Here is a 72,089-nt window from a genome sequence, read left to right as displayed (position 1 = left end):
CATCCAAGGACCCACATTATTCAATTGGAATGAACTCAACACATTTTATTATTCTAATTCACTGATATAAAATCATTTACTTTTTGTTTGCCATTTACTAAAAATATAAGATATCCCTAGGTCAGAGGTTACTGATTGTAAACATTTTGCTTGACCCACCCATCCTGTCTCTGAGTCCATGTGAAAACACTTCCCAGAGGCCCCACACCTTTGACTTCCCTTGACTGTGGCCTCCAAAGCCTGCATTCAACTCCTGTTTTCAGGTGGTGGTTGAGGTGGGGGTATTGTGTTATTTATTCTGGCCCCAAGCTCCAGGGCTCAGGGGATCTTCCTGCCTTTGGTACTGAGGGTACACTCAGCAGAGAATTGAAAAATAGGGCACAAATGTAACAAACCAGCAGCATGTTTATTGTAAAGCAAAGATTACAAAGTAACAGACTCCAACCAAGAGCAGGGTAGTCAACAGAAAATTTACTGACTTGTTCTCTTCAGAGGCTTCTTCCTCTTTCTATCACCTCTCCCTCCACACTTCCCACATTCCTCACTGATACCACAAAGTCCATGTGTTCTAGTGAGCTTGTTCGCTGCTGTGACTAAATAATATGACCAGCACAATTATAGAGGAAGAAAGGCTTATTTGAGAGCTCATGGCTCCATAGAAGGCAAGCTCCATTCCTCAGGACCCAAGGCGAGGCTGAACATCATGATGGAGGAGTGTGGCAGAGGGAAGCAGCTTGCATCATCAGGAAGCAGAGAGAGACTCTACTCTCCAGATACAAAATATATACCCCATAGCCATGCCCCAATTCCAACCTGATCCAACCACACCTTACCACATCAATTAATTGTAAGGAAAAATGCAGCTCAGCTCGGGACCCGCAGCGATTCTAGCCGCAGCTGCGCGCTCCCATCTCAGTTGCGGCTGGACAATAGCTCCCAGAAAAATGCACCACAGACACGAGGCCTCACTTAAGAGACTTTATTATGCAGACGACTAAAGCGTCCGCTCCAGAGTGAAAAGAAAGGAAAAGAGAAAGATGGCGTGTGGGCTTCTCCCAGATATTGGAATCTCCCAGGCTGGAAGGAATCAGTGGCAGAGGAGAATACTTGCAAGCTGACTGGTGAACCAATAGCTAGCTAGCATGTTAGGACGTAACGTGGGAAGCAGGAAAATGGCTGTAGCGTAGGCTGGAAATTCCTGTAACATAAGAGGTGAGGGGAGCACAGATTGACAAGTGGTTGGGAGGCGGGTTATTGGCTTTATATTACATTAATCCCATCAGGGATGAATTCACTGATTGGGTTAAGATTCCCACAATCCAATCATTTCTCCTCTGAACCTTCCTGAATTGTCTCAAATGTGAGCTTTTGGGGGACACCTCACATCCAAACCATAACACCATCTTGGTCTTTCTGTTGGATTCCCCCCTCATGTTCACAAGCACTTTGGTCAGCTAGGCAGTTGACCTTCTTGGTGAACCATCTTTACTCTTCTGTCTGGACCTGAACCTGCCCCTGACTTTCTCCTTCACCATCCTGCCCTGGCTGCACATGCAGTTCTAAATCTCCCTCACATCCACCCTTGAGCCAGCAACTGCCCAGAGATGGCCTTGCACCCTGAGTCACTCCCATGGGCCTGGCTAGGAGCATCCAGGAGGGTGCCAAGACACACTTATCACTGCACCACAGCCTCCACCTCCCAACTGCCTCGTTAACTCTGCAAACTGAGTCATACCCATTGGGGAGGTGCAGCTCCCTTTCTCTCTTTGGGGTTTGAGCTCTGAGGACATTGTTCAGGGAATTCTGGGGAACAGGAGAAAAAGACTTAAAAAGGGCAGAAACAGGGAACACCAGGAGGCCCGCTGTTACACCCCAGAAGAGCCATTCCTGCCTGTCTTGGCTTCTCCCCAGTTGTGGGAGTCAATAAAATCCTTTGAACTGAATCCCTTCCTGCTGACTTTTGAACTGATGAGGCTGTTGGCCAGGGCCCTTTTCTTTCTGCCTGTGGACCCTGGGAACCCAGGGGAAGTGGGAGTGTCTATGAGAGTGCCTCATGCCACAATCCCTACCCCTTCCACTCCAGTCTACTTACAATGACCCTGCAGACCAGGGAAGCTCTCCTGGTACCCAGATACCCATCTGGTTCACCCACCCCCCAGAGTCTGAGGTGTGGCCTGTTCAGTGACCACACTGAAACAACATTCTCCTGGGCACATGGTATGCACTCATGGAGAGTTCTGGGGAGGCTAGGACTGTGTCTGACTTCCTTGGGGATGTGCCCAGCATCACACATCACTGGGGGAACCTCAAGCCTCTCAGAGACACCAGTCAGGGGAGGAGGTGTCCTGCAGGGAAGCTAGTGAGGGACCTTGGTGCAGTGAGTAGCTTCTCAGGCAAGACTGGCCACTCCAGTACCTCCAGCCATACAGCCCTTCCTCCAGACCTTGTGAAGGCACCACTCCACCTCAGCCACCTTGATCTTGTGCAGGTTCTGGTGCTGCTTGTACTGAGTCTGCTGCTTTCTCCACCATGTGACTGAGCACTTCTCCCACTGGTGTGGCTGCACCCAAGGCTTCCTCTTATGTTTCAAGGTCTCCAGTTGCAGGCACACATTGCTGCAGATCATCACACAGTACATCTTGCTCAGCCAGGTGGTCCATTTCATCTTGGTCTCCAGATCCTGGACCTGCCCTGCATTCTGATCCCATGCAGCTCTTCCAGTGGATCTTGCTGTGACTGCTGGCACTCCAGCACCTGCAGGCAGTTCTGGAGTGTCACCATTGTGAGGTTCCCTTCGTCTTCTGCTGCTTCTCTTTCCTGCACTGAGCCTTGCTGGCTGGTGCCACCTCCCACACCTCCACCTTAATGAAGATGAGCACCAGTTCCGTGGCTCCATGTAGGCACCTCCAGGGAAGTCTGATTGCCTCTTGTATCTTTGTTGCCTTCTCTGTCCCACCAGGATCCCTTTGTTTCAGCTCCTGCTTTCTCCATTGCCTTTTATCCAGAAGAGCAGTGGACAGCTTTTTAGGGCTGCCCTGGTCCCTGGCCTGCTGGGTCTTTTCCTGTAGAACTGTTGCAGAGCCCCCAGGGCAAAGAGAGTCTGGCTCTGCCATCCCAGCATAAGCCTCTTCCTCTTAGTTTACTGCTGGCTTCTTGGTTCCAGAAGTCCCTGGAGACTTCTCCCCAAGGGGCTTTGCCTTGCTCCCAGCCTTCTGTTCCTTTATTTTATTTTTTCAATGTGGTTCTGAGGCTCAAACCCATGACCTCATGCACTCTAGGCGAGTGCTGTACCACTGAGCCAAAACCCCAGCCCAAGCCCTCTGTTCCTGTTCTCAGAATTTTTTTCCTTTGCTTCTTTGGGGCTGAGACCCCTCTGGACCTTGAATATTCACAGTTTGTGTGTGCCAGTGGCATGGGCCAGGGTAGCTTGCAGGTCATCCTGACCAGATACCATAGTTTGGCATCTGGGTGACCTTCCACCAGGACCCTGTGGTGGCATAACTCATGTGTCTGCTTTTGAAAAATGTCTACATAGAACATTGGTTCATTGTTTAGTGTGCTTTTGTTTGTTTGGTTGTTGTTTTTCCTGTGGAAATGTTTGAATTCCTTAGAGATTCGGGGCATAATGAAAAGCTTACAAATATCTTTCCTCCTTTCAGAGATTGTCTCTTGACTCAATTGATTATTTTCTTGGATGTTCAGAGGATTTTAATTAGATATGAATGCATTTGTCAGTTTTGGTTGATGTGCTTTTGAAGTTGTATCAAATAAATCTCAGATTGGTTTTCTAAAGTGAGTTCTATGCTGGGCTAATCCACTCTGCGAGCAACAGTCAACCTAAGGAGAGACCTTCACCTTTCTTCTGGGCAGAGCTTCCCCATGAGCATGGTCTGAGGTAGGCTGTGGAGACAGGCCCAGATATATACAACTATTTCTATGGAAGAAGAATGGAGATGGTGCTTCTAATACTCCACTATGGAGGTGAGCCATGAGTCCCCAGACTGGAATCAGCCCCCTCAAACTGTCCACCTATGTCCTGGTTATCTTGATGCAACTGGGTGGATAGGATCTTAGGACCCATTGGTGATGGAATTGAAACTGGTTCAGGTCAATGGACCTGCCCTGGGCTGTCCTAGCTCCCACCTCCCATGACCTGCACTATCAGGCCCCAGATCCTCGACTCTGTGCAGTTTGAACCCCTGCTACCATCCTTGGTCTGACCCCTCAAAGCCATATCAGCGCTATGCAAGTTGTAACTAAGTGTCCATACTAATAATTATGTGGCCCATCACTGCACACTGCAATTCAAAGGTATCACTCTAGATTCCATAGAAATATCATCTGAAATGATAACTTGTCAGTTTTTCATTCTTCTTTCTAGGCAGGGCCATCTGGGTAAAACAACTTCTGGAGTTAATAATTTATTGTTCAGAAACCTTTATAGAAAGATTGTTAAAATGATCTGTCTTTCAGGGCTATGAGGTGATTGCTTTTTCATATGACTTTTTCTCTTACATGCAGGGCATTGTAGGTACCCTGGTTCCTGTGTTAGCAACAGCTGTAATGTCAGGGGCTTGAACCCAGTTCTGCAGTAGTGTGCAGGAATCATTGGTAACCTGGTACAACTCCTTCCTGTTCCTCATATTCACCCAACTTCTTCCATAGTTGCACCTTGGCCTCCTTCCTCATCTTGATTGGTATGCAATGGCCTCATGGATGGTAAGTTTCATCAAATAATATTTGAAAGTAGAAAGATGTAGAAACCTAAGTGAGAGATGAGGACAGGCTTTTGTTCATTTTGGGCATAACATACAACCATTTTGGGAACACAGCCTTCTTCAATGCTTCCCAAATCCCAACCCAGAGACCATGGTGAAGATGCAGGTGAGGCTTGTGGGGTCAGGATTCCAGGAAAAACCTGAAAATCCCTGGCAGTGCATAGTATGGAGCAGATGGGGGCTCCATGAAGCTACCCACCACCAAGAAGAGCGAAGGCAGTCAGCAACCTGCTGAGGCTTCCAGGCCCTGCAGAGAATGACACCCCTCCTGCAACCCTGAGTGTTCCCTGGGTAGTTCAGGAAACCCACAGAGGAGCAGGACCATGATTAGGCTGTCAGACCCTGCACTGTGAAGCAGCCCAGTGACAATGAGGAGCAGCCTTAGCTTTGACTGCTTTAATTGGTGGCTAATTTGCTACATAATTCCACTGGACTGTGGGAGCTGGAATGTGCTCTCCATCTGAAGCAGCCACAGCTATGCCCTTTGAGGCATCTGGCCTGAGGGCCAGGTGGGACCAGCAACCACACACCAGTCAAAGGACCACCTTGAGTTCTGACAAGAGGCTGTCAGAAATCCTCTCTGTGGATTCCGTGGCATTGCTGGAGTTTCTCCTCAATCCTAATCACAGCTGATGTGCTGGTGATAGCCTAGTTCAGGAGGTCCTGGGGAAAGTCTTGGATAGAGCCAGATATGAACACTTGGAACATGCTGGACATTCTATGTTTTCCAGGAATTGAGGGTGGCACCCGGGAAGAGTGTGAGATCCAAGGCAGAAGCAGGAGGACCCTTCTATTGAACGGGGTTTCTTCCTTGGAGGGGTGAGGGTGATGGTGTCACCTACACACAGACACCAGGGACTCATTTGAGGTGGTGGTGAAGGAAAATCCATTTATTGTGCACAAAGCTTTTGGTTACATAGAGTATGCAACTGATTATGTGAAGGGGAGGCTCCTTCTGCATCAACCAATGAAAAGGTCACTGACTCTTCTTATCACAGATGTTCCCAAGGCTACAGGCAAGTATCACAAGTCCACTGGATGGCATTCCATTCCAGCCTGAGTGGTGAGCCTTTGGTCACACCATTGACTCAGTGACTGCTGCCAAGTATGCATGTGGGACATGACCTACACCTTTCTCCATGGCACTCCTGTGTCCTGGCCACACAGCCTCCTGTGCCGCAACTGGGATTCGTTCTTCTCACAGCCTTCCAGTGCCTTCAGTTCCTCACACCAGAGATGTGGCCCATTCACAGGGGCATTGCTAGTTAGGTAGGCATGGTGGTCTTGGGGTCCCAGTGCCCTGGAAATTGTGTGGCTCCACAGTCTTGAGTGGCTACACAGTCCTTGCAGAGACCTCAGACATGTTTCTCCAGAGAGATGCCTGGGCTGAGAATGGATACATCCCCTTGAGAGGAGCAGATCAGCCATGGGGTATGACCCACCACTGATACAGAAAACAGTGTTCCAGAATTAACCACCCTGTGGCCTGTGAGTTACCTTGTCATCTCCTTCCAAAAGCTTTGTACTGCCCCAAGCCACTGAATCAGGATCTCTGAAGGTAAGTGGATACTCGTCCTCATAAAATTCCCGAGGTGATGCTGATGTCCTGCAGCTCTAAAGACTTATTCCACATCTGGGAAGTGGGCCAGGAAGGTGACTCACAAAGGCCAATGGAGCCAGGTCTGGATTCCAAGCCTTCCAGGTGCCTGTCCAATCTTACATTACCCCCAATGACTGTCAGTCTTCTGGGACAAGGCTGCCCCACCCACCCCAAGCTCCCTGGGCTTCCATCCTCACCAGGCCACAGGTGCTGAACTCTCCTGTGTGCCCATGGGTGCCTGCTCTCTAACCTGCTTTGCATGGGAGAAAAGTGTTCATCACTCTGGTTTCATAATTGGATGATAGGCCTACAATGCTGTAGCCCACAGTTCCTGAACAAGGCTGAGGGGCCCCCACAGGCTCTGGAGAAACAGAGAAGTCAAAATTCTTCCAGGGTAGAAGATGACACACTCTCATGGAAAGAAATCTACTTTGGAAGCGGGAGGTGGGCATGCAGCCATTTTTTGCATATGAATGTTGAATCCTGGCCTTGCTGGACTTTTATTCACCTGTGAAATAAGGCTCCCAGTTGGCAGGGGTGATCACTTGAGTTAACAGATGGGAAGGCACCTGCTCTGTTATCATATTGCCTGTATGATAGTCAGGAGAGTTTAGGTTGCTGCTGTAACAAACACTCCCCAGCTCTCCACAAACCAAGGCTTCATTTCTCCCACACATTAGATGTTGGAGTAGGGACTTTAAGTGGGATTGGTTGATAGTTGGCCCTGAGAATCAAGCTGCAGAGTCTCCATCACTAATGGAGCATCAGGTTTCAGGTTCACAGTGACAGGGAAGAGAATGTTGGAGAACCATACACCAGCTCTGCAGTGTTCTTCCCAGAAGTAACACATCATGCCATTCACATGTATCAGCTAGAGCAAGTCAAAGGGCACATTCAACTTTCAGGGCAAGTTTTCAGAAGATGAGAATGAGAGGCCTTGGTGATCATGACCAACATGCACATGATGTAAGGACCAAGCATCATCTGGGTGGCAGAGATACACTGCCACACAGGACTGTCTAGCAGGCAGGTTCTCCTTGGTCACACCATGCAGCCACCAATGGGGCAGTTCTCTACAGAATGACCATGCCTTCTGAGCCCTTCACCTCTCACTGGATGGTCACTGAAAATGGAGATTTCCAGGGGGCAAGAATGACATCTGAGCAAATGCACTGCTGTCAAGTCTTTCTGCCGGAGGACAGTTCCTTCTCTCTGGTTCATAGCTCCTGCCATATTGCTAAGTGGCTTACACGTGTCAGCAGTAGTACTTACATAAGCAGTGGAATTTCAGGTATGACACATGGAAGACATCTCACTCCTCAGCATTGCCTTTGACTTCGGTTGTGGGTTCACATCCTGGTTCCTGTGGTCACCCACAGTGAGCCCCTCTTTCAGCCAAGCTCTGCAGAGGCTCTCTAGCATGCTCACAGGGACCTGAATATGGGGAATCTCAGGTCTTCTATAACTGCTGGGACAGGAGGTCTACTGAAATTCTGACCCACTGCAATAAAATCAGAGGGCAACATGGGAGGGGAGAGATCCAGCAGTGAAAGCTCTCTGGTTCATACAAGGTTCTTCCTTATGAATCTACACCAGAGCTTGAAGTTTCTTAGTGACTGCTTATACATACATACTGTACTCAGCTCCTTCTACAAGCCAGTTTTTTCGTAGACTTGGGATCAGGCAATGAGTGGCAGAATTCCTGCTCTCCTGAAGTAGATATTCTTGGAAAAGAATAGGAAAACAGAGAGATGCACAGAGAAGGAATTCTGCTTTAGGTGGAGCATATGATGAGGAAAATCACACAAGGTACCAGGAGAAGGGGTGCCTTTGCATGGGGAGGGCACTCCTCTTTAATAGAGGGATAAGAAAGACTTTCTAGAGGAGTGCATGAAGACAGGCATGGAGAGAAGGGGTGAGTAAGCTGATACAGATGCACTCAGGGGTGTGTGCATGGTGCCAGCATGCCCATGTGGTGGGGGTGACATGCCTTTCGAGTATCTGCAGGTCAACTGGCATTATCTCAGGGTGTTAAGTTCAGTGTGGCAAGGAGGCAGGGTATCAGCTCACATGAGGTTGCTGTCTAAGCTCCTGCCCTGCCTCACCCTCCTGCTGAGTCAGGAAGTGACTTAGCTTATGCACCACCAAGTGGGTAAGAGGGAACAGACTTCAGCATCTGAACAAGAAGAGGGAGGGTGCAGGGTCAGGTCAGGTCCACAGTGGGGACAACAGAACATAGCCCTCAAGGCCCATCTTGGCCTTCAGCACCCACAATGCTGGTACCCTGCAACAGGGTCAGCTGTGGGAGCTATGCTGGGGAGAGGCTGGTGTTGCAGGCCCAACAGCTGGGAACCCCCTGATTCCTGCAGCATCACCCTGCAGCAGTCTGGCCAACTTCCTCACTTCCACCCACTGACACCACCACCATGCATAGAATGGCAGGTGGCCTTGTGTACCCCTTTTGTCTGGGAAGTGTCTGGGTTCCCTGGAGCACTGCCAAGAGCTTCAGGGACTGGTGGGATGCACTACTCCATTTAAGGAATGGGTCATGGGAAACTGAGTTCAGTAAGTTGGAAGCTCCTTGAAGCTTTCAGAATGACCTAGGTCAACCCTTAGAGGATCAGGATTTCAGAAAACAAACCCACTATTGACCAGTCAGTCCAGGTCCCCCACCCACTCTCCAAGCTCCACCACCATGATAATAATTTTCTTGGTAAATTTTTACAAGGTAACAGGTCACATTCGATTCTTTTTTTCAAATATCCTACTGACATCTAAGTGGAAGGATGTATGGTAAAAAAAATTAACTGGGGAGAGTTTGTATGTTTCATGTCCTGGATGTGCAGGAATGCAGGCTGAGCACAGTGAAATCCCCAGTTTGTGGAAGGGTGGTGGGTTGAAATGCGGTCTCCAAATGCAGAAAAATCAGGACTGATAGCAGTGTTGCCAAGAGCACAAAGCAAGAGTCAAAGGCAGGACTTGGAAAGTTGAGATATTATTGTGGAAAACAGAGGGTGGACACAGAGCAATAAAACATGCACAGGGTGCAGAGGAGGCCTGATGTGATGGAGGGGTGCAGAGAGGCAGGAATCTGACCCTGGATTCCTCTCCTGGGGTCCAGATATTTTCATCTGTACAAAGGCATCATGAGGTATAGTTTTCCATGTCTCAGAACTTCCTGGACATTCCTGACTCAGGAATAATTAATTCTATTCCCAAATAGTCATTAGGTAACTGATTAATCAAAAGCAATTTCATTTTTATAACGTAGCCCTGGTCATGAGATTTGGAAGTTGTCAATCTGAGGGAGGAGCAAGTGCAGGCATGTGAAGGGACTGCAGAGGTCTGACACAGCACCCAGTGAAGGGTCCCTGAAGCATTCAGAAAAGAAAGGTCCCAAAGAGAGATGTCATGGAGTGGGCTGCAGAGAAGTCATCTGGGAAGACTGCAGGGGAGGGGATTCTTGGGGAGAGAAGTGAGCAGCCTGCACAGGGGTGTATAATCCTCCTGCCATCCACATCTTCCATGGTGAACGAGCCTGAGCACCTGACTCAAGACAAGTTTGTCTCAGTATTAAGAAATAATGCTGCTAGCCATCTGAATTCCTCCCTATGATGGAATTTAATTATGATTACACTCACCTGAACTGCAATGTTAGGAACTTAGGGAGAACATATCAGGCATTTCAGCACTATGGTGAATTTAAAATAGGAGAGTATATAATGAGCACAGGACAGAGAAGAGAAGAGGGGGACATCCCTGCCTCTGTGTCACTATCTGTCTCTGTGTCTTTGTCTTTGTCTTTCTCTTTCTCTCTCTTTCACACACACACACACAAACACAGACACACACACACACACACACACTTATTTTACTCTCTTGCCTGCAGATTCTGGGACTGTTGGGGTCACTTTGTTAGGTGGTGGGAACTCTTTGAATGGAGAGACTGAGGGCACCAGAGAGAGGACTGGGCCTTGGCACATCCAACTTGGGTTTCATTCTGTCTCTACCAGTGACCAGTGATGGGCATTCAGGAAAGTAACTTCCTAGGGTCTAAATGGCCAGAGAGAAATGTGATCCTACTGTTGTGAATGGAGCTGATGAGTGCTTTCCTGTCTTGTCACATGGAGTACTGGGAGAATTCTTGGATTCCAGGCCACATCCCCATATCTCTTGAGGAGCTCTGCAACAGGAACCACGAAACTGTACTTCTGCATATGGTCCTGGAGATAATGGTGCATTGGAACCAGACTCCAAGTTTTGGAGAAGCCTCGCTCTAAAGTTGTAGGATTTCCATTGAACTTTCACAAATTAATCAGAAAGCGCACTTGTATTTTCAAGATCAGCCTGCTAAGTGGCAGACTCCTTGCAATTCAATTGAGATCACGTTCTAGGGGCAAAGTTAAAGCCAGGGAAAAGGAAAATGCTAAGATTGGCTGGAGTGAAAAATTTAGAGTGTAATCTGTACAGCGAAGCCTCTGCATGGACTGCTATCTGTTCCCCACAGACCCCTGGAGAGGGGCTGGAGGGAAGACCTCCAGGTCCAGACATACTGGTGATACGATTTTGCTTTCCACTGCTCCCTTATTGGTTGGCAGTTTACATTTTTCTGAATAGGGATGACAGGGCTGTGACCTCCTCAGAGTTGTGCAATTACTGAACAGAGGGAGATTCAAGGTAAGGTATTTCTGGTGTTTGTCTTTGTCCTGTTTATTGGGTGTCACACTGCTTTATGTTAAAGAAGCCCATGAACATGCACCTGCATTCTCCTGCAGGCTCAGCAGCAGTGGAGTAGAAAAGAAACAAGAAACTGCATGAAAAAAAAAAGAGAAAAAATTGGAGCAATAAAAGTACAATATTTGGAGAAAGAAAAAGTAAAGAAGAATCATATGAAGAGGATCACTGGACTTCTGGGTTGCCATGGATCTAGACTTGGTGCAGCAGAACACTTAGATGGGAGAGGTGGTGACTTTGATTTGGGACTTGAAATCCTCTTTACAGTCTCCTTACTACCTGAACTCAGGGACTAATCTGAGGTTAAGAGTGCATCTTTTCAATGCATAAGTACACATGACTGATGGGTTTCAGGCAAAGCCTGCCAGACCACTGTGTTCTAGCAGGGAAAACAGACAGAGACAGAGGGTGCATCCATACTGTGGAATTTCAGGACACAGTACACTGTCAGAATGGGCACAGTGACCTTCTCACAGCATCTTAGTGAAAGGCAGAAGTCCCATGGCCTAGGAGGCTTCCTGCCACCAAGCACAGGTTAGACACTTCTCCAGAGACAGGCTGATCTGTGAGTTACATGCTGAACCTTTGAGATGTATTCTGAGGTTGGAAGCAAACTGACCTCAGGCCAGTGTCCTCAACGCATTTCTTCCTTCCACTCTCTGCCTGTGTCCCACAGGGGCAGAGCCCTTCTGTTGAGCAGTCACAGGTTCAGCCAACCTGAGAACATGACACATCCTACAGCTACCTGCAGCACCTGTGTGTGGTTGGTCACCTGTACTTTGCTGTCAGTAAACATCCCTCACCTGTAAAAGTTTCTTTCATTCAGTGGACAACATCTGGGAGCCCTGCAGCTCTGGGGTCAATGCCTTCAGCAGATGGGGTCCATGATCCCTGGAGAGGAGCCCACAGGGAGTGAGTCTTTCACCTTCTGTCCTCTGATAGGAGAAGGTTTTCCCTGCTCTTGAACCATCCCTCTGTCCAGGGATTATTCCCAGAATGTTGTCATCACAAGATGCCTCTTCAAGTTTGAACATGGAATTGGAGACACATCTCTTTCTTCCATTCCTGCTGAAGTTTTCTTTCTCAAATAGTTATTGTACTTCTACCATAATTAGGAGCCTACACCACCAAGAAGTGTGAGTCCTCAAGAGCCAAAAGCTATCAGGGGAGAAGGAGGACTACCAGGCAAATGTAATCCAGCATGCTAAGCAGAAAGAGGACAGGATGCTGTGCAGACTCAGGGCAGTGTTCCTGCACTTGATCTGCTGGGCTGCGTTCTGAAGAACTTTTAGAAGATGGCAAAGCAAAGTGGGGAGAATGGGGAGAGTAGTAGTCCAAAGAACACCATGGGAGAAGCCCAGGGGCCTGCTACATGATGAAGGAATTCCAGGGGCTCAGATGTAAGAATGGAGGGTGGGTGTTGGAGGGTGGGGCAGGGAAAAGGCAAGGGTCTCAGAAGACTGGGTCACACTCTGAGTATAAATCCTGAGGGTGAGTCAAGGTAATTTCAGGCATTTGCTGGGTTGCTTGCCCATCACAAGGAGTGTAGGAAGGTCCACCTGGATCACTGGGTCCCAGGTGAACATCAGGTTGCCCTGTTCCTAGGTTCTGAAAGGTCTGACTGAGGAGAGCCCTGGAGCTGGGCTTCGGTTGTGATTTACATTCTCCTTCAAGAGTCATGAGCAATGAGGTACCATGACTTAACCATGAGAAAATAATATAGAACTAGAAGTAGGTCCTACATAGCAAGAAGGGGGTGCAGATCACCTTGGAGCTCCACACAACCACAGGATTAAAACCTCAGTTGGAGTGTACCTGGAGGCTCTTCTAGGATGAAGGGGGCACCATGGCCTGCCTGCCAAGGGAGGTTCTATTCTGACACAGGGTATGGTGGCCCAGAAGTTGGTCTGAAGTGCAAACAGGCACACCCCACACTTGGGGTTCTGTCATGGCCATGGGCAGTGCTGGGCACCCAAGGACCCTCTCCACTGAAGATGTCCCCACAGCCCAATTTGGGAGCACAGCCCTGCACACACCTGTATTTCACCAAACATTTCTAGCATACTGGCTGGGTCTAAACCTAAAGACTTAAAAATGTCTCATTTTCTCCAGAAAATAAACTTTATTAAGGCTGTGCTGGGCCTTGTACAGACCTTTGCCCAGTGCCTATGGTACAACTTGTTGATGGTGGATGATGAGTAGATGTGGGTGGTAGTAGGAAGGAAGCAGGAAGTCAAGGAGGAATAGAGCAGGGAAAGCAAGAAGGCAGGAGGGACAGGAAATTGCTTGGTGGCCAGCTATTGGCATCAATATGATCCAAGATGCTGAAAAACTACATACACCCTAAATGTGAAATGGAGAGAAAAGCTAAATGCATCCTGCTCTTCCACCATGAGGAATATTTCAGAACAGAGGCAGTCAATGAAAATCTAACGAAAGATGTGGAAAAAATAAAATATAACCATATTTCATGATAAGATGGACTATACCCATCTCTGCTCCAGGCCACATGCTCACTACACTGCCCTCAGGATTCTGGGTATTGTGGTCCATCTCTCCTCTGCTGCTCTCACGCAGAGGTTCCTGCAAACTCAGACCACATGCTCATAAGGCACCCCTGAGGATTGTGGCCAGTGTAAACCATCCTTCCTAGGCAAATATTACCCAGAAAATCCATGGAACTGCAGGCCGCATACCCCCCAGAAAACCCTGATGTTTATAGTGTAGCCTATTTTTTCTTCTCCAGGGAGCTGCAGGACACACTCTTACCAGGCACACTGAGGATTCTGGGTAGTTTCCCATTTTTCCTGAGGCCTTCACCTAGAAGTTCTAGGGATCTTTAGGCCAGATGCTCACCACACACCCCTGAGGATTCTGGGCAATGTAACCCATCCTTACTTTTCAGCCTCACCTAGAGGATGCTGGGAACTTCAGGACAGATGCTCACCAGAAACCCAAAGAATTCTGGTTATTGCAAACCTCACGCAGGTGCTACTGGGAGCTGCAGGCCACATGCTCATAAGGTACCATTTAGGATTGTGGGCAGTATAACCCATCCTTCCTGGGCAAACTTCACTCAGAAGATCAAGGGAGCAGCAGGACACATACCTCCACAATTCCATATGTTTCTGGATAATGCACCCTATACTTTATCTGTAGCCCTCACCCAGATGCTCTTGGGACCAGCAATCCTCATGTTCACAAGGCACCCTGAAGTTTCTGGGTAGTGAAGACCATCCTTCCTTTGCAGGCCTCACCTGTAGACTCCAGGGAGTTGTGCACATTATCATGATTTAAACAAGATTTAAATTCTTCTGACATTACTCAATAAAATATCTTTAAATAGAACAATTTATGATTAGCTAGAACATCAAAAATAACTTTTCATGGATATATTAGATATAATTATTTAAATGAAATTACATAACCAGCAAAATAGTTTTCTTAATAAAACACAATTTAAAATTTGGTATTTATACTTTCATTGGAACCATGCAAAGTTAACCTAGAAAAAAGGAAGTGTTACAAATACAATTTGAAGAGAGGTGCTAATTACAAAGTGATTCCAAATTAAACTATCTGAAGTGAAACAACAGGAAACAGGATGAGGGGAAAAGTAAAGATGCTTTTGTGTACATTGTTAATCCAGATGTCTACCAAGCCCCCTTTGTCCAACATTTAATAATTAGAGTATCAAGCAGGTGATCTTATTATATCTAATTAATACTAAAGCTGATTTAATCATGGATTCTGCTTCACGACTGCCTTTGTAATTTCCATTCCTTCCTTTTTTGTTTCATGAACTTATAAGTTGTTTCTATTGCACTGTTGGTGCTTAAGTGCTATAACTTAAGCTCTTAAACATAGGAATCTGGAAAGTACCTAGGATTTGTAAAACAATATTAGGTGAAATGCACAGAATCTGATTTAAAAGATAACATTAGGAACTGAGGTAGACCTCAGTGTTAGATCACCTAGCATGCACGCAGACCTGGGTCCAATCCCCATCACAAAACATGTAAAATGATGAATCATGCAATGAAAATGCTACTAGCATGGCATTTGACATGAAACTTGCCAAAGTCAGTAACAGGGTCTCAAAAGGCAAAGACTAGTTTCAACATTATTTCTGTAATTTCCTGTTTCAAATTTATTTTCCCCTCAGAATTTGTAAAAATGAATAGTGAAATTTTTAATCTTTGTAAGATTTGGATTATTTCATAAGATTTGGATGATGTTAGATTTTTGAAATTATTGGTCAAATAAAATATTGCTCATTTGTAAAAGGCAAAATCTTCAAAGTCATAGTATGATTTCACAAACCACTCAGATAAGCGAGTTTTATTTAAATATTAGTTAAAACATCAAGGATAGATAATTGGACCAGTAATTAGGATTTAAATTAATAAAATTTTAGTTTAGATCCCAAAGTCATTGTTAAATGAAGAGCCTTCCACAAGTCAAACAAAGCAGTTTATTGTACAAGTTGTAGAAAAAGAATGATTCACAATCTAAAGGAATGATTCACAAGAGAACAAAATTAGGGGCACAGGATGCAGGGCAGACACATAGTGACAGAAACCAGATGGTCAGGGGCTAAAATGTTACCTACACCCCCAACAAAACTGCCACCTTGTCCAGTTGCAAAAATCTTTGTGGTATAGCAGAAAGACCAGTCTCTAGGAAAGGATGGGGCTGGGTCCGCCTGACTTCATCACACACCTCAGCAGCAGCCAGATTGTACAGATGTCTCAGAGTCTGCAACCATGGGACTCAGCTCCAGCACTGGGATGTGAGGGAAGGCAGGACCACTTTCTTTATTATGGGTCACCCTCCTACTTTACTGAGCTTAAATGTTTAGATATTTATGTCTCTCAGGGGCTTAGGTTGCAGCTGGTCCTCCATATATGCTGATTCTGCATCCTCATATTCAAACAATCTTAGCTGCAGAGCAATTAGAAACAATTCCATGTGTAGTATATAAGTAGGTACATTTTCCTTGTTATTATTGCCTAAATTTTACATAGTGTTTATGTTCTACTGGGTATTATATGGAATGTCCTGATGGTTTAGAACACACAGGAGAATGTGCATGCATTATATACAAATGCTATGCCATTTGCTATGAATGATTTAAGCATCCCTGGGTTTTGATATCTATGGGACTCCTGGAACCCATCCAGGCCAGCAGTTAAAAATTTCTGTTGATTTTGCCTGTGCAAAATTTGGATGATCTCTGGCTTTGTGTTGTCTCTCCATACCTCTGGCATTTTGTTGTCTCCAGCCACATACTGAATATGTAAGAAAGCCAGCCAAGGGAGCAGACCTGGAATCCTCCCAATATGCCTTGGAGAGCTAGGCATGGAGTTGAGTGGGTGATGTTGTCAATGAGATTTATGCAAATAAGATAGCCAGGGGTGTAAACTAATTTGGGGGGAAATGAAGATGATAAAGACACTGAGAAAATTGGTGTAACTAGAGAAATATTTAGGGCCAGGAGTGGCTCTATTTTTGTGTCTCTATATGCTTGTGAATATTCATGCATTTGTATTTTGATGATTGAAGATATTGGAGCATATTCATTATTAGGGTGACAAAACCAACTCTAGTTAGGACCACAGGAAACCAAAAGTTACTGCTGGTGGGGAAATACTGCAATTCTTTATATTTGAAGATACCTGCATTTGTTGAGAGCAGTGTTGAGAAATATAAATATGAGACAAGCATGTTTTAAAATACATATTTCCTGAAGTTCATGGGACCTCAGTACTATAGGAAGGGGACCACCCTTCCCTTGGCCTGTCCTCTTGAAGCTCATGGTCAAAGAAGCAGCCTTTCCTCTTTGGTTCATTGTCTCAATAGAAGCCCTGTCGAAGCCACAATCTTCTCTAGTGACCACTGTAGTCACCTCCTCTCTGGTTCACCTGCTTTCCCTCTAGATCCTCCTCTAGCTCCCACTTTTCTACTGATAAGCCAGAGAAAGGCAATCCCCATCTGGCCTTTGCCCCACTTAGATCCATTCTATGACTTTCTATTGGAGTCAGCATAAAATGTAAAGTGCTGGCGAGAGTAACAGATGGGACCTAACTCCCCAGAATCTTTCCAATTGTCCTCATCTCAGCTCATAGGTCTCCTCAGAGACGCTTTCTGTGGCCATCTGGTCTAAAATAGAACCTTGCCTGGTTCCTACCATCCCAGTCACCTTACCCTGTTTTACTGTCTTCAAAATTCAATGATCACATCTTATCTTGTGCTCCTGTGCTGTCTCCCCATTGAAAATTAATTGTCAACCTAAAATGAAAGGTCCTATTTGCTACAGTCATCTTAGTACCAAGAACTGTTCCCAGCACACTGTAGGTGCTCAATAAACACTGGCCAAGTTAATATTCTTTCACTTGTCAATACCTTCTCTAGCTAGTGTTCCATGTTCTCAGTCCTATGGTTTTACAAGTACTCTCATTTAATAACCATGGTTTGTGGGGCAGGGTGTCAACATAACTGCAGCAAATTTGAAATGGATACAACTTGGTTTCTGCCAGGCATGCACAAAATGCAAACCTAAGGGGAGTTTTATTAGGCAAAGTGGAGCATCCCTTTGTTAACTGGTCAAGCAAACCTGATCACCTTGTCTCAAACGGATAAGTGCAACATTAGCTTTGCTTTTGAAAGATGAGCTAACTTAAGGGACACACTGATGCAGAGAGGAAGAATCCTTCAGGAAAACAGAAAAACATTCCCTTGAGAGTGAGATGTCCTTTATGTTTTTTTCTTTTTTGTATGAGGAATTGAATCCAGGATGCTTTACCACTGAGCCACATCCCCAGCCATTTTTCACATTTTATTTAGAGACAGCATCTCACTGAGTTGCTTAGTGCCTTGCTAAGTTGTTGAGTCTGGCTTTGAATTCATAATTCTGCCTCAGCCTCCCAAGTCACTAGAGTTACAGGTGCACACAACTGCATCCTGGGAGATGTCTTGTTTGATGCACAGTTGTACAGTAAATTGCAGCCTGTGACACTTCCTTTATACTAGTGCCAGTGAGTTTCAGAACATTGATAATTTTATTGTATTTGCAAGTAAAATATTGGCAAGTCAATTTGACCACAGATCCAAGATCAAACCTTCCAATACAAAATAATAAAAATCTTATTTAGACTTCCATCTCTCTGACTTCTTATTGGTTCTCATATGACCTTATACTTAGGAGAAGTAGGTGTTATTTTTTGACCATCCGCCAAAAATCCCCAACAGATGTATGAGTCAGTTGGATACACAGGACTTTTAGACAGGTCACTATTGATTGCTTTATTTTCAAATATGATTCTTCATCATTATGGCTACAGTCCGGTAACATTAAGTCAATCAAACAGCAAGACTTTTAAAAGAAATATCTAAAGTACATTTCGCAACATTGATATGTGGCTTGGTTTCAGGTACTCATTTCTAAATACCCTAAATACACTTTTAGCTTGGAGGTGAAACCTCTCAGGTGGAGTGGGACCATGTTCACAGAACCTGGAGGCCTACTTCTCTGTTTCTGGCTCAGCTCCCGAAATCACTCTTGTTGACTCTTCTCAAGTCAAAGGGAAGACTTTCTTTGTCCATGTCAGTGCTGTGTCTGAAGTACCTGCTTGTATCCCAAATGGAAATGGGAAGGAAGGCTTTCCTCGGTAAGAGTGAAAATCATTCAGGCAGGCATGGCCCAGTGGTAGAACACCCTCCTGTATGCACAAGACCCTGGGTTCCACTCCAAGCGCTGAAAAAAATATGTTCTTCCTTATAACCAGGAAAGACAATATTCTACTTTACTTCTTTTCCCTGAATAAATTTTAGAAGAAGTTATCCCAAAATATGTTTTATATTTTTATTAAAATTACATCTTAGAAAAGTTGATCGTTGAAGCAACAGTTTGATGTAACAATTGCTTCAAACACAAACTGAGAAGATGTTAGAACATGTCTGATTCCTATAGGACTGATGTTTTTCCTAATTTTTAAAAGTAAAATCTTTACTTCTTGAGGTATTCAGTGGTATGCTGGTAATGTTAAACTGGTCTTCCAAAAAAGGAGGCAGGACCTTATTTATGGTGTTCTTCAGTTTTTGTGTTGCAGATAAAACCACCATGGCTAATTTCAGGTGACCAGTGAGTTAAACAACAAGCTTGCAAAGACCTGAGTTTTGAGTCATGAGCTTTTCCAAGCCATGGCTAGCTGCCTGAAGCACACTACTGCACTTAGCCTTTACCTTGTTCTTCACTTCCTCATTTTGCCAGAGTGACATTTGTTGGAGTGCAATTTGTCCAGATTAAACAATTTAAAATGATATTTCCCAGCCATCCTTGCGAACAGTAAAGACCACAGGAGTGTTTTCATTCAAGAGGTGTGGGAGATGTAGCAGTGGTCAATGCTTGCCACAGGTGGTGATGGTGAGTGGCATCTTCCTCCCAGGAGCTTCAGGTCATTCACTTCTTTTGGCCTTGTCCTTTCTTTTCTTCTCTCTGGCATGCAGATATGATGACTGAAGCTGCAGCAGGCATTTTATAATCAACATTGAGGTAGAAGATAAGAGGATTTCAGAGACCTTGGCCCTAACACCTTCGCATTATCTCACCACCTCTGGAATTCTTATTTCTAACCTTCCTTTTATAATAGATTAAATAAGTTCCTATTTTGCTTAATCATTGTCATTTAGGTTCTGTGTGAATTGCAGCCCAAATCAGTCCTTCTATGTGGGAAATTTGACAATGGATGTATGTTTAGTGGGGAGAACTTGCTAACAGAAGTAAAACAATTGAAGATTTTTTTTTTCTGGAAATCATGTCACTTTCAAAAACTGACTACTCCATTAATTCTGTTGGTATAAGTTTACCTAAGATATTTGGCTTGGAAACAGAAATTTTATTCTCAGCACAGCACTACAAACATTCAAAGAGAAGAATATCAGTAACCTTTGTGACACAGACAAGATGCCATTTGTCACATCCAGTACTTTCTAGGCACTAGCATACTTGCCATGTGACCTTGGTGAAGTCACTTAACATGTTGGTGCTTCCATTTCTGCATCTGTAGAGAAAATAGTGTCTATCTCATGGTGTTTTCTATCAGTGCATATTAACTACACAGAATAGTGGTTTCATTGGGGCATATCTGTACTTGCATATAATATACTTTGATTGTATTAATTCCCTCCCAATGACTCTCCCTTAGTCTCCCCTCCCCTTTCCTAGGCCCTCCAAGTTTTCTAATCCCTCATTGGATTGTTTGAAGGATAAAGAGGTTAATAACATATGCATAAGGCTCAAAACAATTACTCAAAAATTGCAAACCAAAGTATTAGATAACATCATCACCACCACTATGATCATCATCCCAAAGAAGCCCTATTTCAGTAAGCACTGCTATCATCTAACGATGGGGATGATGGTGTATACCTTATTGGAATGTTCTGAGACTATAAGCAGAAGATGCCTCTCAAGTGTTTAGCATCGTTACAATTTTATAATGCCAATTTATACCTTTTCTTCATCAGGATCCAATCAAGGATCATATACTACATTTATTTATATCTTCCATTTTTCCTTTAACAGCTTTGTTGAGATAAAATTCACATGCCATATAATCCACTCATTTAAGGCATAAAATGCAATGACTATACACATGAAGTTGTGCAACCACTACTGGAAACTGATTTTAGAATAATTTCATCATCCTAAAACACTTGGCTATCACCCGCAGGTCGCTCAATCCCCAATTAATTTCTGTTTCTATAGATTTGTTTCTTCTGGATATTTCAAATAAATGAAGCAAACAAAATGTGGTCTTTTATGTCTACTTTCTGTCACTTACAATAATTTAAAGGGTCATCTAAGTAACATATGTCAGTACTCTGCTCCTTTTTATGACTAAATAATGTTCCCTTGACTAGATATATTTCACTTTATTTACCAAAGGAGGGTTCTGAACAGAAGAGTGACCTGATCTCAGTGGCATTCTACAAGGCTAACTCCAGCTCTTGCACCAAGAAGCAGAAAATGAGCAACTTTGATAAATGCTGCTTTTAGAAAAAATAATATGAGATCCAAGAATTGACCTGTAAGTGCTCAAATAGTTTAACAAATAAGAAATTTGAAATTTACTTAGCAGACATATTCTGATATATAACTTATAAATGACATTTTATGGGTTTTATATGATTTGTTGCATTTCCTTTGAATAATTAAACATGAAATATATAATAATTGGTTAATAAGCAATAATTTTAAATGGGATGCTTGATGCATACAGGTACAGGGATAATTGCAGGAACATTCATTTACCATGGTTTTTGATGTTAATGTTGCTGGAATGGTTTTTTTGGGTTCATATAAAATTTACTCCTCAGAATAATCCTTCTCTAAACACAACTCAACATTTATGGTAATTATTCAAGATTCCATTCCAGCTTTCAGAAACTGGCTATGAAAAAAGTTGATTCTTAGACAAACGTCTTTTCAATGTCTATGTAAATCAGGTAGACAGAATTTTATTTATGTTCTGAAGGCGTTTGTGACATCTAAAAGGTCGTAAAAATTGGACCAAACAACTAGAGTATGAACCGCTATCTCCTTGTGGCTTCTGTCATTAGTTTGAAACAACAGGGCCCTGCTCAAACCATTGAATCCTGAGTAGGAAATGCATTTATGGACTTCAGGTTTGCAATAGTTAATAGGCTATCCAATTCTGAACACAAGCAACTTTTGGGGCTGCAAATCTTTGCGGAGAGAATGAGGGGAAATAAAAATGGGACATAAAAGGGGAGTGAGAAAATGTGATCTGCAGTTCTAAGGAAGATTAGTGCTCAAGGTGGATGTGATGTGTTAAGCACCATGTCAGAAATAAACACAGCACAGCAAGCCTGATTTGCACATACTGCACCAAACCTGCTCCACCCGGACTAGAGTAGAGGCTGGGAAAGCCAGAAAGCCAGTGTGCTTTTTCTACTCCTTGGAAAGAGCTGGGCGTGAGCATGGGCCTGGGGACTGGGGGCGGTGGTTCCCGCCGCTCCCCTGCGCTGTCTGCCCACTGGGCCCGGAATTTGAAGAGGATGCCTGGGGGAGCGACCTGCACGCATGCGCAAGTGCGCACGTGAAAGAACAGTGGGCGGCTCCAACCCCCAGACACCTGCGCAACCAGTTCAATCCAGGCTCTGGACCCGCGGAGGAGAGACTCAGCGGTTGATCCCCGGCCCAGGCGAGGGGAGGGACCCCGCTTGCTTGACCACTTCTGCGTTCGCGCAGGGCGCGCCGCCAGGCGGGTAAAAGCAAAAACACGCGTGTTCCCGCCCTCTACTGGCGGCCGGGGCCTCCCAGCGCCATGGTCTCCCTTCAGACGGATGCGGGCTGCGGGAGGGGCGCTTCCCTATGAAAACGCCTCCATGCTGCTCCAGGTACAGACCTGCCAACTTGCCTCCCCTCCTGCCCCGCCTCCAGCTCCCCGCGCCACTTTGTCGGGTTGCAGCTCTCCGGTTCCATGTTTCTCTTTCCCTTTCCGCAGCCCTACGGAGGCCCGTGCGCTGTCTGCAGCCAATGGTGTCCCGCGCAGGTCTGTCCACCCTCGCAGGGGTGGGAGGACCTCGGCGGGCACTGCCCTTTCCGCCCCCGCCAAACGGTGTGCCCAGGAGGGGGACGCCTGGTGCCCTGCTCCCTGGCTTTCTGCAAGGTTTCCCTTCCGTGCCCACCGGCCTCTTTGGGGTCCATGTCGGGGAAAGCTTGCACTGAAATTCTCGATTTATCCAAAGTGTTGGCAGCAGTGTGTAATTCCCCCCTCTTCCACCAACAACCCCCAGCGTCTCCTAGTCCTCTCATCCCTTCCCCTTTACTGGATTCTTTGGCCTCACTGCACCTGAGGCGTTTCTTTACTCTGCACCCGTCTTAGTGTTTCTCGCGTTGTTTCTGGAGGAAGGTGGGGCGGTGGGTGTGAGAGACTTATGGGGACCCGCTTTTCTGGTTGCTGAATGCCTGTGCAGGCTTAAAGGGAGCACATTTCCTTGATGTTTTTCAGGGAGGCAGCAGGAACAGAGCTGGCCAGATCTCAAAACTACTGCAGCAGAGGCTTTTCTTTTGAGGCACATGCGATTTTGTAAAACACTCCCTGAAGATAACTGTGAGATGCCATCTCTGGGGAAAGCAATTAACAATGTTAACCTCTTAGACCTCTTGAGACTTAAGTAATTTTTTTCTGCTAAGTTCATTAAAAAATTAGAGGAAGTAAGTCTCCTTTTTCAAGCAACATTTACATTTTTAGTTAAAAATAAAAATTCAGTTTGTAATTTTTATTTTTAGCAATTCTGGGTTCAAGGTAAAATTTAATAATTGGTAAATTTGAAAAAGAATAAATGAATGTAATTAGAGGAGCATATTTAAGCTGCAGTAGCCTACATAATTAAGGCCAAGTTGTGAGTGTATAAAAGAACTCATTTGGGTAATCTTACAAGGCTAATGGAGGCATCGCTGAAGCTTTATAAATAATGTAAGTTGTGTATAATGTAGAGTCTACAAAGATGACAGAGAAAGCATCATTACCAGCCTTTTCAATTTGCTTGAGATCTTAACTGATTTACAGTACTGAAGTGGTACAAAGTGATACATCAGGATGACATGGGATCAGCCTGTGAAGCTGTATGATGTCAGCCTATTAATTCAGTCATCATAATAAAACCATATTACAGGGGCAGCTAAGCAGGAGTCTGGCATTATACTTCGACATGTGTGGTACATTTATTTTGTTCATAATGGAAAGGCCAAGATAGCCAAGAACACTGGTGTTTCTAGAGGAGGGAAAACCTTACAGAACTATGAATTTCTGAGGGAAAAATTGAAGATAAATGCAGAGATGTTCAGTGTGCATTGATCAAGTAGCTTCCCCTTAGTTGTATAGAAACAAGTGCTTTGGTGCTGGCCCTTTGCAGATCTGGTCTGTGTATGGAATCATGCTTTACATGAGCTTGAATTTAACTTGGCCTTAGGGACCTTCTACAATATCAAAGAACCACATACTTCTTTATCTCTGATCCTTTCATTAGCACTGAGTTTGCACTGTATTGATGCATGAGTTGACATGGTATTTGTCTAACTCATCAGTGACCAGATCGCTGTTAAACACAAAGATATTTGTATTGAACATATAAGCAATTTAGGAAAAGAAGATCCTTGCTTTTGCTCAAATTTCTTAGGTTCCTTTTTTAGTTTATGGATCATCTGTGGCCATGTAGTCTAGTAAAGTAGCCCCATAGTTACATATGGTTATTTGTTTAAATGAATTAAAATTAAATTTAAATTTTTTCTCAGCACTGCCAATATTTTAAGTGCTCAATAGCCACACGTGACGCGTGGCTTCCATATTGAGCAGTGTGTATATAGGATAGTTCCATCGTCATAGAAAGGTCTAGATAGTGCTTCCCGAGGACCTTCCCCTCTCTTCTCTCTTGTCTCCTCTACTAGTGAATTTGGGATGTTGAAGGAGACAGACATATACTGGTTAATTTAAGTGCTCTAGTTAAAACACAGTTTGGAAGTGACAGTCAAAGCTAGTGGATAAAATGAGGTTGACTTTTCTGTAGATCTTATTTGTCATTAATGTCATGGATTCTAATTTGTTTTACAGCATGGGGTAAGAGAAATAATTGTACTTTTTCATAAAATTTTCACCACGGGCCATGCTAGGCATTATTTTTAATAGTTTTAAGCCTCAAAACTTCCCCTAAGAGCTATTGTCACATTTTACAGATAAACTGAGGCCAGAACAGTTGGTTGTCTTCCCTTAGGTTCATAACTAGTGAGTGATTATGATGTATCATCTTAACTGGGATCCAGACAAGGTAGCCTGACTCCAGACCTACAGCCTTAGCTGTGCTTTTGGTTTTCATCTAGAGCACCCAGTCAGGCATTGTGTGGTGGTGCTTTACTATGCTAGTGTAGACATGACTTGTCTTACTTTTTAGGCCTCTAGACATATTTTCCCTCTTGTTCTTTTTTGGGGCTGTCTTCTATTGTCCCCTCATAAATGTTTAAAACAGAAAAGTAATTTTAATATTTATCTAACCAACACGTAATTTGAAAAAATCTGACATAGAAGTAACGTATTTCAAAGCTCAGTTAGTTTTTTAGTTCACCTTTTCTGTATAATTCCTGCTGCTTTTCTTGAGTTTTATTGTATAATCACAAGATAATGGGTACTTATGAAGAAAGTTCTAGTAGTTCAGTTTATCTCATTGACATTACCCTATTTTTCCTGAGTGGTTATACATGCATCTTGAGGTAAGACTAGTTCATTGCAAATTCCTTGGGGATTTTTTGGGTAAATGTTTGAATATTCTTTTGTTTAATGTCTTACCTTTCACTTGTTCTCAGCTTTTTGAATGGAGCGGTGGACCGTTTAAGAATCTGGCTAAACCAAGAGTCCTGAATCTTCTCTTCCATCCTCCCATCCAAAAACGTCCATGTCCTGGTGAGTTTGTGTATACTTATGCAGCCCCAGTGCATGATACTTCAGGTGAAGTACATCCATGGGACTGTCTTGCCAGGCGCTTTCATAAACACTGACTCTTGACTGCCTATTTAGAAATGTTTGATATTTAAAGTTGCTTTAAAGGCTTTCTAATCCAGATGGCTCATGTCGAGATGAGCAGTGTGAGGCTGAGAGAAGATGACCTGCTTGTCTAAAGTTACCCATGTAGTGTTTACAAGCAGGAAAGCCAACCCCGGATCCGCCTACTGTTGTTGAGCATTATTTATTATTATTATAATTATTATAATTATTATTTACACGATAGTAGAGTATATTTTGAAATATTATACATACATAGAATAACTTGTTCCAATTAGGATTCCATGATTGTGGTTGTGCATGATTTTGATTTGCATCTAATGCACCCAGATAGGCATTGTGTGGTTACCATGGTGGTATGTTTATATATGAGGACAGGGTGTTCCTCTTGTTTGTTTTTTTCTTCCACCCTCCCTAAATTTCTGAGTTTTGGACTGAGCATGTCCAGTAGAGCTTGGGTGAAGGGAGGGTAGATGAGTTTTTATTTGGCATGATACTGACAGTTTAGACCTACTCATTGAGCTAAATAGAAATCAAGCCTGACAGATATTTGTTTCTCCATGTTGAAATTGATATTTTTCTTCCCTTCTATAAATGGAAAAGAAAAACCCTATGTCTAATTTAATCAATGGGACCTTATTGGAAAATGGGAGCTCCAAGGTTGTACAAACTTCAGATTATACCAGACAGTTCTGACATAGGGATACATGAAACTCCTGCAGACTCCCCAAAGCAGATCACATTCTCCACCAAAATCTGAAGTTTGGGGTCTTTAGAGAAGGGCTAGGGGGCACTAGGGAGAGAGTTGGAAATGTGTGAGAAGAAAAAGGATAATTTAATTGTAAAATGGTAGAGAAAATTGGTATGAAGTCATAAAGCAACTGTGAGGTAGAAGTGCTCTGGTACTTCTTTGTATGTGGCTTTAATTGTTGGTACCATGATGGCAGGGTGTGCTTTGGAAACAGGGGCATTGCCTCAAACTGAAAGTTCTTGACTCCGTATCTGCCTTTTCTGCTGTTATCTGGTAGACAAATACTCAGTCTGATGAGATGATCTCTTATTTGATTTCAGGGAAAAATACCTAAAGTATTTTTAACACTTAAAACCTGTAGCATCCTTTACAAAGAAAAGAAAGATAGCTGTAAATAGCATGTACTACTTACCATCTAAGTTAAATTCTTCATTGATGTGTGCCTTAAGGTAATGTCAGTTTTATAGTAGTTAGTTTTATATGCAAAAAAGTAACATTTACTTCTGTTGCTGACTGACTTGCAGAAATAAACAGGCTGTAGAATATGCAGTTGCATAAGGGACTTAGATCTCTTGGATAGAAAGAGCAAAAGCTTTCATAAATGGTACCTCAGAAGTCACTGGAAGTGCAGTATTGGAATAATGGAGCATCTTTGCCAGTTTTCTCATCAACTAAAAACTTCAGAGAAGACTCTCTTAAAAATAAAGCTTCCTATCCTCTTAAGGTCTGAGGAGTCTACCTGGTGTGATTCTCCCAAATCTTTTCTGCTTGGTTCTTGGTGTTTGGAAAAGGAGCTTTATCCTTTTTCAAGAACCCAGACCTGTGGTATAGTGGATTGGTTTCTTAACTTTTTTTTTTGGACAAGAGACCTGAATTTAAAGAAAGAGCACATATACATACAAGTATAAATTATGTATATGTGTGATTTTGATCTCAAGATGTAAATATTCAGTCATATTTGAAAAGTGGGATATAAGACTCTTGATTTGAAAATATATTTTATTTATGTATGTTTATATATATATATATTTATAAATATAAATATGTTTATTATATATTTTAAAGATATATTTCATACAAAATTTTTAAAGCTATATTTATAGTTTCTCCTAATTTTAGGACTAGTCTACTATTGATATTTTTTTCCTCAATTTCAGATATAGTTACTCATACTATTCATTCATTTTTCTGTCCTGGTCTATCTTTTGTGGTTTCTTTTTGGTACACTTATGTAAAGTGGAAATATTTCAGAACTTGTATAGCTTTTTCCTTTCAATTTCAAACACCACAACAAAAAGAATTAACTATCTGAACTATTATAATTGGGCATTAAATTATTCGTTTAGCTAAATGCAAGATCATTTGTTTAGAGCAAAGGAAAACATCATTTTTAATGAAGGAGGAATATTAAATACACCCATGTTTGGTAATTTTGGTGTGGTATTGTAATAAGTACATGTTCTTAATTTATTCAATGAATATTTGTTAGTTCTATGAGGCACAATAATTTAAGACACAATAATGAAAACTTAAATGCAACAACATTGTAAGAATTATAACAAGGTAATGTAGGAGTGAACTGTGCTGCAGCTTATGAGAAGATCACTCTGATATGAGGGACACATGGTTTTGCACAGGTAGGATGGAGACACTTCTGGGCACAGAGTGCTAGGGAGATCAGCATGGGTGCTGATGAGGCTGGAGCAACCCTCTCCAGTAGAAGCAGATGTTCTGTGTCTGTGCTAAAATAACTATGGCTACAGGAGGCTACTAAGCACTTCAAAAGTGGCCAGGACAACTGGGAGATGCATTTTTTTGTCCTAACTTACTTTTGTTTCAGTAGCCATGGTGGCTGTCATGGAGCAGCCCAGGTATGGTGACTGGTGAGCATCTCCACCTGACCTCTCTGGTGTTCCCAGTGGAACCCAGCAGAGTGAGGCAAAGGAGATGTTCAGAATGGATGGGTTGGGATGACAGTTTGAAGGTCTTGATGTGTTAGAATAAGAAGCGCTGAGAAGTCACTGAAAGTGTTGGGCTTGCACTTGGGATTGGAGCAGGTAGAACTTGGATACCAGGAGATTTAAAAGAAAGCTAATGAATTATCTATGTGGTGTTAAATTTCTGGTGAAAGTAGAAGTGGAAAAATGAGGAGTTTTGCAGGCAAAATGGCAGAGACTGGTGACTGGCTGTAGAGTAACAAGAGAAGTCAGAGGTGGATCTTAAATTTCCAACCTTAGCAGGGGAGAAATGGTTGTGGAAGGAGAAAGGCTTGTATGGATAAGTTGGGATTGACTAGACATGTTGAATTTAAGGTGGGGTGACCGAGTGTTCTTCAGGTACATTGCAGGGGCATATCTGAAGTTTAGGGAAGAGTTCTGAGCTTTGTGTGGGTTCCCTTGGCAGCTGCCTGCTTCTTATTCTGAGGGACCCATGAATAAAGAAACAGCCAGTGCTTTGACTGCATTGGAGAGGTTAGGAGAAGGAAGAGGCATGTGTGAAATAGACAAAAAAGAAGGAACTGGAAGAAAGGCGGAGAGTCAGAGGAGAGGTGAAACCAGGAAGCTGTGGGAAGAAACTCCAGAGTAGGTCTAGAGAGGGAAGTTTGAGATTCAGGGTGAAGGAGTGAAGGTCACATGATCAAATGAATGTGTTGACAAGTCTGCAAAAGCAGCAGAATGGGGGTCCAGGTCAGAGGAATGCACACTGCAGGGCTCATGACAGCTAACACTGTCCCAGGAGGCAAGAAAGTTCCTGTGTCAGGGTGGAGAGGTGAGGAAATCAGCAAATAGCAGTGGAGTTTAAGAATCTGGAGAAGTTTTGGAAGAACTGTTGTAGATAGTATTTCAGAGATTTGAGAGAGGATTCAAGTTCTAAATAGTGGATGAAAAGCCTGGGGTGAGCAGAGGTAATCACTGCCTTCTAGTGTCACTGTGGCATGGTAGACCGGGGATAGCAAACAGGCTCAGAGGTGGGACCCTACAGTCAGGTTGCCAGGGCTTAAATCCAGGCCCAGCACTTTCATTTGCAGAGCTACAATTAGCTTTTGCTTCTCCCTTATCAGAAAGAAGAGAGATAATCATATCAGACTCAGAATTGCTAGAGATGAAATTAGTTATTCTTTCATATTTCATCTAATTTGAGGTGGTGCTAATTGTGAGACATTATTTCCTGTACCACTGAGAGGAAAAACTGTCAGTAAACACAAATGTACCACAAATTGTAAATTTTCATGGCTTCAGTGGTGTTTAAATGTTAGAGGTGCATCTCACAGTCAGTGAAATGCAGAATATGTAAAAGACTTAGCATAGGTCTTGGCACATAATAAACATTCATATATGTTAACTATTTATAAAAATCACTGTTTTTTAGAGTCTAGAGTTAAAATATTAATGAGAGCAATATTGAGTCCATCTAGATAAGGTAGCCTAATGGACTAAATGAATTGAGTGGAATTATGAAGTGGGTGTCCTGGTAATGGAACTGTGAGATAACAAGTTTGGGAATTTGTAGATAGAGCATTTTCCTGATAATGCCTAGATAAAGGTCTTAAAGAAAAGTATAACTGAGTCAAGGGAAGAATCCCTTTAATAATTTAAAGAAGTTATTTAAAAATAAGGATTTTTTTAAATAACTAAAATAACTATTTTAATTTTCTATTGCTTTACTTACTGCATCCATTAGTGTTAATTTTTTCTTCATTATAACAATACATGCTTCATGAAGGAAAATTCTGGCATGAATACTTACCATAGTGGGAGATGGAAAGGGAGAAGTTGATTTTCATCACTTTGGGGACATTATTAGTAGCCAGCTACAGAGTACTTCTCCCTGTGCTCCAAAGGCAGAAACCATAAAGGATAAATTTTTATAGATTTGACAGCTTTTATATGACCAAACACACAAACATAGCCTGAAAGATATCAAATTGAAACCAGTTATTGTTCTTTGTAAGAAACTTTAAAAAATAATAGGAAATACTACTCTAATAGAAAAATATAGGAAAGGGATATGAACAAGTAATTCAAGAATAAATAAAATACAAATTACTAAACATAAAATGTTTTGCTGTGTTCTGCATAAGACTACTCACTGGCATGGGAATGGTATCTTCTCTTTTATTTTATTTTTCTGTATGGACCAAAAAGTGTCAATCTGGGAATGCCAGACTTCCCTCACTGAAGAAAAGGCAAATCCTAAGAGACTCTGGAATTACAAGGAGTGACAGGTTGTTGCTATATCTATACATAACTAACCATGTGTATATATCCATATGTATGCACACACACACACACACACAACACACACAGATTGTGTGTGTTGTGTGTGTGTATACATATTGGACTTACATTACTTCTGAGAAGCAGGCCTTCTCCATCCCGTTTCCTTGATATTACCCTGCTTCCCTCATGACATGATTTTGGGCTTGGAATGTCCTTATTAGAATGTGAGGTATTTCTAACCCTTTCTGGGCTGTCAGTTATACACATATTTTTCAATCAACTGACTTGATTGATGAGCCTTCAAGACACCAGTTCTCCCTGGAGCATTTTCCCATCTACCTATGTTTCAGTTTGAGATTTTATAGTGGCATTCACTGATTCACATGAGGCACAGTGATGTCTTGGAATATGGTTTTGATTATTGAGATGGACTGGTTTATGAGGTATTAAAATAAAGAGAAAAATTCCCCCTTGTAGTAAAATCTCTTATAAAGAAAGTTAGGCATCAAAATTTGATTTTCCAGATTTTTCTCTTATGGGTATCAGTTAGTGGTCATGGGTCTAAAAGTTTTTTCATGTGCTGCCCATAAGGAAGAATCTGCTGGTGACTAGTAAGGTCCTTATTTAATGAGTCACATTGTCTTACCTCAGCATTAAGTGGGCTTTTAGCACAGTACTAGACAGAATCAGAATTTTTCTGCACCTTCAGCCTCACCACATCACCTTTCTTTTAATTACCTGCAAATATTTCAAAGTTTTGGGGGATGATGGATGCGAAGCTTGAAAATCTTACCTACAGGCTCATCATTGGCTGGCTACCCAACCATAAGTGTGTTCTGAATGATGAGTGACTGGGAGTGCAGGCCCTGAACTGGTGTGCACTGGTCCAACCTGTCACTCAAACTCTCTAAGCTAAGTTGGAGAGGGAGGGTAAATGCCAGTATTTTAATTATATTATAGACAATACCTTTGTGTTAAAGGTGGTAACAGTGCAGTGAATATTACTATAAGAATTGTACATTTAGCCCTTTTGAGACTCAGGACAGTCAATGGTATATAGCTCACTATGTCCTCGGTTATAACTTACTGTTTTGCTTTTTGCCCATTACTGGTTTTGCAGTCTGGCATAATTAATAACAACCTCCTTATTTCCCCTGTATTCAAGTTTATGTATTCAGGACATTAGTTAGTTCAAGCGTGAAGGAACATTTGATTGATTTTAAATGTTTTTTATTTTTTTCTGTTAACTGAACAGAATCAATTATCATTTAAAGGATTGGCCCAAAAAATGGTATAGCATTTATTTGCATTTAAATAGTGGAAAGTAGTCAAAGGGTGTGGCCCAGGTATTGCTCTGTGCTCTAGGAAAGTATTTAAAAAGAGCACATCTTGAGCGTGGGGTTTTGCTTTTGAAGCTAGCAATAAACAATTCAGCAAGTACTTCACGTGTGTGTTAGTACCATGCATCCATCATGGGGCTGTGGTGGTAGAGGAGAAGGCAGTGCAATACTAATCTCTACTTTATAGAAGCAATCTAACTGGTAAGAAGAGATGATAGCAATATAAAAAAGTTAAATGACAAGCCTTTGTTATGATATTACTTGGTCTTAGATTGAAGGTATTTCAGTTCCAGGTGGGATAGGGTCTCCTGCTCAAGGGATTGGGAAAGAGTTTGATATAATTGGTAGAACTTTATCTTCCTGTCTGCTTTTCTTCCTTAGTTCATTCTCAGCAAGTTTTTGAGTGTCTATATGTTTATAGTTGTATTCATAGCATATCATGTATACAGCTTGATAAAATTGAGATACAGAGTATAAATGTAGGATCTTGTAACTCTGAGGAATAGTACAAACCTAGAGAAGGAGAGTGTTTGCCCAGCAAAGCCCAGGAAAGGTTCTGACTGTCATACTGGGGGTGAGTGGGTAGGAGGTGGGGCCTCAGTGCTAGCATTGGGTTGGTAGGGGCCTGTGAGGCTAGCTGGTCTCCTCATGATGCTGAAACCAAAAGAGCTGAGGTGGAGGATGATCATGGTTGCTGTAGCTTACATGTTCACTTTCTCTCCCTGCACTCCTTACCCCTCAACCCCAGTCCTCCAGAGTCCCAGGAGCACAGGGACTTACAGCGGTACACCAGGCATCGCAGGGGATACTGTAGTGTTTTATTTTATTGAAATGGGATATTTGATAAATATTACCCAAAGGGAAAAATGAGCCACTAATTTTTTGTATTATTTTGTTTGTTTTCCATAAAGGACTTTAAAAATAATCCATGAGAATGTAAAGAAATTGATTTCTTAGAAAGAGTTTAATTTCAACATTCCACAGACTCATCATAAGGAAGGGATATTTAGAGTTCAGCACAGGCGTGAGCTGTTGATGTGAAGCGAGGTCCAATTTCCTCTTGTCAAATTATAACTTGTTTATTTTAAACTCTTTAGATGAAAATGAATTTAATTTTGTCATTGCTGCCCTGGTAACATTCTTGGTTTTTACATGTTCTAGGAAAGTGGGAAGGTGTCATGAAGGAAAACGACAAAACAAAAACAAAAATACAAAGATGAGTTGGGAAGGGAAGCATTAGAGGGATGAAAACAAAACTAGAAGTGAATCTTTGCTTGTGGGTCCTTTAGCTTTATCATCAGGAAAGGAGGAGGTTGCTAGGAAGGAGGGGTGGTGAGAGGGCCTAGGCATAATTCTTAGCGTATCTGACCCTCACTTTTGTCATCTCTAAAGTAGTGCTCACAGGAGCCTCATCAGGATGGAGAGAGGTAGCATAGGTCAATGCCTGCATGGTGGTGATGGTGGGGAGGGTGCAGGGATTTTCATTCTTTTTAAATACTTGAACTGTGTTCATGATTGATGGGGACGGCACTGGCCCTGGTGATGTTTCCCATAAACCCATCTGCACAACACTCCTTCCCTTCGAAATTAGTGGCAAGAGTGACAAAAGTGTTTTCTCAAGCTGGGATGTTTCAGATACTCTCTAAAAAGGCTTGTTTCTTGCTGATACTGTAAATTCCAAGAGGATAGAGTGAATCATGCGTTAAAGGTTTTCATAATATGAGAACACTGTGAGGGTTAACTGTCAACCACTTACATATTTTCCACAACAAATTTTGAATCTCCAACAGGCAGTTCTGAAAATTTACTATCTTCTCAGTCTACATAGTAGCTTTATCATCATTCTAAGACAAATAGAAGTAGTTAAAAGATTTCTTGGTTAAATCATAATGCATTCCAAAGCAGCAATTGATTTTTGCTGCGGCTTCTTGGTAATATCCATTCCATTTTTCATATCCCATGGTGTGACTGGTTGATAGTTAATTGAACTCATTTAGATTTCCATTGCAAGGTGAGCAACATGAAGCTGGGGATGCATGGAAGATGCAGTGGTAGCAAAGGAAATAGCACAGGCTGTTGGTCATTGTGCCTGAACATGTGTTCCTCCATAGATGAGCAGCCCAATCATACTGCTGTGATCTTACCACAGGGCACCCTACTAGATATTTCCCCATGCCTCTCAAGAACACATTATTTCTGTGAGCATGATGGTGGTAGGAACGGTATCATTCTTCTCTTCATTCTGTACATCTTTATATTGGTAGTAAGCACTTAGATAATATTTTCAGTTATAGTTGGTATCTTAGATGTCAAAACCATACAAAAAGAGAACATGGATTCTCAGGCCTTTGCAGAGCAGTGCATTATTGTTTCAGTTCTGATTGGTAAGTCTGTCTCTGTAAGGAAGTTATGGGATAGGAGTGGACTGAACTTGACATCGAAGATACCAAAGGCCTAGATTTATGGTACAGGTCCAACTGGTTCTGTGGACAGTGCTTACCTATATCTGAAGGGTTAGTTCTCTAAAAGCAGGGGAGAAATTTCTTCTTTTAGCTCTTAGCTTGAGGGAGCTCTTACTACTCAGGAAGAGGGCTCCTTTGGAGGTGGTCAAGTGAACAATTGTTAGTCCACTCCAATTTTTGGCAGGTTGAAAACTGGGTGTCATTGATTGACACATAGGGTGATATTTGGCTGATCTTAATGTCCCCTCCCCACAGTGGTTATATAAATGTTGATTTTTTTTATTTTTCCAAGTACCAGTTTATATACTAGAAAAGAATCATGATCAAATTACTTTTGGAGATATTTGAATAATACAGAATGTTGTTTCTTAGAAATTTATGCATTAAGGATTTCAATGGATATTTGAATTTTTAGCAGAAAGAGGACCTGAATGGGAAGGAAACTTTCTTTTTTCTCTTTTGTTAAATGAAGTTTTTGATCATGTAGCTGAACTGCTTAATGAAAGAGTACACTCCCATCCATTATCCCATGCACCCAGAATTGGGTCACATGTTCCACTGCTGGGTATAGGATGCAGTCCTGTGAGAATCCTCATTGTAGTCTTGTCTTCTGTTAGTGTGTGGTTTCTGAGAGTGTCAGGAATTTTAGGATGTCTCTGGAAAAAACTTCCTTGGGAATCATAATCTATTTTGACAATTCTGCTTTTGTTAGAAATACATAGCTGACTTCAGTACCTAAGTGAAATCAAGCAGTAATGGAAGTTGCATTACAGGTCCCTTGGTATGTTCCTCTTTGACCCTTTTTGATGTTTTGATCTAAGTATCTTAGGAGGCAGGGATTAACTTCATCAGTCCTTGAACCCTGTCTAAAATTGGATGCTAGGCTAGATCACATATACCTTTCCACAGTGCTAATTAATATCACCACTGATCACTTTGTGCAACTTACCTCCTAACTCTGAGGTATTTAACATCTGTATGGCATCTAGTGAGCATATGGCAGAATGGTTTTAGGTAGTAAAAACACTGAACTACAAAATCCAATAGTCGGCTCATTAGCACTGTGAAGCCCCCTTATGCATCTGCTGTAGGAGTCTCAGGTCTTGCTTTTTCTAGGTAGTTGTAAGATCAGTCTATCTGTTTAAGGAGGTAGCTCCCTGGCATAAGCCTGGGCATATGTTTACAATTGGTTTATTGAGTTAGTATGAAGTTGTCTTTTTTCTTATCCAGCTGCTAAACAGTTTCAAAGCAAAGTAAATCAATAACATGTGTTTTTGTGTCTTAATTCTTTTGATCTTTATGCCATGATATTTTACCATTACTTAAGTCAGAGTAGTGAACCAAAGAACAAGTGAGGGGAAAGGTGAGCCCCTTGCATCAGTGAATGTAGACTACTTATCTTTGGTCTGTTGCCTTTTTTATGAGGTAGGGGTCAGGTTTTTGTTCCCTAGTCATATTTTGGATCCATGTTTTATCTTACTGAATAATTGTGCCCTCAGTATTTAATGGACTCATTCATTCTGTGTAGTTGCCTGGTTTCCATGCCAGTGCAAGAATTGTAAAATAGCCTCTTTAATGAAGCTGATAGTGTTGGCCATTTTTTGCCTTCCTCTCCCCTCATCTTTATCTTAAAGCTTCAGTCGTCCCCTGGCATCTGAGTGGTTGGATCCAGGATCCCCAAGGATACCAAAATGTGCATGCCTGAGTCCCTTATATAAAACGGCCTAGAATTTGCATGTAACCTATGCTTCTCCTTCCCTATGCTTTAAGTCATCTCTGGAATACCTCATTCAATGTAAGTGCTGTGCAAATAATTGTATTGTTTAGGGAACACATATATGTTGAACACATGTACAGTTTTTTCTTTTCTATCTACTGTTGGTTGAATCCACAAGTACAGATCCCATGGGCACTGAGGGCCAACTGTACCTTCAGACACAAGCTAGAATAATTGTCCTTTAGAACTTCCTGTGGGAAGCTGGGATCTGTCAGGTGTGGAATGGCAGAGAGTGTATCATTGTCACTCACACAATTGGATAATTACATGCTTCTTTATTTGATGAGGCCATGGTGAAAAGAATGCCATGGCTAATTAGGTTTCTTTAAAATATGAAGTTGGTTACATAGCTCTTAGAAGTATTTGAAAATTCCTTGATTTTTTTTTCTTTTTAACAATAAGGAATACCATATCTAAGGAAGAGCATTATAAGGACATCTTTTAGGTATTATAAGGACATCTTCTAGCAGACCTAATAGAAATCCTACTCTTACATGAGACTCCATGGGAAAAACTTCTGAATTAGAACCCAGCCTTAAACTGTATCATTATTACTTCCAGAACTGGAGCACAGGGGAAATCAACCTGACTTCTGGGTAGCTCATTAATTGCTTTGTGTGTGTGTTTTATAATTAGTAAATGTTGGCATAGAAAGACTTAAAAAAGAATGCACCTGTCCTTCATATTAGCCTTGTATCATCTCCACTCAGATTAAGCCTGTCATTGTTATCATCTGTTTGCTGGAATGTAGTGGGTTAGAAAGGTGGTTTAAAACCCCAGGTTCTAGAGTCAGGCAAAATGGATTCAGAAATTGGCTCTGCCACTTACAACTCTGTACGTAACTTTGAACCAGATATTTAACATTTTAATATTTCACTTTATTTACCTATAAAATAGGGACAATAGCAGCCTTTACTTCAGAGTTTATTGGTGAGGGCAAAGTAGTCAGTAGATGTGAGGTATGAAGCCATGTCCATAGTGGAATGGGTGCTTGCACTGTGAGTTCTGTCATTTTTGCAAAATTCTGCTCATCCCTTAAGGCCTACCTGATAATTCCCCTTTGGAAAAACTTCCTAGAATTAATCGTTCTTTTCTTTTCTGCACTGTATTAGATTTGCCTTAGTCCACGTGGGCTGCTGTAACAAAATACCATAGACTGGGTGGCTCACAAACAACAGAACTTTACTTCTTACAATTCTTGAGGTGGAAGTCCAAGATCAAGACTCTGGCTGAGTGGATGTCTGGTGAGGCACCCTTTCTTCCTTCTCGGCAGATGTCCTCTTCCCATTGCAACCTCACCAAGTGGAAGAGCGGAGACATTTCTCTGGGGTCTTTTATAAGGGCAGTCATCCCATCTAAAAGGACTCTTCTTTCATAACCTAAGCCCTCCAAGAGACCCAACCTCCAAGACTATCACCTCAGGAGTTAGAATTTCAGTATAGATATCATGGGGATGGGGGCACAAACACACAGACCTCATCATTGTTTGTACTTGTTCTACAGTGTTTTTCACACTGTATCACGGTGAGCAGCATACAAATGTACAGTACATGGATCTTTTTTTCTGTTTCTGTGCCTGCAGTTGACCTTGGTACTAACAAGGTCTTCTGACCAAGGTCCTAGAGATGACCTGATAAAACATTTCAGTACTGTGCTTTGGAGTCAGCAGGCAAGTTAGCAGTTTGCTTTGTGGGAGACAGCTGTTTACACAGTGGCTCTTCCACTGAATCATTAGTTAGCTCCTTTAGGATGTTGAACTCTTTGTCTCTGTGTCTGCATGCATTTAACACAACTTTGTGATTGTCAATTAGAATACTTAAAATAAGGGACTGAAATATTGGTTCTTAATACATCACATCCCCAATAGACTCCCCTCATATAATAACAAACTCCCATCAGAATTAGACATTGCCCTAAGTGATTATGATAATTTACCCCCTCTATTTGAAAATCATTGGTTAAAAAGCTGTTTGGGGAGTAAAAGACAAGGTACAGTACAGGAAGAAATATAGAACCTCTATGAATTATTACTGGTGTCTGAAGAGAAGTTGTCTTTCTAGTTCTTGTGCAGAACCAATCTATGGTAAAAAGTAAATTACCATACCAGTAGGTGCACTCTGACCAAGTGTGACTTTTGATAATAGCCTGATTTTTTTCTCTTTCCTGTTGAAAGCAACAATACCAGCCTCAGAATAATTCATAAATTTGGTAAAACTCTTTTCTTTAAAATAGAAAACTTGCCTCTGGTAAACTACTGAATAAAGTTGAGCATTCACATCTTGCTTTCTTAGTTCATTAGAGAGCTAAAATAGTTCATCAGATATTTATTGAGAATCTGCTTTGTACCAGGTATACTTCCAGACTCCAAAGAAAGGGGAATTGGAAGAGTCCCTCAGTCGACTACCTTCTCCAGTGAAGAAGGGATGTGTAGATTGTCACTCTGTAACAGCACAGGGTTGCAAGCCTACACAATTAAGCAATTTGAGGTTGTTCATAATCATCTTGTTGAATTGGGACTCAGTAATGATTTCTGCCATTTTATTCCTGTTTTGGTAATCCATGCCTTCTCTTTTATTAATTAGTCTTTCTAAGGATTTATCCAATTTTATTAGTGTTTTCAAAGAACCAACTTTGATTTTAACAGGGTTTTTTTGTAGTCTACTTTAAAAGAAAAGTTTCTGTTCTCATTTACTTGTACTTTCTTTAGGTTTGATTTAGTATTCCTTTCTCCCCCTTGTGGAAGATACATAGAATACTGAAAAGTTTTTTTTTTCCCTAATGTATGCATTTAAGCTGTAATTTCCCTCTAATAACACCTCAATTCACATCCTACAATTTTTGATGTGTCATTTTTATACTCATTCAGTTAAAAATATTTTTTCTACACTGTAATTTCTTCATTGACTCATAGGTTAAAAAGTGTGGTTGTTTTCAATGATAATATTTTTGTTGATTTCTTAAATTAAGATTAAAGGAGACTGGTGCAGTCATGCACATCTGTAATCCCAGTAACTTGGGAGCCTGAGGCAGGAGGATTGTGAGATCAAAACAAGCCTCAGCAACTTAGGGGACCCCTAGGCAACTTGGTAAGACTCTGTCTCTAAATAAAATATAAAAAAGGATGGTGATGTGCCTCAGTGGTTGTGTCCCTGGGTTCAATTCCTGATACGAAAAAAAAAAGAAAAAAATTAAAGAATCTTAGTAATTAAGTGATTTTACTTCTTTGATGCATGTTGAGATTTGCTTGATATGTGGTCAACTTGGGTAAGTATTCCGTGTGTATTTGAAAATATTTTGTATTCTACAGTTGTGGGGTACAGTGATTGTTTTTGTCAACTTTATTATCATTGTGACCAAAAGACTTTTTACAAAAACAATTTTAAAAGAGGAAAACCTTATTTGGTGCTCAGGGTTTCAGAAACCTCAGTTCATAGATGACTAATTCTATTGCTTTGGGCCTAAGGTGATGCAGAGCATCATGGTGGAAAGGGGTGGAGAAGGAAAGCAGCTCAGAACATAACAGCCAGGAGGCAGAGAGGGACGAAGTTTGATCACCAAGGACAGAATATAACTCAGAGGCGCACCCCCAGGGACCCACCTCCTCAAACCACAACCTACCTGCCAACAGTCAACCACTAAATTAATCTGTATCAGCAGATTAATGCACTAATTGGGTCAAAGCTCTCATTACCCAGTCATTTCACCTCTAAACTCTCTTGCATTGCCTCACACATCAGTTTTTGTGGGGGACATCTGATATCTAAACCCTAACAGTGATCTATGTACATGAAGTTGATCAAGTTTTCAATCATGTCTCTCTTCTATATGTATCAGTTTTTGTTTGCTTGTTTTCTCAGTTAATATTTTAATCTCCGTCCTGGACTGTGGACTTGTTTATCATTTTGAATCTTTCAGGTTTTGTTTTATGTTTATGGAGGTCATAATTACTTGCATATAAATTAGAAGTTGAAGGTTGCCCAGAGGAAGAGGAGGAGCGCGGCGGGTCGCTTGACCTAGGAGTGACTGCATCAGAGCCACAGGTGGTTGCCAGAGGAGGAGCTGCGTGGCAAGCTGTTTGAACTCAGAGCGAGCGCTCCTGAACACCGGGAGGTTGCCCGGAGGAAGAGGAGTAGCGCGGCGGGTCGCTTGGTCTAGGATTGACTGCATCAGAGCCACAGGCAGTTGCCAGAGGAGGAGCTGCGTGGCGAGCTCTTTGAACTCAGAACGACTGCTCCAGAACACCGGTGGCCTGCCTGGAGGAGGAGCGCAGTGGGACGCTTGGTCTTGGAGTGACTGCATCAGAGCCACAGGCGGTTGCCAGAGGAGGAGGCGAGTGGTGAGTTGATTGGACTAAAAGCGACCGCTCCTGAACACCAGTGGCCTGCCTGGAGGAGGAGCGCGGTGGGTCACATGGTCTCGGAGCCACCGCTCCTGAACACCCGGGGGGCTACCCCGAGGAGGAGGAGGAGGAACAGGGCGGGTCACTTGGACTCGGAGTGACTGCCTAGGGCTACAGGCGGTTGGCGGGAGGAGGAGACACGAAGTGAATTGCTTGGACTTCTAGTGACTGCATAGGAAACCGGGCCGCTGTCCGGAGGAGGAGGTGTGTGGCCGGTCTCTGGGTATCGGAGCTATTGTACGGGGGCTCCAGGTGGCAGCTCAGAGGAGGGGCCGTATAGCCAGGTGATTAGGTGCAGAGCAGGGTCCCAGGAGCTAGGTGGCTTCTTGCTGGAAGAACCGCACAGAGACACGCCTAGGGACGGAGCGAAGTTTCCAGGACTGCGGGCAGATTCTCTGGGAGAGGCAGCCTAAGGAGACTCACCTGCGAAGGGTGAGGCTGCTAGGCCCAGGAGGTAGGTCCGGGACCCTGGGAACGTTGCAGAGGAAGACAGCCCAGCCCAGGTGGTAGTTGTACATTGAGGGGAACCTCTAGGAGGACAACTGACCAGCGAGACATCCCCACCAAGTGAGTCTTCCCTGCCGGGGGAGGTTTTCCCACAGGGACGGTAAAACCAGAGACACAGGCACAAACAGGACTTGCCTCAGCCCACAGCCTAGTTCCCCATTGGATGACCATTGGTCAACAAGTGGAGGCACCTCTGCCCACTAGCAGGGAATATACGCCACCTGAGGGTCACCACCCCTAGAGAGGCAGCTTCTTCGTGGAGCTCCGCATTATCAACTTCCTCCAAGACTTCAGGCTACTGAAGGATAAGAAGGGATATCCTAGCAATCTTCAGGGACATTATAAGTCGATAGAGGAAATCTGCAATATCTTAATGACCCACTGATTCCTGAACAATATGAGAAAACAAGGGAAGAAAATGCCCCAAACAAATCTAGATGTTACATCAATAAAATCCAACGACAGCATGGCAGAAGAAATGACAGAAAGGGAGTTCAGAATGTACATAATTACAGTGATTAGGGAAGCAAACGATGAGATGAAAGAGCAAATGCAGGCATTGAATGATCGCACCAATCGACAGTTAACAGAGCAAATTCAGGAAGCAAAGGATCATTTCAATAAAGAGTTAGAGATATTGAAAAAAAAACAAACAGAAATCCTTAAAATGAAGGAAACAATAAACCAAATTAAGAACTCCATAGAAAGCATAACCACTAGGATAGAACACCTGGAAGACAGAACTTCAGATATTGAAGACAAAATATTTAACCTCGAAAACAAAGTTGAACAAACAGAGATGGTAAGAAATCATGAGCAGAATCTCCAAGAACTATGGGATATCATGAAAAGGTCAAATTTGAGAATTATTGGGATTGAGGAAGGCTTAGAGAAACAAACCAAAGGAATGAACAATCTATTCAATGAAATAATATCAGAAAATTTCCCAAATCTGAAGAATGAAATGGAAAATCAAGTCCAAGAGGCTTATAGGACTCCAAATACACAAAATTACAACAGACCCACACCAAGGCACAGTATAATGAAAATACCTAACATACAAAATAAAGACAGAATTTTAAAGGCTGTGAGAGAAAAAAAACAAATTACATTCAGGGGGAAACCAATACGGATATCAGCAGATTTTTCAATTCAGACCCTAAAAGCTAGAAGGGCCTGGAACAACATTTTTCAAGCTCTGAAAGAAAATGGATGCCAACCAAGAATCTTATACCCAGCAAAACTTACCTTAAAATTTGACGATGAAATAAAATCATTCCATGATAAACAAAAGCTAAAAGAATTTACAAAAAGAAAGCCAGCATTACAGAACATTCTCAGGAAATATTTCATGAGGAAGAGATAAAAAACAAAGAAGCAAATCAGCAAAGGGAGGAATTATCCTAAAGGAACTGTCAAATAAAGGAGGAACCAAGATGTGTCAAAAATTTTAAATATGAACCAAATGACCGGGAATACAAATCATATCTCAATAATAACCCTGAATGTTAATGGCCTGAATTCATCAATCAAAAGACATAGACTGGCAGATTGGATTAAAAAGAAAGATCCAACAATATGTTGCCTGCAAGGGACTCACCTCATAGAAAGAGATACCCATAGACTAAAGGTGAAAGGATGGGGAAAAACATACCATGCACATGGACTCAGCAAAAAAGCTGGAGTATCCATCCTCATTTCAGATAATGTGGACTTCAAGCCAAAGTTAGTCAGAAAGGATAAAGGACATTTCATACTGCTTAAGGGAAGCATAAATCAGCAAGATATAACAATCATAAACATCTGTGCCCCAAACAGTGGCTCATCCAAGTATGTTAAACAAATCCTTCTCAATTTTAGAAACTAAATAGACCATAACACAATAATACTATGTGATTTTAGCACACCTCTCTCACCACTGGACAGATCTTCCAAACAAAAATTGAACAAAGAAACCATAGATCTCAATAACACAATCAATAATTTAGACTTAACAGACATTTATAGAATATACCATCCAACCAAGAGTGAATACACTTTCTTCTCAGCAGCACATGGATCCTTCTCTAAAATAGACCATATATTATGCCACAAAGCTAATGTCAGCAAATACAAGAAGATAGAGACATTACCTTGTATTCTATCAGATCGTAATGGATTGAAGTTAGAAATAAATTAAAGAGTAAAAAACAGAAACTACTCCAACATCTGGAGATTAAACAATATGCTATTATATGATGAATGGATAACAGAAGATATTAGGAAGGAAATTAAAAAATTCTTCGATGTAAACGAGAACAAAGAAACATCATATCAAAATCTCTGGAACACTATGAAAGCAGTACTTAGAGGAAGATTTATTTCATGGAGCGCATTTAATAAAAGAAGTAAAAGTCAAAAAATAAATGACCTAACACTACAGCTCAAAGCCCTAGAAAAAGAAGAACAGACTAACACCAAAATAGTAGAAGACAGGAAATAGTTAAACTCAGAGCTGAAATCAACGAAATTGAAACAAAAGAAACAATACAAAAAATTGACAAAATAAATAGTTGGTTCTTCGAAAAAATAAACAAAATTGATAAACCTTTAGCCACACTAACAAAGAGAAGAGGAGAGAAAACCCAAGTTACTAAAATTCGGAATGAACAAGGAAAATATCACAACAGACACGACTGAAATACAAAACATAATTAGAAGCTTATTTTGAAAACCTATACTCCAACAAAATAGAAAATTTCGAAGACATCAACAGGTTTCTAGAGACATATGAATTGCCTAAACTGAACGAGGAGGACATACACAATTTAAATAGACCAATTTCAAGTAATGAAATAGAAGAAGTCATCAAAAGACTACCAACAAAGAAAAGTCCAGGACCAGATGGGTTCTCAGCCAAGTTCTACAAAACCTTTAAAGAAGAGCTCTTTCCAATACTTCTCAAAGTATTCCATAAAATAGAAGAGGAGGGCACCCTCCCAAACTCATTCTATGAAGCCAATATTATCCTGATACCTAAACCAGACAGAGGCACATCGAGGAAAGAAAATTTCAGACCAATATCCTTAATGAACATCGTCGCAAAAATTCTCAACAAAATTTTAGCAAATCGCATATAAAAACATATTAAAAAGATAGTGCACCATGATCAAGTGGGTTTCATCCCAGGGATGCAAGGTTGGTTCAACATCAGGAAATCAATAAATGTCATTCACCATATCAATAGACTTAAGAATCACATGATTATTTCGATAGATGCAGAAAAAGCATTTGATAAAATACAGCACCCCTTCATGCTCAAAACACTAGAAAAAATAGGGATAGTGGGAACATTCCTTAACATTGTAAAGGCCATCTACGCTAAACCCATGGCTAATATCATTCTAAATGGTGAAAAACTGAAAGCATTCCCTCTAAAAACTGGAACAAGGCAGGGATGCCCTCTTTCACCACTTCTATTCAATATCGTCCTTGAAAATCTAGCCAGAGCAATTAGACAGACCAAAGAAATTAAAGGGATACGAATAGGAAAAGAAGAACTCAAACTATCCCTATTTGCTGATGATATGATGGTATACTTAGAGGAACCAGGAAATTCCACCAGAAAACTTTTAGATCTCATAAGTGAATTCAGTAAAGTAGTGGGATATAAGATCAATGCACATAAATCTAAGGCATTTTTATACATAAGCGATGAATCTTCAGAAAGAGAAATTAGGAAAACTACCCCATTCACAATAGCTTCGAAAAAAATAAAATACTTGGGAATCAATCTCACAAAAGAGGTGAAAGACCTCTACAATGAGAACTACAGAACACTAAAGAAAGAAATTAAAGAACACCTCAGAAGATGGAAAGATTTCCCATGTTCTTGGATAGGAAGAATTAATATTGTCAAAATGGCCATACTACCAAAAGTGCTATACAGATTCAATGCAATTCCAATGAAAATCCCAATGATGTACCTTACAGAAATAGAGCAAGCAATTATGAAATTCATCTGGAAGAATAAAAAACCCAGACTAGCTAAAGCAATCCTTGGCAGAAAGAGTGAAGCAGGGGGTATCGCAATACCAGATCTTCAACTCTACTACAAAGCAGTAGTAACAAAAACGGCATGGTATTGGTACCAAAATAGAAAGGTGGATCAATGGTACAGAATAGAGGACACAGACACAAACCCAAATAAATACAAGTTTCTCATACTAGACAAAGGGGCCAAAAATATGCAATGGAGAAAAGATAGCCTCTTCAACAAATGGTGCTGGGAGAATTGGAAATCCATATGCAACAGAATGAAACTAAACCCATATCTCTCACCATGCACGAAACTAAACTCAAAATGGATTAAGGATCTCGGAATCAGACCAGAGACCTTGCATCTTATAGAAGAAAAAGTAGGTCCAGAGCTTCAACATGTCGGCTTAGGACCAGACTTCCTCAACAGGACTCCCATAGCACAAGAAATAAAAGCAAGAATTAATAACTGGGATAGATTCAAACTAAAAAGTTTTCTCTCAGCAAAGAATCTATCAGCAATGCGAAGAAAGAGCCTACAGAGTGGGAGAAAATCTTTGCCAATCATACTTCAGATAGAGCACTAATCTCCAGAATCTATAAAGAACTCAAAAAACTCTACACCAAGAATGTAAATAATCCAATCGACAAATGGGCTAAGGAAATGAATAGACACTTCACAGAAGAAGATCTACAAGCAATCAACAAACATATGGAAAAATGTTCAACATCTCTAGTAATAAGAGAAATGCAAATCAAAACCGCCCTAAGATTCCATCTCACCCCAATTAGAATGGCGATTATCACGAATACAAGCAACAACAGGTGTTGGCGAGGATGTGGGGAGAAAGGTACACTCTTACATTGCTGGTGGGGCTGCAAATTAGTGCAGCCACTCTGGAAAGCAGTATGGAGACTCCTTAGAAAACTTGGAATGGAACCACCATTTGAGCCAGCTATCCCACTCCTTGGCCTATACCCAAAGGACTTAAAATCAGCATATTATTGAGATACAGCCACACCAATGTTCATAGCTGCTCAGTTCACAATAGCCAGATTGTGGAACCAACCTAGATGGCCTTCAATTGATGAATGGATAAAGAAAATATGGTATATATATATATATATACAATGGAATATTACTCAGCCATAAAGAATGATAAAATTATGGCATTTGCAGGCAAATGGATGAAACTGGAGAGTATCATGCTAAGTGAGATAAGCCAATCTCAAAAAACCAAAGGAAGAATGATATCACTAATAAGTGGATGATGACACATAATGGGGGGTGGGAGGGGTTAGTGTTGGGGTTGGTGTTGGGTTTAGGGAGGGGGGCAGGAATGGAGGAAGGAAGGACTGTATAGAGGGAGGGGAGGGGTGGGAGGGATGGGGAGAAGGGAAAAAAATGGCAGAATGAATCAAACAATATTACCCTATGTAAATTTATGATTACACAAATGGTATGCCTTTACGCCATGTACAGGCAGAGAAACAACATGTATCTCATTTGTTTACAATAAAAAAAATTAAAAAAAAATTAGAAGTTGAGATGACTACATGACTACATGGTGGGTCAACCCTTAACACATGTAATGTCGTACCCTCCCCCTTTCAATCTTGGGTGAGATGCCTTAAAGTTTTATTTTCTCTGAATGTATAACTAGCTGTGCCAGCTTTTTGATTAGAATATACATTGTGTAACTTTTTCCATCCTTTGGTTTTTAATCTTCTTGTGTCCTTATGTTTAATCTGTGTCTCTTGTAAGGACAGCACTGTGAAGTGGTATTCCCCACCCAGCTCCACCTTTCAGTTGCTGTAATTTAGTCTGTTTGTATTTAAGTAATTATTGATACATTGGGAATTGGATTTCAATTGTATTATTTTCTATTTGTCATCTATTATTTGTTCCTTTTTTCTCTTATTTGCTTGGATTATTATTATTATTATTTACTTATTTATGGTACTGGAGATTGAACCTGGAGACACTTTGCCACTGAACTGCATCCCTAGCTCCCTCATTTTTATATTTTTGTATTTTAAAAAATTTTTTCTAGTTGTTGATGGAGCTTTATTTTATTCATTTGTTTATATGCAGCACTGAGAATTGAACCTAGTGCCTTACACATTAGGCAAGTGCTCTACCCCTGAGCCACAACTCCAACCCTCCCTTCTTTTAATTGTTTTTTCTTTTTTTAGTTACACAACAGTAGAATCCATTTTGACATAATTATACAAGTGTGGAATATATCTTATTCTAATTAGGTCCCCATCTTTTGGATGTACACAGTGGTGAGATCCACTGTGGTGTATTCGTATATGTACATAGTAAAGTTAGGTCAGATGCAGTCCACTGTCTTTCCTTTCCTGTCCGCCCTCCCTTTCCTTCATTCTCCTCTGCTTAATTCTGTTAAGCAGAATAATTCTGTTCTCTCCCCTCCTTGTTTTACATTAGCTTCTGCAAACCAGCAAAAACATCGGGCCTTTGGCTTTTTGGGACTGGCTTATTGAACTTAGCATTACAGCCTGTTGCACAGGGTCTGTAACTATGGAGGGGACCCACAACTGATACTAGCAACTATGGGGGACTCAGTCAATGACTCACATGCCAAGATCTGAGGAAAACTTTATTCGGAAGAGATGGAACACTTGTCACATAGGAAGCTGCTTCTGTCTTTACTGCATATAACACTGTCTTTTATATGCTTGCAGTTAAGCGAGTCACACACCTTAAAGGCTAAACCTTGTGTAAGAAGTTACTAATCTATTTTTTGGCAGATTATATATTTGTAACAGAAGGTAAAACACAGCCATATGAACACAGAAGGGGACAGTTTCTCAGACCACAGAAGAACTGTCTTGTAGCCCACAGAAGAACATTTTGTTCACAGAACACAGGAAAAGTGTGATGGGACCCAAGTCCCCAAGTAGCATGAAAGGTGCATGCCATGTTGGCCTCCTTCCAGGGGCAAGGTGGAACCCTAGTCCCCAAGTGGCCTGTTTGGCATGTCTGTCTCCTGAGAGAATGCCACATAGGCCTCCTTCCAGAAGGGGCCCACAGTAGCTTCCAGATCCATTATCTGACAAATATCATAAAGTCATTCTTCTTAATGGCTGAGTAATACTCCATTGTGTGTGTGTGTGTGTGTGTGTGTGTGTGTGTGTAAGTAACATATATATCACATTTTCTTTATCCATTCATCCATTGGAGGGCACCTGGATTGTCTCCATAGCTTACCTATTGTGAATTGAGCTACTATAAAAATGGATATGATTGCATCACTGTAGTATCCTGGCCCTTATTTTTTATTTTGAGGCAGGGTCTAAGTTGTTAAGTTGCTGAGACTGGCCTCTAATCTGTGATTCTCCCTCAGACTCATGAATTGCTGGAATTACAGGTTTATGTCAGCATATCCAGCGATCACAGTATTTTTTAAAATTCTGTTTTTGTTTCTACTGTTACCTTGTGTTTTAGCTTATTCTTTTAGTTGTTGCTGTATTATGACATGAATTTATAACTTTTAGTGGCAGTAAAAAATAATGCTTTACCATGGTCTAGATAATACAAGAAGCTTAGAGCACTGACTTTACTTAACTCATTTTGCTTTATTGTTTGTTTTGCTTTTTTTCATATTAATTCTTCATATATTTTAAATAACACAAAATATTTATATTATTGTTGTGTGAAATCAGTATTCCTTTAGACTTCACCTTTATTTACCCTTCTGGAGCTCCTCATTCTTTTCAGTAGTTCCTTACTTATTTCTGAATTCTTTTTTCTTCTGCCCCAAGAATTTCTATGTTTCTTTTAGATCTAGTCTGCTGTAAGCTACTTTTAAGTCACCTACTATTTATTTACATTTTCCATGCTAAAGTTGTCATTTCATTGTCTTCTTGTTTCCATTGTTTCTGTTGAAATGATAGCTGTCAACCTTATTTGAAATTCATTTTGAAGAGTTTTATCTTCAATTTTTAGGTATTTTACTGTGAGATGACACATTGAAACATATGGATTTGTATTTTTGTTTCATGCATCTATGACTAGAGTCTACTATCAATTTTGGAAAACCCTTGGAGTACTAGACCTTTTTAATGCATTCATTATATATCTTTATTTTCTTATTTTCCCTCTTAAACTTGACATTTTTTATTGATCTCTCAGATCACTAACCCTTTTTTCTTTGGTAACTAACCTTAAGTCTTCCTGTTTAAAGTCTTCACTGGTTATTTTTCAGTTCTAGAATTTTTAATTGATTCATTTTTTATGAATTGGAGTTCTCTGCTAAAATCCTCACTCTTGTCTTCTATTTCTTTGGCAATAATTGTTGATATTTTAGAGTCTGTATTTGGCAGTTCCACTGTCTGAAAATTGTTTGTTGGCCTCACAGATCAGTTTCTTTTCGGTTTTGTTTTGATCATTTGTTCCTGCCTCCTGGATGCCGGGGTAGCTTTCGATTGATGCTGTACACTGACTAAAACATTGTAGAGGCTGAAAATGATGTCTTCCCCCTCGGGTGTATTGCATTTCTTTGTCCAGCTGTTAGAGGGTGACGTTCATCACCTTGACCCTGTCAGGGATGAGGATCATTCTGGGCTTCTGGTGCTGTGCAGACTGCTTCTGTTCAGTTTTGACTTTGAACTGAGCCTTCACCTGCAGGAGACTGCTGGAAGCCAGAGTATTCACCAGGGCTCCTCTCTTCTGGTGGACACTCACCCACAGGTTTTTTAATCTTCTCAACATTACTGGGCTGATGGCGGCCCTGTGTAGTTTTTGAGATTGTTCATAGATGCTTTCTGCTTCCCTGCTAACTTCTAACAGGCTTTGGCAAATGCCTGGAGAAGAAAAGTAGAGAAGGTATTCAGCTCACTTCTTTGTTTATTCCTTCTCTCTAGGATCTTAGCTCTTTAAATTTTTAAAAAATTTCTTAACTTTTAAAATTTTTCTTAGTTTTTCTGTGGTACCTTTAAAAAGCTGGACATTTTGTTTTCTGATTTGGTGGTGGGTGTTTTGGGAAATGGTGAGTCTGGTACTAGCTGGTACCCCATCTTAACCCAAGTGAGTCTCTTAACCTACCTCAGCTTTTCTGTCTTCATCTGGAGCAGCTTAGAAGGAAAGTTCAGTGAGACAATTTGAAGACTTTGGCGTAGCATGTCGGTGTATGCTTCATTCTTTTTCATGGCAGTGCTGTTTCATGTCAATGTGAAAGCAAGGATTAATTTCCTACGTCACTTGCCCTGTATACAGAGACTTGTTTACTGAAAGCAGCCTAACAGGCTAAGTTTATATAGCAGAAGTGTAATTACCTTCTCTTTTAGCTTAAGAAGTAAATCAGAGGTGTTAAGATTGATGTATTTTTACTGCTTTCTGTTGAGTTCAGTTTTTACTGATTGAGGTATGTGTATTTTTAGGGGTCACAAATGAATCTCAGTAGAGACATCACAGTATCAGTTGAGAATTTGGACTTAATATACTAAGGTGTTATTTGTTTCTATCCCAATGCTTACATAAATAAATCAATACACTACTTTTACACTGCCTTAGTTTACTCATCTGTAAAATGGCAGCAGTTCCATCACCTATCTCAAAGGATTGTTAAAAGGATTAAATATTGTGTACAGTTCTGCATTGGTCTCTATACCTTAAACTGGGGGTTTAAACAGAAATTTATTTTCTCTCACTTCTGGAGGCTGGAAAGTCCAGGATGGAGGGTCTGGACAGTCTTCTGGTGAGGGCTGTCTACCTGGCTTGCAGATGGCTGCCTTCTTGCTCTTTGCTAACAAAGCCCTTCCGCAGTTCTTGGGCACAGGTGTTGGGGATCAACTTCTTCCTCTTATAAGACCATCAATCCTGTTGGAGTGTGGTGCCACCCTTATGACTTTATTTGCCCCTAAATACTTCCTTGGAGGCCCACATCCAGAGTCCCACTAGGAACTGGGGCTTAAGTATGTGAATTTCAGGGGAATGCCATTCAGTCCTTTGCAAAGTGGGACAGCTATCTCCTGACTTAGAATGGGCTCCGTCCCAGTAAAACCATTGCATAGTAGAAAAGTTGTATAGTTGAATCACTGTAAGCCAGGAACCTTGTGTACATAAAAGTACTTAAACTAGTCACCTGTCACATAGTAATTAAATTAATTATCGTTGTGTGTTTCTAAATATTTCCCCCTTTTTTTCTTTTCTAGGTGCTGACTTTGGATTACGTTTTAGAACAGCAGGAATAGTGATTTCTACCCGTCAGGACTGCTAAGAAGCTACAGAGAATCCTATGTAAATGAACTGTGATATCCTTTGCTGCCCCTTTACATGGGGAGACCCCTGTATTTCAGCACATTCAGGAGTGTATATCCAGCACCGTCATTATGAGTGTGACGAGTTTGTTTTCCTTCACAAGTCCAGCCGTGAAGAGACTTCTTGGGTGGAAATAGTGTGATGGAGAAAAAAAATGGTCAGAAACAGCTGTTGCTGCATTGGTGCAGAAACTGAAGAAGAAGACAGGAGCCATGGAGGAGCAGGAGAAGGCCGTGAGCTGCCCCGGACAGCCCAGTCACTGTGTCACCATCCTCCGCCCGCTGGATGGCAGGCTGCAGGTCTCCAACCGGAAGGCACTGCCTCACGTCCTTTACTGCTGCATGTGGCGCTGGCCAGATCTTCAGAGCCACTATGAGCTGAAGCCCCTGAAGTGCTGCAGGTTTCCCTTTGGCTTCAAGCAGAAGGCAGTCTGTATCAATCCCTACCACTATAAGCTCATAGAAAGCCCTGGTGAGTGTCTTTCTGTGTTGATCGCATTATGTGCCAAGCAGCAGATTCATGGTCTTTGAAACAACAGAATTTTTCTCTTTGGTTGTAATTCCAAAGTATTGAGGCAACTTGTGTGCATGTGCTTGTGTGAGAGAAAGACAACGTGAGCCCATGCGTTAGTCCACTGGCTCTCTCATTGAAACAAACACCTGAGATAATCTCTCTTAAGGAGAGAAAGTCTGTTTGGGCCATAGTTTAAGGAGTTTCAGTTCATGATCAGTTGGATTCCTTGCTTTTGGTCCTGTGGCAAGGCAGTGCATAATGGCATGGCATGCATGGCAGATCAAAGCTCATCTCGAGTACAGAAGCTGGGGTTCCACTCTGCCCCTCAAGGGCACGCCCTCAAGGACTGGAAGACCTTCAGTAGGTCCGCCTTTTAAAGGTCCCACCACCTGCCAATAATGCCACTCTGGGGAACAACCTTTAATACATGGCCTTTGGGGTACATTCCCAATCCAAACTGTAGCAGCCCATGACTGTTCCATACATTTTAACAGCTTAGAACTCTTTAATCAGCTCTGTTGGAAACAGGCTGTGAAAATTGTCACTGCAGTACCAGTACCACTAATTTTTAGTAAATGTTGCATTTCTGTATTTATTTTTTGTTTCACTTTGTTCTATACTTTTCTATAAAAAATTTAGCTATGAAATATATCACAAGAGGAGAAAATTGGGAAATAATATGCTGTTGCTTGCCATCGACGTACATGAGGGAAGTATATCACGTTGGGACTTAACACTTTGTCTATGAGAACAGCACTTATCATCATCTCTAGTGGAGGATATGAAGGAATTAGGCTGTGACATCATTTCTTAGTATTATAAGATATTCCTAGTTTTTACACGTGTGTTCCTTTTTGGAGGTAAAGAATATCCAGTTGATCTTCCATACATGTGGATTCTGCATTCATATGTAGAACCAGCTGGGGATTGAAAATATTCAGAAAAAAATACATCTCTACTGAACACATATAGATAAATTTCTTCCCATTATTCTCTAAACAGTAGAGTATAACAACTATCTGCATAGCATTTGCATGGTATTAGGATTTATAAGAGATTCAGAGATGATTTACAGTGTGGAGGAGGATCTATGTAAGTTATATGCAAATCCTACACCATTTTATATAAGGGACTTGAGCATCCACAGATTATAGAATTCTGAGAGAGTCCTGGCATCAGTCTCCCATGATAGATGACTATCTTTATTGTTTTATTTTATTTTTTAATTTCTAAAGAATTTTTACAGTCTGTACTTTGATTAATTGTACACAAATGAGGTACAGATTTTAATTTCTCTGGTTGTACACCATGTAGGTTCACTCCATTCAGGTAATCATACATATGTATAGGGTAATACTGTCGTTCTCATTCTGCTCTCTTTCCTTCTCCCACCCCCTCCCCTACTCTCATTTTCCTCTATGCAATCCAAAGTTTCTCTATTCTTCTCTTACCCCACATCCTACCCCAAGCCCCATTGTGTATCATCATCCAGTTATCAGAGAAAATATTTGGCCTTTGGATTTTTGGGATTGGCTTATTTCACTTTGCATGATATTCTCCAACTCCATCCATTTACCTGCAAATGCCATAATTTTATTCTTTTTTATGGCTAATATCCCATTGTGTATATTTACCACAGATTCTTTATGCATTCATCCATTGAAGGGCATCTAGATTGGTTCCATAATCTAGCAATTGTGAATTGAGCTGCTGTAAACATTGATGTGGCTGCATTACTGTAGTATGCTGATTTTAAGTACTTTGGGTATTAACATAGGGGTGGAATAACTGGGTCAAATGGTGGGTCCATTCCAGATTTTCTGAGGAATCTCTGTACTGCTTTCTAGAGTAGCTGCACCAATTTGCAACTCCATCAACATGGATAAGTGTGCCTTTTTATCCACATCCACGCCAACACCTACCATTGCTTATGTTCATGGTAATAGTCATTCTAATTGAAATGAGATGAACTCTTAGGGTGTTTTTGATTTGCATTTATCTAATTGCTAGAGACACTTTTTCATATATTTGTTGATCACATATATCTTCTGTGAAGTGTCTGCCCAGTTCCTTGACCCATTTACTGATTGGATTCTTTGTACTTTTGGTATAATGCTTTTTAAATTCTTTATAAATTTTGGAGATTAGTGCTCTGTCTGAAGTGTGTGTGGAAAAATATTTTCTCTATTCACATTATTAATTGTTTCCTTTGCTGAGAAAATCTTTTTATTTGAATCTATCCCATGTAGTGATTCTTGCGTCATTTCTTGTGCTCTGGGGGTCTTGTTAAGGAAGTCTGTTCCTAAGCCAACATGAAGAAGATTCGGACCTACTGTTTCTTCTATTTGGTGTAAGGTCTCCAGTCTAATACCTTTGTCCTTGATCCATTTTGAGTTGTGTTTTGTGCAGGGTGAGAGAGAGGGGTTTAATTTCATTTTACTGCATAGGGATTTCCGCACCATTTGTTGGAAGAGTCTATCTTTTCTTCGTTGTAAGTTTTTGGCACCTTTGTCTAGTATGAGATAATTGTATTTATGTGGGTTTGTCTCTGTGTCTTCTGTTCTGTACCATTGGTCTGCCTGTCTGTTTCGGTGCCAGTACCATGCTGTTTTTGTTACTACTGCTCTATATTATGGTTTGTATATTGTGATACCTCCTGCATCACTCTTCCTGCTGAGGACTGCTTTGGTTATTCTGGGTCTCTTATTTTTCCAGATGAATTTCATGATTCCTTTCTCTATTTTTTAAATTTATTTCTATTTTAAACAAATGGGATGCATGTTGTTTTTGTTTGTACATGGAGTAACAGCATACCATTTGTGTAATCATACATTCACATAGGGTAATGAGGTTTGATTCATTCTGTTATTTTTTCCTTCCCCCCAACCCTTCCCACCCCTCTTTTCCCTCTATACAGTCCTTCCTTCCTCCATTCTTGACCCCCTCCCACTCCCCATTATGTGTCATCATCCGCTTATCAGTGAGATCATTCATCTTTTGGATTTTTGAGATTGGCTTATCTCACTTAGCATGATATTCTCCAATTTCATCCATTTGCCTGCAAATGCCATAATTTTATTATTCTTTATAGCTGAGTAATATTCCATTGTATATATATATATATATAACCACAGTTTCTTTATCCATTTATCGATTGAAGGACATCTAGGTTGGTTCCACAGTCTGGCTATTGTGAATTGAGCAGCTATGAACATTGATGTGGCTGTATCTCTGTAGTATGCTGATTTTAAGTCCTTTGGGATAGTCAAATGGTGGGTCCATTCCAAGTTTTCTAAGGAATCTTCGCACTGTTTTCCAGAGTGACTGCACTAATTTGCAGCCCCAATAGCAATGTATGAGTGTACCTTTTTCCCCACATCCTCTCCAACACCTATTGTTGCTTGTATTCTTGGTAATCACCATTCTAATTGGGGTGAGATGGAATCTTAGTGTAGTTTTGATTTGCATTTCTCTTATTACTAAAGATGGTGAACATTTTTTCATATGTTTGTTGATTGCTTGTAGATCTTCTTCTGTGAAGCATCTGTTCATATCCTTAGCCCATTTGTTGATTGGGCTATTTGTATTCTTCGTGTAGAGTTTTTTGAGTTCTTTATATATTCTGGAAATTAGTACTCTATCTGAAGTATGAGTTGCAAAAATATTCTCTCCTTTCTCTTTTTCTATGAGGTATGTCATTGGCATTTTAATCGGGATTCAATTGAATCTGCATAGCACCTTTGCCAGTATGACCATTTTGACAAAGTTAATTCTGCCTATACAAGAACATGGGAGACCTTTCCATCTTTTAAGGTGTTCTTTAATTTCGTAATTCTTATTATAGAGGTCTCTCACCTCTTTTGTTAGATTGATTCCAAATTATTTTATTTTATTTAAGGCTATTGTGAATGGAGTAGTTTTCCTAATTTCTCTTTCAGAGGATTCATCACTTTGAATAGAAATGCATTCGATTTAGCATTAGAAATGCTACCTTGCTGAATTCATTAGTTCTAGAAGTTTTCTGGTGGGGTGTTTTGGATCCTCTAAATATAGAATCATGTCATCAGCAAATAGTGATAGCTTGAGTTTTTCTTTTCCTTTTCATATCCTTTTAATTTCTTTGGTCTGACTCGCTAGTGTTTCAAGGGCAATGTTGAATAGAAATGGTGAAAGAGGGCATCCCTGCCTTGTTCCAGTTTTTAGAGGTAATGCTTTCAGTTTTTCTCCCTTTAGAATGATGTTGGCTGTGGGCTTAGCATATATAGCCTTTACAATGTTGAGGTATGTTCCTACTGTCCTTATTTTTTCTAGTTTTTTGAGGATAAGAGGTGCTTTATTTTACTACAGACTTTTTCTGCACCTAATGAAATAATCATATGATTCTTAATTTTAAGTCTATTGATGTAATGAATTACATCTATTGATTTCTGGGTGTTGATCCAGCCTTGCATCCCCAGATGAACCCTACTTGGTCGTGGTACACTATCTTCTTAATTTGCTTTTGTATGCAGTTTGCCAGAATTTTGTTAAGGGTTTTTGCATCTATGTTCATCAGGGATATTGTTCTGAAGGTTTCTTTCCTTGATGGGTCTTTGGTTTTGATATCACATTGATTCTAGCTTCATAGAATGAATTTGGAAGGGTTCCCTCCTTTTCCATTCCATGGAATACTTTGAGGAATATTGATATTATTTCTTCTTTGTAGTTCTTGTAAAATTCAGCTGAGAATCCATCTGGCCCATACTTTTCTTGGTTCATAGGCTTTTGGTGACTTCTTCTGTTGCATTGCTTGAAATTGATTCACTGAAATTGTGTATGTCCTCCTGATTGAGTTTGGGAGGATCATGTATCTCTAGAAATTTGTTGATGTCTTTGAGATTTTCTATTTTGTTGGAGTACAGATTTTCAAAATAGCTTCTAATTCTATGATGTATTTCAGTGGTGTCTGTCATGATATTTCCTTTTTCATCTCAAATTTTAGTAATTTGAGTTTTCTCTCCTCATTAGTGTGGCTAAGTGTTTATATCAATTTTGTTTACTTTTTCAAAGAACCTACTTTTGGTTTTCTCAATTTTTTGAATTGTTTCTTTGTTTCAGTTTGATTTCAGCTCTGATTTTAATTTTTTCCTGTCTTGTACCTACTTTTGGTACTTTTGGTTTTTGTTTTTCTAGGGCTTTGAGATGTAATGTTAGGTCATTTATTTTTTGACTTTTTATTCTTTTATTGAATGTGCTCCATGCAAAGAATTTTCCACTTAGTACTGGTTTCATAGTGTCCCAGAGATTTTGATATGTCATTTTGTTGTTCTTGTTTACCTCTAAGAATTTTTTATCTCCTCCCTGATGTCTTCTGTTATCCATGCTTCATTCAGTAGCATATTATTTAGTCTCCAGTTATTGGAGTAGTTTCTTTTTTCATTATGTCATTGATTTCTTATTTCTTTCCATTATGATCTGATAGAATACAAGGTAGTATCTCTGGTTTTCTGCATTTACTAAGGGCTGCTTTGTAGCATAATATATGGTCTATTTTAGAGAAGGATCCATGTGCTGCTGAGAAGAAAGTGTTTTCACTCATTGTTGGCTTGAACATTCTTTATATGTCTGCTAAGTCTAAATTATTGATTGTGTAATTGAGTTCTATGGTTTCTTTGTCCAGTCTTTGTTTGGAAGATATATCCAGTGGTGAGAGTGATGTGTTAAAGTCACCTAGTATTATTGTGTTGTGGTCTGTTTGGTTCCTGGAATTGAGAAGGATTTGTTTGACATACATTGTTTGGGGCATAAATATTTATGATTGTTATGTCTTGCTGGTTTACAGTTCCCTTAAGCAGTAAGAAATGTTTTCTTTATCCCTCTGACTAACTTCAGCTTGAAGTCTACCTTATCTGATACAAGGATAGACACCTCTACTTTTTTACTGATTCCATGTGCATGGTATATTTTTCCCCATCTTTTTACCTTTTGTCTGCAGATGTCTTTTCCTATGTGATGAGTCTCTTGAGGGTGGCATATTGCCGAGTCTTTAATTTAATCTGCCAGTCTGTGTCTTTTGATTATTGAGTTTAGGCCATTAATATTCAGGGTTATTATTGAGATATGATTTATATTCTTGGTCATTTTGGCTTATTTTTGGTTTTGAACTCAACTTGGTTTCTCCTTTGATTAGTGTTTCCTTTAGGGTAGTTCCTCCCTTTGCTGACTTACCTTGTTGTTCTTCATTTCCACCTCATGGAATATTTTGCTGAGAATGTTCTGAGTGCAAGCTTTCTGTTTATAAATTCTTTTAACTTTTGTTTATCATGGAAAGATTTTATTTTGTCATTAAATATGAAATTTAGTTTTTCTGGGTAAAAGATTCTTGGTTGACATCCATGTTCTTTCAGACCTTGAAATATATTGTTTCCAGGCCCTTCTAGCTTTTAGGGTCTTGGCTGAACAATCTGCTGATATCTGTATTGGTTCCCCCCTATATGTAAACTGGTGCATTTCTCTTGCAGCCTTTAAAATTCTATCTTCATTTTGGATGTTAGACATTTTCATTATAATGTATCTTGGTGTGGCTCTGTTGTAATTTTGTACATTTGGTGTTCTGTAAGCCTCTTGTGTATGACTTTTCATTTCATTCTTCAGGTTTGGTAAATTTTCTGATATTATTTCATTGAAAATGTTATTCATTCCTTTGGTTTGTTTCTCTATACCTTCCTCAATTCCAAAAAGTTTTAGATTTGGACTTTTCATGATATTCCATAATTCTTGGAGGTTCTGTTCATGATTTCTTACCATTGTCTCTGTTTAATCAACTTTATTTTCAAGATTAAGTATTTTGTCTTCATTGTCTGAGGTCCTTTCTTCCAAGTGATCTAGTCTGTTGGTGATGCTCTCTATTGAGTTTTTAATTTGGTTTATTGTTTCCTTCTTTCTAGGTTTTTTTTTTCAGAATCTCTGTCTCTTTGTTTAAATGATCTTTTGCTTCCTACATTTGCTCTTTTAACTGTTTTTTGGAGCCTGCATTTGCTCTCTTAACTCATCCTTTGCTTTACAGATGATTTTAATTATGTACATTCTGAACTCCTTTTTCTGACATTTCTTCTACCATGCTATCATTGAATTCTATTAATATAGCATCTTGGTTTGTTTGGGGCACTTTCTTCCCTTGTGTCTTCATGTTGTTCATGTCCCTTCCCTCTAGCAGTTCAGATCTTAGGTATTGCAGTTTCCCTGCTATAGGTTTACAGTGACCCTGCAAACGTCCAATACCTCATCTAACAGTGAGCTTGTAGTTTCCAGCAGGTGTCTCAGGGTGGGAGCTTCCCCACCTAAAGACGGTGGCTTATGCTTTGGGGATAATCCAAGATGGCTGTACCAGCTTCTGAATGCATTGGTAGATGGGTGTGGACTCTGTGTGGGGTGCAGGTGGGCCAGGGTCCTGAAGAAGCTCTGACTATCTTTTTATAGTTTTGCCCTCAAGTTAGAAGCCATATTCTGGACAATCGGGTCAATCAAAAGAGATATGATATTGAAGCATTTAAGTATCTCATTGTCAGATTGGGGCCAGTTTTGGTGATGGAATGGCTTTTAATAGCTAATGTTCAGGAATGGTTCCTAAAGGTAAATGTGCAGTAGAATCAGAGGGTTCCCCTCCTAGAATTCCTGACCCTGGAATAGCTGGTAATCTGTTTCAACAAGTATTTCAGGTGTTGCTGGCATAGTCATTGGGATGGTGTTTGGAAATTACTGAGCCAAATCATGTAATAACATGATTTTCAGATAAAAGGTATTCAAAAATATTGTTTTTAAAAAAGTATATAAAGAGTATTTAAAGAATAGGGAATAATATATAAACTCCTTTGTATTTACCACCCTGTTTGATAACAGTCTACACACAACTGAAACCCTTGTCCTTGTTTCTCTGACCGCTACTCTGAATTTGATATTTATCATTCTTGTGCATATTTTGTACTGTTATGATATATGTGTGAATCCATGACAACATACACTATTATGTTGTATGCTTTAGAATGCTTTACAATACTAGCATTTCCTTTTGCAACAACTTATTGTGTTCATTCAACATTTTATTTTTGTGAATGTAGATGATACATTTTAGGATTAACTTTGATTCTGTGAAGAACCCTCTGGATATTTATTGAAATTTCATTGATACCATCTGGGGAAGATTGACATAAGTAGGCATATTATTATTTAATATTCTTTAAGTTTTCTTCACATCTTCTCATAGATGTATTTCTAGGTGGCCATTTTTATCATATCTTTGAAAGTTGCATTGTTACAGTTGTTCTATGCTAAGAAGGCAGTTGCTTTTTTCCAAACAACCTCGCAAAATTCTCCCTATTAGTTCAAATGTAGCTGTTCTTTACTGCTCATTATACCAGATGTGCTGGAATTTTTTTAAAAAAATCACAAAGATTAACATAGAATCACATGATCCTCTTTAGTTAGGAGTTAACATGGACCTAAGAGTTTTAGAGAATGAAAAGCAGGGTCTAAGTAAGATGTGCAAATATTTAGGTCAATGTGTTTTGATTCCTATGGTGACTTTCCAGGCTACTGAGGGAAGATTTTAGTCATGCACATGTAATGAAACTGAGACCCTCATAGATTAAATGACTTATGTGTCAGACATGTGGAAAGGAGAGCTGTTTTGACTAGAAAAGTTTTCTGAAGCCAGGATCCACTACTGGAAAGTACTGGGTGTGTGCCCTACCCACTACCTGGTTCCAGCCTCCAGCTTTCAGCAAGCACTGCAGGAGGTGGTTGCCTCCCTCCTACTGGTCACCCTTGGGTTCCCATGCTATAGGATACAGATAGGATCCAGTCACCCTCCTGCTCCCCAGTCTTGCTATAGCTCTGAACAGTGTGTCCTGCCTTCCCTCCCATCTTTCTTTCCTTCTCTTCATGTCTGTGTACCATGTGTTCTGTAAGGACACCTGGTGCTCTTTTCCTCTGCCTTCACACCTCCCTCCTCCCTTTCTGTTCAGCTCACTCTGTCCTTGGCATCTGACCTTAATGGATGTCAGTTTCTTGGGCAGCCTCTTAATACCTTCTCTGCAGCCCAGATAGGTCATGCCTGTGTCACAGCAGCCTGGGTTTCCTCCTAGTGCTCTGCACTGCTGGGATCACCCTTGGACTTCTCCATAAGACAGTGATTAAAGCCTCATGAGGGTGGAGGCCATGAGAACATCTCTATTTTCAGTGACTTGCATTGTTCAATAGATGTTTACTGTAAAGTGAAAATGCTGGTTCTGACTTGTCCGTATGGTCATTTGCCCATCTTTTTAGAGATGAATTTACTGTTCTTATATATTGTCTTACTATCCATTGCACTTCTTTGGTCATTTCAGTGCTGATGAAGATTAAAAGTAAAACTGATACTGAGATGATTTTGTTACTCTTAGTAATTTACATGGTATAATAAAAGGTTTGATAAGGAGGAGGTGGGAAACTTACTAAAATAGGCATTTTGCAACTCTGCAAATGTCATTTCAGTTTTTCTTTACCTAAAATTTTGGGAGCCATGCACAAAACAGTTCTATAAAAGTTTTTGAGACTGAGGCTTAGATCTATTTAATTTGAGCATATCAAGATTTTCCTTTTTCATATTAGTCTCTGGTGTGAAAGTTGGAACAGATGGCTTTTTTCCCAGAGACTGCTGTAAAGTAGCCCCTGTCCCTGGTGGTTAGAAGCAACGCTTAAAGCAGTATTTCACTGAAATTGTTAATATAAAAAGTTAAGCATACAAACCTTGTTTATAATACAGAATACATATTATTTCTTTAAGTTGTTGATGAAAGACTTGTGTCAGTTTTTTCAGTTACCTGGAAAAGATGTGTTGATTTTTAAAAATTTCATTGGAATATAAAAAAGTATTCCCTATTTTGTGGCTCAGGATTGGAAATTGACATTTCATGAAAGATCATTGGGATATAATTTTAAAAAAGAGAGTATTCATACTTTTCTTTAGATTATTGCTTTTTCTCAAATAAAACTCTTGTTTGGGTGGAGATCTGAACCATAGAGAGCATAAATATGGAATGAAATATAAAGAGAATTTGTACAAGAATGTTGAGGAAAAGAATTATTTTGTAATAGTCTCTCTGTTTTCATTTTTATTGGGTATTTTTTAAAGGTCAACATAAAGATGAAGATCTGTATTTATTCTAGTGTATTTTGAAACTTATTCCTAATCAGGATTTCAAATAGAAGTGAATTCCCTTCCCACTTTCACCTGTCTCCTTAATTGATTGTTGATAATAGTGAACTTGGGTCATGAGGCAGGATGGACCAGATGCAGGTTATTCAAGTTCTCTGGTGATAATATTAATGCTCTAAGTCTCTGGAATTCACGTGTACCACTGTTGTTCATGTGGAATAAAAGGGTTATCATGGCAGAAAAAGTAAATCATTGACAAAACCCACTTTGGAAAGCCATTCTTCTTACATGAAAGATAAGATCTTTGCATGGTGTAGACAGAAGCTCATCCATAAGTTGTGCACTCCCATTCAAGTTATTTTCAATATAAGGTTTTAAAAAAAGAAAGTTACAATAACTAACAGCTAATGCCATTGTGTACCCAACACCATTCAGTCGTGACCTCTTAACTTTTTCTTTAAAAGTGAATTCTTAACCAAAACTTATTATATTTAAGCAGAAAGAATTTCACCCAAAGCAGCTCTTTCTGCTCAGTTATATTTGAATGTGCCTCAATCCCCCCTTTCCCCCTGCTACCTCAGGATACTATCCTGCATTTTCCAGGTGTCTGACCCCAGTCTGCGATGGGTCCAGGCATGCGATGAGAAACTATGCATCCCACCAGAGGTAGGACTGATCCTTTTTTTTTCTGAGATGAGAGCATGGGTGTGCAGTAGGACTGAGTGAGACCACTGGTTTTCGTGTTGTTAATGTTAATTATGTATTTTAGTTTGTATAGCTATCCTCATGCAAGAAAAAGGGGCATCAAAATGCCCACTACCAAGGAAGACAAAGAAGACCCTGAACTTACGTAAGTGAAATGGAGACAGCATTGGGGTCAGCTGTTTCTGGTTGGCCTCATTGGAAGAGCCTTAGTTGGGACACAGGTGAACTTCAGCAGAGTCCCTTTGAGGAAAGGCACCCTGCTGAATACCTGCTGACTACTGAAGCAAGAGTCAGATTGTTTGGAGGTTTGAGTACTTTTTCCCATTCAGAACTAAATCTCCATATTTATTTGACAATGTGAAAGAAATAGCAGTTTTTCTAAAGGAAAACAGCATTGTAGAAGTTCTCCAGAATGACAAATTCAGCCATTTTCTCCTGAGATTTCAGTTTTGCTTAAGGTGAAATTCAGTCTGTTGAATATCCTTCTCTAAGAAATATGCTACCAGGCCTAGTTATAGATATTTAGATTGTTTTCTCTACAAGATTTCTAAATACTGAATTTAAATATTTGAAATCAAAATCCCAGTGTTAGGAGCAATGTGCTGTGTAGCATCAATCAGAGCAGGAACCTTTGGTCTTTGTTTAGAATACATAATTCAGTGCTTACTTTGTTGGCTCTAGCACTGGAAAGCACAGTCTTGAATGTGACTCCACTGCTTATAGAATAGGTGAGAAGTCAGCTAAAATCTGTAAGCCTCATTTTTCCACCTATAAAATGGGATCATAACACTCTCTATCCTGTGGGTATGCAGCAAAAATTAAGAGATAATGCATTAAAAATGCTTAGATCTGAGCCTGTCAGCTATCACTACTAATACAATGCTACTTGCTACCAGGGGTGGCTGTTATGCAGGTATGCAGTTTCATTAATTTCCTCCAGAATGGTTTGGAACCATTTCTTCCTTCTCCCCAGATGGTAATGTGTGTCTTTTGTCTCTCTAGATGTCCTATAATGGGGTGTAATGGCCAAGGTCACATATTAGGTAAAAATACAGCACACCACATTGCTTCTGGCTGCCCCCTGGGTGCCAAGAGACAGAGGGAGAGTCCTCTCAAGGAGGCCCCTATCTCCTGGAAACTGAGCAAGCAAGAGCTGCCCCCTTGTCCCTTCCTGGGCTGCAAAGGACTGGGCCATGAAAATACTGATTCTGTCACCCACAGAAGGTAACTTTTGTTTCCTACCTTTCTGTTCTGTTACTATAATTGGTTGTCATCTGGGATGCTTGGGGGAGGAGGCAGAACCCCTCCTAATGTCATTAATTAATGCCCTTTAGATGTCATAACATTACCATGCTAGATAGATATTTGACTAGTCTAAAAAAATGCTATTTTCTATATTTCTGAAAATTCACTACAGTTAGTGCCCTAGAAACTGTGCACTTGTTTTTTGTATTCTAAAATATCACATATGCTGCTATTTTAAGATGGTTCAGATTGTTAATGGTTCACTTCAGTTCCTGGTGTTGTTATCTACTCTATTATGTGATGTGATTGTAAACTCTAACTTTACATATTTATACCATTCCCTCCCTTTCATGCATTGGCTCAAATTTCTGGCCAAAATGGTAATTATTTTGCTTTGAGGAAGATGTGACTCATCTCCAGCAGCCAGAAAGAAATGACTTAACAATTGCCAAGTGTACAGCAGGATGAGGGGAGATTTAAAACCCTTTCATAGTTTCACAATGACTTAAGTCTTTTATCACCAAGTGTCCTGTTGTTTCATCTGAGCCCTTTGTTGGACAAGCACAATCTTTGTCCAGCTTTTGGGTTTGCTTTCTACCTAAAGGAAAAGAGCAAGAAGATGTATGACATATTTCTCCAATCTGTGAGTAATGAGTCCCTGTTCTAGTCTTGGGAACCACTGTGCCCAGTGCTGATTTAAAACCCAGTGAAGTCCAGGAACCTTTGTTTTTAAGCAGTGTACAAACCCAGCAAATTTGGAGCATCATGACACTGTTCAGTTTTTAGGAAGTGGATCAAAGGACTCAGAAAATGAAGACTTCTAGAAAGGACTTGTTTCCAGGTTGTCAGTAAACCTGTTTACTGAGAAAACTTGAATTTTTGTGGGTTTTGGGGTTTTTCTGTTTTGTTTTAATATCCTTGAAATGCAGGCTAAGGTCCACCGTAGCTCATCTTGTTTAATTCTGAGTTTGGATCATTACTGTGTGGTTAGGCGCAACTGTCACAAGTCAAGTGTGCCATTAAGTGTGTCCCTATCCATTTGATTCTAAGAAGTAGATGAAGATCTCACTCACATTATTTGGTATACCTTAAGAGGGTTTCAGATTTTGTCAAAGCCCTGTAAGCACATTTTTTTCCTCCCTGTTCATTAAGGAGCTCCAAACACAGAGGGCTGTACCACAGACCTACCAAACTTCATCTTCTAAAGGATAAAGAACTTCTAAAACATTATTCCTGCACAATTTTTATTTTTTAATGTCTTAGAAGATACAGAATAAATTATTGTGTGGTATTTTTTAAACCAAAGCCTCACTTTCATAACCATATGCTTCAATTCTAAGCCATTATGGATGATTATGGATGGGTGCTTCATCAACATTTTTACAACACCATATCACTCAGGAAATTTCCTACAAAATATCTAAAAAAATTTATCCTTCAGGAAAGAATGTCAGAGGGCCTCAGAGGACATGTTACTATCCATTATGTTACAAGGAGACTTAATACAAGCACCTCTAAATATGCAGTGTTCCAACTAAATATTCATCTCTTTCATGATCAGTTTTTTTTTTTTTTTTTGTGGTGCTGGGGATTGAACCCAGGGCCTTATGCTTGTGAGGCAACCACTCTGCCAACTGACTTATCTCCCCAGCCCTCATGATCAGTTTTTGAGAACACAACATTTAGCAATAAAACAAGACAAACTTGCACACACTCTCCAGAAAAAGAAATAATAAGAAAGCATATCTCGGTCATGGTTGACAGTGAGAAGCTTCCGAAATGGAAATTCATGGTTCCATGTTCACTTTGTGTCTCTTATTATTTTATTTTCCCCTGTAAAATAATTTGTCTTTTATCAAATTTGAGCAAACCACATAACCTTCATTTTGTATATAATGTTAATCATCCTATTTATTAATGTGTTTTCATGTATTGGTATTTTTCATATTTCATAGAATCTTAATTTAGAACACTATTCTTATTTAATTTTTTATTTGTTCTAATTAGTTACACATGACAGTAGAATGCATGTATACATTTTGATAGATCATACCTACATGGAGTGTTGTCTTTCATTTTTCTGATTCTGTATATCGTAGGATCACATTGGTCATGTAGTCATGTATGTACATGAGGTGATAATGTCTGTTTTAATTTACTATTCTTTAAAAATACAGTTAATCACATTTATGAAGGACTTTGTTCCAGAAACATTTTCTTCTACTTTTTGCATGGTTGAAAACTTCAGTTTGAAAATGATTGTTTTATAGATGAATTGTAACCACATTGCTATGAATGAAAAAATATTTTAAATTACTGGTTAGGGTCATTTTTATTTTGATCTAAAAATTGTTTCCACAGTGATGCAACAAAACTGAAAAAGAATTACTGTCTGCTTGGAACAACAGAATTGTCTGATCATAAATGGTGGAAATGGGCTTAGTTCAAAGTTGCCATTATCATAATAATGCAATTTAAATAAAACCAGTGATGTTAAAGGGGAGGAGTGTTGCTGAGGAGTGCCGCTCTTCTGTGGGAGGGATTACAGACACTGCCACAGAAAGCACCCCTCGGCCAGGACAGCATCTGAATACATGTGCCGCAGCTCCCTTTATTCTCCTTTCAGGGTAGAGACTTGTAAAATGAAATAAATAATATTTTAACAGTTAAAGTGAAAAATCAGAAACTTTTCCATAACTGGAGTGAATTTGCCATAGGAAAAGTTTTTATTCATTCAAGTCATCCTACAAAGATCAGAGCACACTTTCTATACAAACAAGAACTAGATGCTGCTTTATTTTTTATGGAATTTTAGTCAGTTAGAAACAATTGCTGTCCATAATCTACATGTACAATATTGTGTTGATGGAAAAATAAGGTAGCTATCACTGCATCAGTGCAGCAGAGAACATAATGAACTAAATCACGCTTATATAGCAGCAATGATTAGTTGAACATTGATGTAAAGAAAATTTTAAAATAACACAAAACTTTTTCTGGAACTGTATTTGAATCTCAGAGGTAGAGTGCTTGCCTGGTTTGCAAGAACCCCTGGGACCCATCCCCAGCACTGCCAAAAGATAAATTTTTAAAAATTCACTCTTGAGGGCGTTTTTGCCTTTGCTTTAATAGCTATTTATTGATTACTTTGTACAAAGAGACTGTGGGCTGTGATATAATAGGTGGGCAGGCCAAAACATCACTAGTTAAAAAAAATATAAGTAAATAAAACATCAGTAGTAGGTAATGAATACAACTCTTTATTTTTATAAAAAATAATGTTTCTTTCACACATTACTATGAATTCTGTTTTCACAGCTTCTCTGGAAATCTGCTCAATGCACAAACTATCATAAAGGACAAGGTCCCAAAGGAACTAATGACCATCAAGCACAAAGTCACTGGGGGTAAGTCACCACCTCCACTGGGGTCTAGATGGTAGCCCCCGAGGGGTTCTGCATGTGGAAGTGTGTACTGAATGTGAAGTACAATTTTAACATATGAAAAGAGAGGTCGAATTTGGGGAAAAATATAACTATCTGAGCAACAATTCCTTAGTCTCTCCCTTATTTTATTTACTTATTAATTTATCCTTTCCTGTGCTGGGGATGGAGCCCAGGGCCTCACATGCACTAGGCAAGGGTTCTACTCCTGAGCTACATCCCCAACCTCTCTCTTATTTTTTTTTTAAATTCTGCAAGAGAAAGTCAGGAAATGGTATCCAGTGGATCAACAGGCACACACTGAAGTTGTGACTGTCAGTGTGCATAATGATGGTGGCTCTCTCTCACTACGGTGTGTGTGTGTGTGTGTGTTTGTATATGTGTGTGTGTTTTCCTGATATGTCTCCTATCAACTTTCAGGAAACACAATTTCTAGAGTCTGTATTTGAACCCTTAAATGTCATTCTTATCTACTCAAATATGTTCACAGTGATTCTGAATGCCTTAGACTTAACATCTATATCTCTGTCTCCATTTCCCTAGTGTCAGTCACTCATCAGAATTGCAATATATAGACTATGAGTTCTAATTTGAATCTTCCTGTTGTTCTCTGGTCCTTGAGTGCTTTTCTGAGATTTCTAATCTGCATTGTCTCAGGACTGCAGTACTTTCCTGCAAAGATCCTTCTAAGGCATCTGTGGATGATGGCAAAACATTTATTTAGCATCACAGATTTTATTTGATGTCTTTGGCACATGATCAGAGTGAGCTAGATCCTTTTCTGTGTGTGTGCTTTTGATAGAGATTGAACCCAGAGCTTCTTACAGGTTAAACCCAGGCTCTACCCCTGAGTGGCACCTCTATCTCCAGCTGAGGATGCATGCCTGGTGTCATTTCATTTCCTTAAAAGCCTGCTAACTGTTTTAATGTGAACATGAGGCTTTAAACAGAGGTATGCAGTATCCATGGGAGGAGAGCTTCGCTCTTGGAAGGACTCTGGAGCTTCTCATTGGTTTCCTTCCTATTGAGACCTTCATCTGCTTTATTGAAAGTGGACACTTCAGAGACCAGGCAATACTCACTAGAGTAAGAGTAAGTGCCCTGGACACTTATAGTGCCCTGGACAATCTTTAGTCCCCCACTATGTCCATCATCCAGAGGGTCGGTGGAGGAGCGTTCCTGTGTGTTGGGTTTCCCTAGGAAATACACTCTCAATCAGCTCTCAGTACATTTTCAAACTTGGGACAATTTAATATATACTTATTTATTTCTATAGCACATTAATTCAGTCAATATTTAAAGGATAAGGAAAGCAAAGCTACAGAAAAAAAGCTGCTTGAAAATTAATTGAAACAAAGGAAAATCAAAGATAAGACAAGATAGAGCAAGCCTGAGGAAAACAAAAAACGTGCTTCCCAAACCATTTCACACTCAGTAAATAAGGAGCTCAAATCTGACTCCATGTTTAAGATCAAAAGCAAAAGAAGAATATGATCACCATAAGAACCACACAACAGTAAGTTAATTCAGAGAAAATCTCTAAATCTAAAACTGAAAACATGAAGAAATATTTCCTATGAGCACTTATTATGAGAAGATTAACAACACCTATTGTCCAAGTACAAATCACAGCACTACTCCTAATGAAGATCAAAATAGAACATGAAGCCTATGGCATTACACCAAATTATGTTGAAGCCAAAAAAAAGAAAAAGAAAAAGAAAATTCAAATTGCACTAAAATATAAGGTACATATGAGATTAGCTTTGCCTACAGTGTTAAGCTAATCTAGGTAAAAGTCATTCATGCTATTACGCGAGTTCAATAATGTTTTAAGAGAATATTGCCAGTTTGCACATGAAAGGCCTATGCCAAAAAAAAAGCTCACATTTATTTCAGAAGAATTAATGTGTGATTGGTTCTCTGTCCTTGCCAGAATTATTGCTATGCTACTTTATGTAAAGACCACTAGTCAGCCTCCATCATCAAATTTAGACATCTGCACAAGAAACAACACTAACCCTTTTGTGCTTTGAGCACCAACTAAGGGAAAATTAGGAGAGTTGACCCATGTACATATTCTGCACAGAATAGATCCTTCTAACTCTTCCTCCTGATTCTTCTGTGGATATTAAATCTCTCAGACCTTTAATGACAGAAGGGGTAAAATTCACATTAACACATTTTTTCCTAAATAAAAAAAGCAAAATTTTAGTCTGTAAAATCAATATAAAAATAAAGGTTCAATCAAGAAATATAATGGAATTTGTTTGAAATAGGATTGAATTATGTTGTTTGTATAATAGGAAAAGTTAAACACTTAATCCCCCTTGTAAATTGTGTATATCTGCTACATATAGTCTTATGCATCCCCTGTACAAGTATATGAAATACAAAGAAAATGTTATTATAAATTACATAATTGCTGACTCCACAAATTAGGCACAGGTTATCACTAAGAAAAATTAGAATTATTGAGTAAAAAAGAAGAATAGTTTTTGTTCTATAGTAGATGGACTTTATTTTAAAAGCAGGATCATTGAATTGTCATATTAAATATTTAGGAGAAAGTTAATGTGGTTTTCTTAGCAGTGGTACCTAGATAGTCTAACCTTTACCTCTGCCTATAAAGGAACATTAGTACACAACTTTTATTTTAATTTCAAAAACAAGTTACATATCTGTAAGTAAAGGTAACATTACAATAGTGTCTCCTTTATCTGCAGGGGATATGTCCCAAGACCCCTGTGGATGCCTAAAACTGAGAATAGTATCAAACCCTATCTATACTGTTTTTTTCCTATGTGTACATTTCAGTGATAAACTTTATTAGGCATGCCAAAAGTTCAGCAACTTATAAAATAAAACAACTATAACAATATACTAAAGTTATTTAAAGCTGATGAATTACTTCTGAAATCTTTCTTTAACATTTTCAGGCTGAAGTAGGCCATCAGTAACTAAAGTCTCAGAAAGCAAAAGTGAAGATTTGGGGGAACTACTGTGATTGTTTTAGTTTTGATGTCCCATCCCATGATGATGCCTTCCCCATAAGCTCCAGACACCTTTTACTCTGGGACCATCTTTCCAGTGTCACCATCTTTATTAGGAGACTTCATTGTTGTTAGCTTTCCATTACTGCAACAAAGTACCTGAGATAATTTATGAAGAGAAAAGATTTATTTTGGCTCACAGTTTTGCAGTTGATAGTCCTTGATCAGCTGGGCCTCTTGCTTTGGGCCTGTGGTAAGGCAACATATATCATGGTGGCACATGTAGTGGAACAGATATTTGCACCTGATGACTAGGAATCAAGGAGGCAAAGAGAAAGGAGCTGGAGTCCCTTAATCAATCCTCTTTGAAGGCACACCTCCAGTAACTGCAGGTTTCCCACAGGCCCCACCTCGTAAAGTTTCACAGCCTCCCACTAGCAACACCCTGGGGATCAAGCCTTTTAACACATGAATTTTTAGGGTACTTCCAAAATCCAAATTATAGCAGTTGTCATTATCATGACCAGACATTAGTAAAATGCAATTCAAGCTCTCACTTTGGACTGTTGATGATCATACCCAGAACTTAACAATAAGACTTTAATTTCCCCACTGGCCACTCTCCACAGCCATCTGATCACAGGGACATCCATAAAATACTCTTGCTCTAGCAAGCAGGCAGACATCTCTCACCTGAACCTCCAAGTCTTACAAATTCCTACAGATTATGTCTTGAGTCCATCTTTGTTCTGTTTCCCTGGCCGTGGGGCACAGCCCTGTGGGATTCAGACAGAACTTCAGTAGTGATCTCCAGCCGGCTTCTGCTCTGTCCCTTCTCAGTCTATTCTCTACTCAAAGCCCCAGTGATGTTCTTGGTGTCAGTCAGATCACACAGCCCTTTTAAAACCCTCCCCTGGACCCCCTACCCCTCGGATAACTCAGGCTCCTCCTGAGGGGCCCTATGGCCCCTGCGTAGCGGTCACCTTCTTTCAAGCCAAGAGCAGCCCTTCCTCCCCACTGCAATAGCTCACTCCACTTCTCCACCTGGGATGCTCAGCTCACAGCTCCATTCTCATGGTTCCCGCTTCCTCCTCAACTTCCAAGTCTCGGAACGAGCAGGTCTACTCCAGGAGTCTGCAGTTCATCCCACCTACTTCCTTCAGAGCTCTTCTCATTATATACGTGTCTCCCTGCATTTTGTCTGTTCCCCCAGGTGTTGTGTCCCAAAGGGGATTTTTATTGCAAAAAGACAGAGTGGAAAAACAATATATCAGAGAAATAACAGCAATAGAAATTTTTATTTGCTCAGATCAGAAAACTCTCATGTGCTTGTAGCACCCCAAATATGATTTCACTGAGAATCCACACAGTTCAATCTGTCTTTCTTATTCTTACCCATCACTCAACTTAGGGATGATTCTTCTACCAGTGCACTAGACATTTAAAGATGGTGCTCAAAAACGAAAGTGTTCTTCAGATGCAGGCTGCCAGCCCAGAAGAAATCCTTTGTCCGGGATTCAGTAGTAATCCTGTGCCTGGGATAGGATAGTTTGCTCCCAGCTA

The 72,089-nt window shown here is 40.4% G+C and overlaps 1 long non-coding RNA gene across 1 annotated transcript; it reads left to right on the top strand.

Annotated features, from left to right (window-relative positions):
* The first annotated feature begins 22,328 nt into the window (after positions 1 to 22,328).
* Positions 22,329 to 51,917, top strand: LOC124973057 (uncharacterized). Its single transcript, XR_007106609.1, has 3 exons — positions 22,329 to 22,536; positions 25,499 to 25,595; positions 51,348 to 51,917. It is a non-coding gene; the product is annotated as an uncharacterized LOC124973057 (long non-coding RNA).
* Positions 51,918 to 72,089: the final 20,172 nt, after the last annotated feature.

Source organism: Sciurus carolinensis (genome assembly GCF_902686445.1).
Source record: "Sciurus carolinensis chromosome 14 unlocalized genomic scaffold, mSciCar1.2 SUPER_4_x, whole genome shotgun sequence".
NCBI classification, from domain to species: domain Eukaryota; kingdom Metazoa; phylum Chordata; class Mammalia; order Rodentia; family Sciuridae; genus Sciurus; species Sciurus carolinensis.
The sequence above is the reverse complement of the archived record's forward strand: the minus strand, read 5'-3'. Positions and strand labels throughout refer to the sequence as shown.